This window comes from Amblyomma maculatum, unplaced genomic scaffold, assembly GCF_055883805.1.
Source record: "Amblyomma maculatum isolate TAMU_Amacu unplaced genomic scaffold, ASM5588380v1 scaffold_13, whole genome shotgun sequence".
Lineage (NCBI taxonomy): Eukaryota > Metazoa > Arthropoda > Arachnida > Ixodida > Ixodidae > Amblyomma > Amblyomma maculatum.
Window position 1 is genome coordinate 37,914,490 of NW_028146738.1, and position 72,089 is coordinate 37,986,578.

At 44.1% G+C, this 72,089-nt stretch overlaps 1 protein-coding gene across 2 annotated transcripts; it reads right to left on the bottom strand.

Annotated features, from left to right (window-relative positions):
- Window positions 1-30,810: 30,810 nt before the first annotated feature.
- On the bottom strand, window positions 30,811-59,474 carry LOC146172588 (putative serine carboxypeptidase CPVL). 2 transcript variants are annotated; one of them, XM_084585740.1, is made up of 4 exons: window positions 59,303-59,458; window positions 58,807-58,833; window positions 38,222-38,549; window positions 30,811-31,671 (listed from the first exon to the last, which is right to left on the bottom strand). In XM_084585740.1, the coding sequence occupies exons 1-4, from the start codon at window positions 59,342-59,344 to the stop codon at window positions 30,860-30,862; spliced, it is 1,209 nt and encodes a 402-aa protein (XP_084441866.1). In that variant the 5' UTR covers window positions 59,345-59,458; the 3' UTR covers window positions 30,811-30,859. The 2 variants fall into 2 exon arrangements, 1 of the variants encoding a protein (XP_084441866.1); XR_014702435.1 differs by lacking the exons at window positions 30,811-31,671; window positions 38,222-38,549 and adding an exon at window positions 51,142-51,322 and having other exon boundaries at window positions 59,303-59,474.
- Between the last annotated feature and the right edge of the window lie 12,615 nt (window positions 59,475-72,089).

Sequence of the window (72,089 nt, forward strand, 5' to 3'; positions counted from 1 at the left end):
TTTTGGCGAAATCTGAGTACACATATTTTATTTGGATCATGCAGCTAAAATATGTTTTTAATGCGCCAGTTTAGCATTTCTACGATCTATGAGTAAGTTTCCAACACATCTGTAATATGTGAATAACTCTGCTCCACCATCTAAGACAATGGAAGTGAATTATTGCCTCCTTCTGAGTGTTCAGAGTAAAGCCAGGAAGCTTTGCTCTTTAAATAAAACAGTTTATTACCTGATCACAGTCACCTGCAGAGTTGAAAAGTATCTTGTTTTTAGAATGAGCCTTCCAAAATCTTTGCCTAAATGGTATTTATCAATTACCAAGAGCTTTGTCGTTGCAATAAATGCTTTTCTTATATGACTACGCATCTACGGAAGGTTAAAAATAATGAGTTAATGTACGTGGATTCCCTTATTCTGCATCCTTCCTTGCACATGTAAAGTAACCTGCTTAGCTGAGTGATCATGCCAGTCTTTGGAATTAACATTTAGTTTACTGCGCATGTCATCGACGCAACGGTCAAATCCCGTGGTGCTGGCAGGAAGAAGGAAATTGCACTTTATATTGACAAATGAAGCCGACAAATGATGCTTCTAATAGAAGGAAAACGCCAAGGAATTAAAGAGGTGGCTCCGCTCATGATCGCTTGAGTTCTTCGGTTCCAGAAAACCTTATGACGAAGGTTTCGTTAGACATATGGTGCCAAGATCGAACTAATTATTCAGGGCTTTAAGAGCTCGCCACCAGATTTGTAACGAACATTTACTCAGATGGCAATATAGAGCCGGTGAACTCCGACGAGAAATCAAAGTGGGCACGAACAGAGCCACCGCTTCACTTCTTCGCCGTCTTGTTCTGTCACACGTGTTCATCGCCATCTTCTACACGTGTCAATATAAGCAACCTCAGCCCGCAGTGAGTCAAATATATGCGAGCCATCACTTCTGCACAACATCGTCAATAAGGGCATCGCAGACATCACTTGCGTTAGGCAGTACAGTGGCCGGGTAGCGGCAAATGTACAGCCGGCCAATTCTTGAGAAGTGCAGTACTACCCTCGACTGCCCGGCGTTGCTGCGTCGAAATACCTAGGAGATGGAAAAGCGCGCGAGGTCAAGGCATGCCCAAATTTCCTTCCGCTGCATTGAGCGTCGGCTGTCAGCTGTTCTGATGAGTGCGAAGCAAAGCTTACCCTCAATCTACTGTTACGCATTGGCACACCAAGTATCTGCCTCAGCTTGTTTCTATCCGTTGCCTATATTGAGGATAACAGAGTGATTTAGAATAGAGGGACCCTATCGTTTGGGGGAATAGGGTAACAGCGGGGCGCTAGTGCGCATGACCCGAGTGATTACCGCACCTGTCGAACGCGCAGGACCGCAGCACCCTGCGCGTTCGCATTGTCGCCCCGCAATTACTTATCCTCCTAACCGGTAGGATTCCCCTATTCTCAAACTCGCTACTATATATAAAGAACTTGTGAAATAAACAGCATCTTACAATCCCCAATAACAACTGAAATTGTTTGTTTCTGAACAGTTAATGCTATATATCATTAAATATGAATGCATTAAACAATTTATGAAGAAACATCCTCGAATCAGTACCCGCAGATGGAAAATATAGGACAAGCGTTGTAAGCGGAACGTTGCAACTTTGCTGTTATCAAAGCTACAAGCACACAGTAGCTAAGACATAAGTCCTCTCATAACTCGGACTTAAATCTTGAGTGGCTGCTGCAACGAAGCAGATCAGCCAATCAGACGGCACGCCCTCAAGAAGCATGATTACATCGCCGTTCCATCACGTTCCCTCCCCACATTTCCGCTTCGCATCAGCTCAGCTGTGACGGCTCGCGCGCGTGCACGAGGCTGCGGTCGCCGGTCAGTGACTCTTGCACACTGCTGACCGCGTCATGTTGACGTTGACTGACCAAACTCTGGGCATGATTATATTTGGTATCGCGGCCCGGAAGCCTGCCCATATATGGGCAGCCACCGACGACACATTTCGGACTTGACCGACGAAAGGGCGAAAGCCATGGTGGAGGTAACAAAAGCAGCCGGCTGTCCCCGAGACCGGTCAACCCGTACAGCGGGAAAAAGAAAGCGCAACAATTGAGTGAAGGGGCTTTAATGAGGAGGCATATCAGCAATGTCAAGTGGTCGCGTGACGTCGTTAAACTCCAAGGCTTATCAGGCCTCGTCTATGTCAGCTGCCAAACCCATCCCATGCTGTTTCCCTAACAGCGCTGGCGATGACGCCGACAACGGGAACACCGAATTATTTTTCAGAACGGGGTTTTTAATGCAATCATGTTAAGAAGCAGGTACGCGAGCTTGTTTACAACTCTTTTTGCTACGACATTAAGTTTGTCTCCTTGTTTCAGTATTTGCGGGTAGAGGCTTTAGAGAGCCGTGTAAGATTTTCGCGTATGAGATATAATTCCCGATTTACATGCAATGCCCTCGCATAACTCGAAGATTCTATTGAAACATACTGGCAACCCGTAGTAGGTATCGCGTGCCAGACGGCGGCTCTAGTAAAATTCTTATTATAAACGCGTGAAACGTATAGAACGGGACCGACACCTAGACGCCGTAGCGCACGTTGGGGCAATGTTCACCCGCAGCCACGCGATAAGCATCGCCCGCGACGACCATGCATCTCTCCAAGAAACACGTCTTTAACACAAACTCGCATATCTCAAAAATTCGGCCAAGTCGAAATTTTCCACGCCGCGCTTTTACCTCCCACAGGTGCTATGTATTACCTCCTGCTTATAGAGAAGGATTTTTCGGGCATAATGCGGATATCTCAAAATTTTGACTGGAAGGACAGAAGATAAAGGTCATTACAGAAATATATAGGAGCACCGAGCGAGCGCTTTGTTCTTATTCTAAGTGCCGAACGCGGCCACGTTAAAAGAGCGAATACAAACTTCTCGCAGACGCAGCCGTTTTTCGCCTTGTGAGCAGTCACGTGAGCGCCTATCGAGCGCGGGGGCTGATGGGTCTTATCGGGCATGGTTCGGTCAGCTGCCCTCTGCACGTGCATACCGGCAAGAGATATTTAGTGATTGTGTGGCTCTAGTTCGTCGCACTATGAGCACAAAGCATTGACTTTGATTTTTGTTGTGTATGTGGTGTCCGCAACGCTTGCTCCGTAACGAAGTTGAATGCAGCGGCGGCGACCAATGGCTTATGCGACGCGTTTAGCAGCTCGAGGACGCTATTGTTGGGCCGAATGCCAACGCCAAGCGGGCAAGCATTACCAAGTTCTTCCTTCAAAAATAATAAACTTCAGTTTTTCCTGCGAATTCGTTTTTGTTTATTACAAAAGCTCCCTTTGTGCAATGCAGCGTCGACGGACGCGACGGGCTGAGGGCCGCCAATGAATTTTCGCTCGTCGCTGTCGCCCTCAGTTTCTGGGTTTTTAGACAATTTCACATATCCCCCAGAAGCAGCTCGCTAGTCCGAAAATTAGCGAAGGCTTTGGGCTACTCAATTTCCGTCCTGGCTTTTTTTTCTGCGAGCGAGGTTGGTTTTCCTAGTCCGGTTCGAGCGAAGAACCTGCAGACGCTGACTTCGTCTGATCCCTGCATATATGAGAGCATCGAGACAATTCCGTAAAAGGTTGGTAAGAAAAAGACAAAATGATGCCATTTTGGGGCCCATAAGCAGCAGTGACTTTGCACAACATCAGCGCTTCGATTTCGAGCTACAACCCCTCATTGACTATGTGGAAAGCATGGCGTCCTTGCCCCCCAGAGTGTTCAAATATGGATTAGCCTCCTTTGTGCTTTGTAATGGCATTCACACCCAACAAGACTGCCTACCTAATTGTCCCTGTTTGCCTTCTCTATGAAATCCCACAGGCCTTTCATGATGAGCCGGGCACCTCGGCTTTATTTGTACTCTCAGTCGCATTCAGGTTAAATAATATTGGCCCATATTGGCCTCATCTATCTGCTCATGTCACGCACTATGTCAGGAGTTGCTGCGACTGTCAACGACACAAAACGCTGCTAACAAGAGGTGCAGGACTAATACAACCAAACCAAGCACTTACAAGGCCATTCCAACAGATCGGCGTGAACTTGCTTTTACTTGGTCATTTCCCGACATCGATATCTAGCAACAAATGGATAATAGCAACCGACTACTTCATTCGCAATGCTGAAGCAAAGGCCCAAAGGCTTCTCCATACTTAGTATCATTGTAGAAAGCAAGAAGTACTTCGCAATGTCTGTCATATAAAAAAACCCATTTCACATAGTTTGTGACATTGTCCTCCTTTCATGCGCTAGCAGTCAGTCTGCCTGAACGTCTACGTGACTAGTTTCTCACTTTCATTTAATTTCAGCACACGTAGCCTGCCATAGCTATGCTGTTGCTGCCGGCTAGGAGCAGAAAATGAGGTCGACAGAGGGCTCCGCCTGGCAATTTCGTGCTGGAAAACAGGTTGAAAAACAGCTAACTACTCCAGGCCAAAATGGAACTATTTCTGACCACACGACATACATACACAGTTTGAAATATTTACATGTGTGAATCGATTTCCACGGCACCATTGTTTGGTGGTCTGCCACCATATAGGAATGTTTTTGCCTGCACCCACGGGTTAAGACAAGACAGGAGTGCCGAATCTGGTGGTGCAATCGGCGTACGCTGAGCCTGCCTCCGGCGCTCAGTTTCGCACTGTACTTTCTCTCTCCGCTCCCCTTCCCTCGCCAACGTGGCTTTGGTCACGCGGTCCTCCCCCCTCCCCCCCCCCCCCCCACACTATTCTCCCTGTAGAAAGAGGCAAATCGGTGCGCCACTCCTCTCGACAGCGAAATGCCCCCGAGCTCAATCCAGGCGATCGCGCAAGCTTCGCGTATAACGAGCGGAGAGCAGACGGAGCTTTGCGCGTCATCTGCTATCCGGAAAATGCACGAGTGGAATCGCGGTCATCTTTGCGCGTACGCCAACATGTATCGTTTTTTTTTTCGTTCATATTTTGTCATCTGGGTATTCCCTTCAGAATGAGTCGACAGGGGTATGCAGATGAAAAATCACGTAGCGAGATCACCAGTACGGAGACGGTACGGCACACAACATGGCAGACGTGGGAGGAGCACATACTGTTCACTGTTTTTTTTTTTTTCATTTTTAAATCGGGAAGGTAGGGCAGGCAGTAAAGTTTTTTGTCGTTGGCTGTAATTCAGGATACGGCAAAGGAAACAAGTCCCCTCGTTTCGGCCGACATCTGATTCGAAACTTTTCGAACTGTGGAAGCGGAACATTCCCCAGATTGACCGAGAAATAACTCAAAAGCACAGGGTGTGTATGCGGCCTTTCAATGATGAATTTCTTTCTCTAAAATAATACAGCAGCTTTAAAGGAAATATATTACTTGAAGAAAAATGGGCTCACCTAGTCAAGGGTGCAATTCCCATCGTATTTCAGCAAAGTCAAGAGCTGAAAGCTGTTGTGCGCCTAGCATTAGGATGAAAACTTGAAATGACACTTGTAGTGCACAAAACAATACTAGTCTCTTAGGGTGTCCTAGTTACTCGCTGTTCTTCTATGATGGGTGAACATCAGTGCACACTGCAGTAGCCGGTGCCTTTTTCTGTTTTGGAATAAATGAACTTCTAAAATATTCACACTAGCTTTCAGTGATGGTTCTGCATTAAAGAACTTTTTCCCCGGTGTGTGTTTAAATGGTCTTAGCTACATGGTCGAAAAACTGATCCCTCGTATATTGCAAGACATAACCTCTGTCGTTTACAGCCCGTACCAAGTTGTTCTCTCTGGGGTGAAATATCCTTCTACCACCCATGCTGCATCTACAACGTTTTGCTGCAGAAATTTAATTAACACTCAGATTATGCTCGTGCTGCACGATGTCGGTGCACATTCAACCGCCCTAGGTAACCCAAATTGATCTTCGGCCTTTGTTTGCATATGTGCAGGCGCCGGACGCTGAACTTGACATCCCGTACCGTTTTTCTAATCGTAATACTCGCAACACTTTCATACACAGTACGCAAGCGAAAACACAGTCATGAAACGCTCTGTCTGCATGGTGATCTTCGCATATAGGTTCCTAAAGCAACGCGCGGTTGCGCTGCTGGGTGGATGGAATATAGGAGTATCCCCTTTGGAACGGGATGGTAGCAGTCACTATCAAGCTCATTTTTCTCCCTATATCTTAATTATTGGTTTGGTTTACCATACCCTCAATCTATTTATTGAATTTTGATTCTACATTATTAACATTATGTCTCTTTTCTGTTTTTAAGCCACCAATCTTCCAGTCGTTTTTTTCTAGCTTCCACCGCCGGTTTATTCCCCCGGCCACTGGTGTCTCTAAACACCAGAGCTTCAGGAAGAGTGACAGCGCCTGCATCGACTTCCGGATGGATACCATTATATTCAAGTTTAATAAGGTCGATTGTTTCACTGGAGTTACCACATACAGCACATGCGTCATCTTCATTGTTAAATTTCTTTTTGTAGCTGCGTGTTCTAAGGCACCCTGATTTAGCTTCAAAAAGTAGGGCACTGCCTCTTGAGTTATCAAAGAAAGCTTCCTTCCTGATCTGCCTTTTCCACTTTCGGAATAATTCCACACTGTTTCTTTTCCATTGAATTTATCCAATTTTTACCTTCTGTGTTTTTCACCTGTTGCTTAACGATCTTTATTTCTTTCTCCTTGTGACCAGCATACGTACTTGTTAGTTTCCTAGTTCTTTTCCTCCATTGTGAGTCAACGCTGGTTAGGTATAGGTATTTAAATACTTTAGCTGCCCATCTCTTACTGTCCAATTTCCTCAGGCGTTTCTAATATAATATTTCACTTTGAGCTTCCCATACTTCGAAAGATGCGCAGCCCATATCTCCCTGTACCGCTTCATTTGTGTTTTTGCCGTGGGCCCCTAGTGCTAATCGTCCGACGGCTCTCTGATTTAATTATTTCTAATGTCGGCTGTACCTCTGATTTTAGGCACAAAACCGCATTTCCGAAAGTAAGCCCGGGCACCATAATTCCTTTCCAAATACCCCTCAAAACCTCATACCTGTTGTATTTCCCTAATGCCCTATGCTTCATTATCCCGGCATTTCTTCGTCCTTTGGACTTAAGCGATTCCTCATGCTTTCCAATGTATGCCAATCCTTCGTTTACCCATACCCCGAGATATTTATATTCTGCTACGGTTGGTATTTCATGGCCTTGAATTTTAAGACCCTGATCAGTTGAGCCGTTGAAAATCATCAGACCCGACTTAACTGCGCTAAAATTGAAGCCTAGAGAGTCCCCTTCGTCTCCGCAGTACTTTAGAGTTTGTAATTCTTCCAGACTCTCAGCTAGCAGCACAATATCGTCGGCATACATCAAACCAGGGAGGCGCTGCTCTACCGCCTTTCCACTTAATCTATATGACAGGTTAAAACCTAGGTTACTTTCTTGTATCCACCGTTCCAGGTTTATCATATAAAACATGAACAGCACCGGTGATAGAGGACAGCCTTGTCTTATTCCTTTGCATACATTGACAGCTTCGATACTTCTTATCCCTATGTAATTTCTACTTTGTTATCCGGGTATATTTCCTGTAGGAACTCTGTTATCTCATAACCGATACCTTCTTCTTTTAATATGTTCCACAGGAGTTCCCTGCTTACGTTGTCGTACGCCCCTTTTATGTCCAGGAAGGCCAAATACAAAGGTCTATTTTTCACTCTAGATATTTCGATGCATTGGGTAAGCACGAACAGGCTATCAACGAAGCGCCTACCATTTCTAAAGCCGTTATGAAGTTCTCCGAGTATCTTGTTACTTTCTACTCATGCTCGCCCCTTTAATTTCACCGCCTGCATGGCCAACCTGTACATAACAGATGATATGGTAGTCGGCCTGTAGGATTTTATGTGCTTCCTTTCTCCTTTCCCTTTATAAATCAAATTCATTTTACTCTGCCGCCAGCTGTCCGGAATTTGCTTATTTGTTATGACTGTTTCCAAAGCTGTTAACAACGTTTCCTTACTTTTTGGGCCAAGTTCATTAATCAGCTTGATCAGAATTCCTTCTATTCCCGTAGATGTGTTTTGAGGAATATTTGTTTTTTGCCTTTTTCCAATTTAGATTGGTCAGTTCTAAGTTGCTTTGTATTCTGCTATCTTGTGTTGCTTCCTGATTTGCGGAGATTACCCTATCGTCGCTCTTAAATGACTCGGCTATAACTGATGTAATGTAGTTCACTGCGTTGTCTCCCTTTAAACAATTTCCCTCGTTATCTTGAATCCGGTCCTGCTTTCTTTGATTCTCTTTACCTAGCCAGATTATATTGTTCCAGAATTTTCTTGTTCCGCCTCTAGGGGCATCGTGTATGTCAGCCATCCAGCGATCGGTTGACTGCTTTATTTTACTTTGGACGAGGGCCTGTACATCAAATTTCTTTTGTCGACATGATTCCCGTTTTTGGTCGATTTTCTCCTCAGATATCTGTGCTTTCTTTGCCTCTCGGTGTTCCCTTGAAGCAGCCCGTCGTTGTTCAATGGCTTCCCTTATTTCCTTATTCCATCAGCTCCGTGGTTTCTTCTGTCCATTCCAGCGGTTTGCTACTTTGAAGTCCTTAATTTTGTTCCTTATGAGTAGTTCTACCAGTTCATAATCGCAGTCTTCCATGGGGCTTTTCTCTATTGCTTCCTCTATGTCTACTGCTATCTGCGCTATTTGATCGTCGTTTAATTTTGTGTATTACGTTTTGTCTAAGTTTCATTTCTCTTTTCACAAGGGCCCCATCTGCAGACTAATACGTTTATGATCACTTCCCAGACTACAATCCCCTTCTTCGTCTATTTCCATTTTTGTGACCTTGCTATAAATTCCTTGTGACATTAGACAGTAGTCAATGGTCGTCTGCCTGCTGCGGAATTACCACGTGATTTGTCCTTCGCATTTTATTTCTCTATTTACTATAACTAGGTCGTGTCGCTCACAGAAATCTAGCATTAGCTTCCCGTTAGAATCCGCGTAACCATCCAGATCGTCGATGTGGCCGTTCATGTCCCCCAGCAGAATAATATCGGCCCCGTCTCCAAACTGGCTTATATCGTCACTGATACATTCAACAAGATCCTTAATTTCTTGCCTGCATTGGTGTTCTGTTCCTAAATAAACTACCCCTAGCCACGTCCGTATGCCGGTAATTGTTGCTGATACCCAGATATGTTCTTTACGAGATTATTTTATTCTTTGCCAGTATGTACCCTGGTGTATCAGCATACCTACCCCTCCATCTTTTTTTTTTCGCTCTCGTTCTGTTGCACCCTACCCAGACGTAGCCCTCTATAAACGGCGGATCTTCTAGATCCCTGAGATGAGTCTCGCATAGAGCGTACAAACCTATTTTGTCATCTTTAAACTGCTGTTTTATCTCTAGCCATTTCGCTCTTTTTCTACCTCCTTGCATGTTTATGTAGCTGATCATAGTGGTAAATCTTTTTTTGTTCCTTTCTTTCTCGACCTCCTCCTTGCCATTATTTGGGGATCAGCCTCCCTTATTACGCTTTCTTCTGCTTCACTTCTAACTACCTCCGTGCACAGAGCCCTCGCGGACCCCCTAAAAAAGCTACAGCCCTGCCTGCCAGGCGCCAACCGATACTCTGCTCCCACCCTTCTGTTAAAATAAATGCCATCTCGCTGAAAAGCCTTGCAAAAACCTGATTTATGCACCTCCCTGTTTACATCAACCACTTCGAAACGCTTCTCCAGGCTTAACTTTCTTATGTCCTGATTAACTATCACCATGTGCTGCTCCTGACGGGAAGCGCTATCTATGGCAGAAAAATAAAAACTGGGAATAGGGTGGCTGCGCCAGTTGCGCATTCTCCTTGCACTGCCGCACTCCCGCTCCATTACGAGCACGTGCAGAACTCTCGTGCTGCATCTGCGGCATGTCACAGAGTACTGTCAGCGGCGCAACTTGAGGAATATCTGCTGGCTTGACTTTTTTCTGTAAATCGAACTTGAATGAGGTTGAAAATTTCGTTGACGATGTGTGCTCTCTGAAGTAGAAAAGTAGACAACTACGATAAATACTGGACGCGATGTGCACTTTGCAAGTCAGCGATGGCATTGAAAACGCCGCGTTATTTGTGTTAGTGACTTTAAACGATAGCTTATACAGCTGGTTTGCTCGAAAAGTCACAGACTTAGTAGTAGTAGTAGCCGCAACACGTGTCGGAATAATTTAATTGAAGGCTCCGTCAATTTTGTACCATATAAAAAATAATTTTGGTTTTAGTGATTGATTATATTAATGATTTTAAACGATACCTTATAAAGCTAGTTTGCTCGAAAAGCCGCCGAGGTAGTAGGAGTAGCCACAATACTTGCCTGAAACATTTAATCGAGGGCTCCGTAACGCACGTTGACGTCGCACGCAGAAAACCCGGGCGTCGTGCTCTTCTTTTCTCCCGCGTCGAAAAATCTCATTTTTAGTATATGCTCGAAATACTGCATGCTCTCCAAGCACTGCGAATTGAAGCACTCAGTGTCGCACTCGATCGATGTTCGGCGCGGTCGAATATGAAGATCGCACTTTGTTTTCATATGGCATCCTTGTATAAGTAAACGTCTGTTTGAGATGAAAGTTAACTGCGTGTTGGATACATTTTTCAGTGGAAGAGGTACAGCATATCAATTGAAAAGCCTTGGTTCGTAATTCACACGCGTTCTCCATTCATTGAAATATTCCCCCACTGAATTGTTCATGAGGCAGCGGAATGCTTAGGCTCCGAGAAGGTAGGCTAGATTTGAAGCTACGCTGGGAAGCTAGCTCTGAAGAATCTTGTCTCATCTATTTCGGTTCTCATGCCTTGTTTGGACTTGAATTTTGTGAGAATATATACTGGCGCACAACTGGTTGTGAAAACGCAGTGTTCGGTGCCGATGGAGCCAGACCAGTGTATGCAATGCACACGCGTAAAGAGCTTGAGCGCAAACATATGCGCAACGATGGCAAGAAAATTTATAACAAGTTTTAGTGCTTTATGTTTCTTTGCATCCACTTCCTCAGGATTAGGGAGGGATGCTACAAAGGTTAGTATTTTCTGAGAAAATTTTGGGAAGGTAATAGCACCTTTAAGAGAGCGATAAAAAGTCAAAGCTAGCTCACATTTGCTTATTCGTAGCAGGCATGTTCATGTCATGAAAATTGAGTTTCGTTTAGGTGGAAGATGCCCTTACAAAGCTTAAACTTATGCTTATTTCAAAATGAAGCTGCGGGGGGCTTCATTTAAATTATTACGAAGTAAACTCATGCACCAGTGGGGCAATAGCCAAGGTTTCGACCTCTTCGCCCGCTAGTCAGAAAAAATATCCATGCTATAAATGCTGTGCTTCAGTAAAATCAGTGGGTTAATTCTGAATCCACGAGAAATGATTTCCGGCGAGCAACAGGTCATTGTTAATAGGCAACTTACACACTCTGAACGAACCGTTAGCCTGTACAGCTCTCCTCTCGCCTTTCATAGCTAGCAAGGAGAACAGCATTTTTGAACGGAAAATTACTGAATCAAACATTTTTACCTTTTCGTGCAAAGACATCCACTGAGAAAGAGCATGTGCAAATCGCCGCTTCCCTCTTACTCCCCGCTCGGACTGAGGGTCGCGCACGCGCGCCAGCTACTGATGCTACCACCAGCGTCTAGCCGGTAGCGCCCGAGCCCCAGTAGCATAAACGGCTCACTGCTGGCGTCGCGCGGCCAAACGGCCAAACTTTAGCTTTTTTGGACCGCTCCTGACATCGCGAAAACTACACCGCTGTCGAAGCAGCACGCCAAACTACCTATGAGGAGAGTCCGCTCGCACCAGCTTGCCAGAACAGGACGCGTGCACGCGCGCCGCCTCCAGTGTCAAAGAGGCCGCTCCGGCGCCAGCTATTCCTACTAACGCCGCTTCGCACTCTCGGCGCTGTAGTCGCGCGCCGAAGACGCCGCAGCTGAGCTGTATGGAGCAGGTGAGCGCATTGTGACTGAAAAATATATGCCAGCGATGAGGCAGGCAACAGACACCTCAGTGTAGCTTGGAGATGCAGACAACACATTTTCAAGGGATATATTCCCCCGGCGATGCAGGCGATACTCAAGTGCAGGACAGGAAGCAGACGACAGACGCGGCGGCAGCACCCATCAACAGCGTCTGTGATAAATCCTAGCGCCATATATCGGATCTGTCACCAAGCTTTCTTCGATGTAGCAAAATTTTGCCCTTCCCAAAAGCGGAGTCGGCGCTCCTGTCTATCTTACTCCGTGCCTGCACCCCAAGCATCACTGCCATCTGCAGTGTCACCTTTGTTTACAAACATTGCGCTTGCTTTTAACACTGCAGTTTGGAAACAAGCAGGTCAACTCAATTCCACCTTGTGCATGGCAGGGAGCCCAATACAGCTCTTGATGTCATGCTGCCACATGTAACGGACAAGGGCAACCTCAGTGTCGCTGCCTACATTCAGCATGCAGAGGAGGCCCGTGACGCACCCAGCTGCGCATTAAAGGCCAGCAAGGCACCGATGCCTAATACAACTTGCAATGACGCAACGCAGGTTACAAGCTAGCAGACCGAATCAAGCTTTGATGCAGCAAAACCGTCTGTTACTGCAAATGCAAGTTCACTCATCTAGGTGAAGTGGACTATGAAGTTGCCCCCGAATGTTAATGACAGCATTACAGTGGTGATACAAGTCGAGAAGTTGTGTATGTTGTGAGCCTATAGCCCTATTGTAACTGAAAGACACTGCGTTTATAATTTGCTTGCTGTTTATTTTTGCCTACCTTTCTTTTCAATGTTGAGTATTGGGCTGATGCTTCTCCGAGGGGGAAGACATACTGCAAAGCTATGTCCTTCTTGTTTGTTTGCGCTTCACGCCACCAGGACACAGCTTTATCACTCGTTTTGTTGCACAATCTTGCACACAGATTTAGCTTGAATGATTGCAACCACACCGGACTGCTTCTACATTGTTCCAGATTACTGTACTTTGGCGGCTTTATCTGGTTCCTTGTTGCCTTTGAATTACTACCGGTTTACCGGGGGTCGTCAAACAGAAGTTCGACGACCAGCTCCTTGCTGCAACGAAAAACATTGAGAGCACTGGAGAATCTGCATTGGAGTAATGCGAAAACAGAGATTCTGCTGTTTGTTGCTTCTAGTTGCTTAATTCACTTCTTGTTTACCCATTTTAGTCTTTCGTACTTTAAAATTGCGCACCAATTCCTTCCTATGCCCTTTTTCGGCTCTACTTCCGGTTGCGTGACGTCACGGGCTTGACGTCACTCTAATTGACGGATTTAATTAACTATTTTAGTATTTGATACATTCAAATGTGGCGTCAAGCCATTGGCTAACGAGACCATTTTCGCCTTTACTTTTACATTCTTTGCCTCTAATTACCTAATTACCTTATTGGCCGAATTATTTTTTGGACACATTACGTCACCCTCTATCGATTGACACTGCTCATTAATCTCTACCAATCCTCAATTACAACTAATAATAATAATAATCTGCTACGGACACGTTCTGTGGACGCACTCTGGGGACAGAAATCTGTGAACGTAGCGAAGTAATGCTTTCGCAATTATAAACTCAGAAGATGAATGCAGTGTGCACATAATGCTGTCATACAGAGCACAGAGTTTCTTTTTGGCTGACAGTAAATGATGGAATGAGAACACATGGGCGCAAAAAATATAGGTAGGCTCCATAGGAAGTTACCTGTCCTCCTGCTATTCACCTTTAGACGGGTGGGCGGACTGGACGGTATGGATTGGACGGACGGATGGATGGATAGAGTCAACTTTATTTGATATAAAATGAGTCTTCCAGGGTGGTCCCCTACTAGTCCACGGGCTTGTGCTCCACATAGAGCCCGAGCCTTCTGGCCGGCAAGCTGAGCGGTCCACAAAGCAGCCTCCCAGAATGAGTAAGGGGAATGGGGGGTTGGGGTACTGCCTGGGAGGAAGGACATTCCCACAGGTAGTGGAAAATTGTGGATTTCGGGACGCCACAGGTGTCACTGTGAGGAGGCAAGCCGGATGAAAGCATGAGAGGCGGTAGGGAGAAATGAAGTAACCCGTCTGCAATTGTCGCCATGTGGCACTGGATAAGGGTGACAAGGTGCCGTGGGGTGATGGCAGTGTCATGCGGCTGTGCTTGAGGAAGGGGGTGATTTGATGTATGTAGAAAGGACCGATGAGATCTCTTGCATAGGGTTGGGTGCCTGACCATCCGGGGCCCGGGAACAGAGCTCTTGGACCAGCGCATGAACGCGCTCGTTACCGGGGAATGAGGCAAACCCAGGGATCCCTGTAAATCAATATGATGAACCACTAGAAAAGCTTTAGGCATTTCCAGTGACGGCCATCATAAGGGCCGAAGTGTGCAGAGGACAAGTTTATTTACCATGTCTGAAAGTAGTTAGAGCCTCTATTAAGGCGCACTGGGCAAAAAGTTATCTGGCTCTTTTCGGGTGTGTTGACATTCATCCAGCAGCATTTATGGCTGACTGAATGGCTGGGTAGCCTAGCCCATGAAGTATGCTATGCAGTTTACTTGTGCAATCTGCTGGTGTTGGCAACACCTGTACTTCGTTTTTTTGGTAGTTTCTAGCCTGAAAGAGTTGTTTCTTGCTGACTTGTTTTCAGACTGACTTTTAAACTTGGAATATCTTTCTCTTTTTAGAGAGTTCAAAGCCTGGAAGGACCATATAGACATCTTTGAGGTGGCTAATCTTGGTAAGGACGGGCCAAAGCATCAACACAAAGAATGGCTCAGTGTCCTCCTTGCGATCGCATTACTATAAAATGATGGCTGGGGATTCAGTCAAATGTAAAATTAGAGCAGTATAATGAATGACGGTCACTGTTTTGTCTCTAATGGCAGCATATGTGCAGTGTATCAAGGTAAAAACTGCAGTCGCTACAAAGAATAGCATCAGAATTCTCCTCAGTAATTGAGAAAGTTGCATTTACATAATATGCAGGCTTTTACAGATGCATATTCACCTGTTTGCTAGCAGACTTGAAAAAAAAAAAAAACACGAGGGTTAAGGAACCCGCTCCGCATCATGTTCAGAATGGGCTGTGCTTATAATACTAAGCTGATTCTGACTTTCCCCATGGTGCTTTTGATCTTCTATACATGCTATCTGAATAAAATGTGCCTACATATTTTGTATATTTATTGAGCTCAAGCATGTGATGGCTCACATGCATTGCATTGTTAATGATGGTTCTTATCATGGTTCCCAAGATCCCAAGATGCACACCATTTACTTAATGCTAATTATGTGAGGGATGGCGGCACATTAACCCTGTAACTGCCAAATTGACTCCAGAAAATATACTAACATCGCCAGATTACTTATTTGTAATGTTCCTCTTAGTTAAGCATGCCAAGACTTATGTCATGACAAAAGTGTGTGCTAAAGGCTCAAGTGCATTTTTTTTTCACATGGATAACTACGGGCTTGTAGAGTTGAAAATGCAACCAATGGACCTGCCAACCATAACTTGTTTGGCTGTGCAGGCAAAGTAACAGCGGGTTGGACAAATGCTACTCGTCGCTGGCGATACTGGCACAATTTCCCATGACAAAATGAAGCTCTGAGTTGGATGTTCAAGTGCTAAGCGAGCATATCGTTTTCTGGATACGGGAAGCTGTGTGGGGTCTATGGTCTGGCTAAGTTTGTACAGAGGCATATGCATATTACCATTTTTGCATTATAGATTATTGGAGACCTGCAGTAAGATACCAAAATATTCACTTTCACCCAGAAAAGGGATGCAGCTTCAACAGAGGCAATATGTGAAAATACACGTATGGTATAATCTTAGTGCACCTTAAAGGTTCCCCAGTGGCTAAAATTGTAGCCCTCTTGCAGCCTGGAAATAAAACCCTATATATTTTGCTGGTATACACAGAAATAAATTGCCTTTTGATAACCATCCTTAAGCTGCACCTAGACCTTGATCTGTGCTTCCCTTGGATTGTGATGCCTTCTGTAACATACACAAATGGATTTACTTTCCTTTGTAATTAATTTCACATGTACAGTCATGAGCAAAAATGGTATAAAATGCGCATTTGGTGATAGAGCTCAGCGAACCTGCGCTGCAACAGCTACGTGGGATCGTGACAATAGTGGTGGTGCCCCATTTCATCCACAAGCATGTGTCACTGTCGCTGCCCTTGTCACTGTCGTGCGATGGCATTTTGGTGCAGTTTTTCCGAGCCCTCTCACTGGCTGAGCATTGTATACCACTTTTGCTCACGACTGTACATTTTGGTGAACCGTCCGCAGCCACAGGATCTGCTTTTCAGCTGTCTAGATAGTCTTTTCCTCGTGGAAGTTTACAGTTGACAAGTATTCTGTTTGGCGACATTGGCTGTGAAGGATGCTGTAGTAGTGGACAGCTCCAGAAAATTTTTACCACCTGGGTTTGTTTGTTTACTGAAACCGTACAGTACAAACCCACCTTGCGTTTCACCTCCATTATCTGCCACCGCGGCTGAGGATATACCTGTATCCTTGGGATACAGTAGGGTGCAGAAACATTTTCTACAAAATTTTGCCTTGCAAGCAAGCAGCATTTGTGCATAACCTGCACTGTCTGCAAGGAGGCTGCAGTGACAAAGTCGGCCTCTTTTCAAAACTAAGGTAAAACTTGACCCCTAAGCTGCACGTGCAAAAAAATGATGCATTTTTAAAAACCTGTGATAAAACTTGCTTGCACATCGTTGTATGCGAGGCAGTTTTGAAACGCCCAATGCTCAGCTTTCTTTTAAAGATGTTTACAAAGCAGGTACAAAAGCAAAATTCCTTTTGCCAAAACCAAAAATCCAGGTTTTCTGCAAAGCTGTTGTACATAAGCTGCCCATCTGAAAACTGATGATAAAAAGAATCTCACCTTGCTTAGCTGTGAGGAATCCATTTTTATTGCATGCTTCAAGTCTATTCAAGCTGTTGGGGAACTTTAATAACCCTTCCTACATAAACCTATTTCATTAGCATGACGCAAATTAATGATTGCAGTGCAAACTTGCCAGTTGGCTAATGTGCGTCGTTTAAAATGATGTACACTCGCATGCAACCAAGGTTAAAGCATGCATACAAAACTAGCCACAGTTCTTCTGTAAATTTGTATTTCGGAAACGCGCTAGAGCCTGAAAGTTACAATAAATAGAGATTGCTAAATGGCCTTTCAGCTGCACACTGCCTTCAACAAGCTCAAGCTTATGACACTATTTGGCAGTAAAGCCTGCTACTGGCCCGTTTAGGGCTCTATCCACAAAAAAGCATTGGCACTCGTGCTGAGCAGGTCTCAGGAGCTGCTAAGTATATGCAATATTTGAAAGATGAAAACGACTTAAGGTAAACGGTTGAAAAATAGAGGACAAGCTGCTTTATTCTAGGTGTATAATTGCCAACATTACAAAATGGAGAAAGTGTACGTATGACTGGCAAGGAAATGGCTGACTAAATATTCTTAGCCTGTGCAGTCTATCTGTCAAGCTGTTGAGTCAAACGCTATGTAACCACTCGACAATTTCAGCCTTTAGAAATGGCTAGTTATGGTGCACTAAAATTGCAGTTTTCTTGGGCTCACCTCATATAAAAGCCATTAACACACTTTTGCTGCATTAAATAGTTGTATGGCTGACAATTGCTGCACGTCTGCTAAGTATTCACTAGACAAACTGCTTTCAAGCAATGTAAACCGTGAACGCCACCACTCCATAATATTGCTCTACTAGTGCAAGCAGCAAGCATCGGTGCCCGAGAGCTTTTGGCAGACGTCTAGCTTTTCAGAACTTTTTTCACTCCCGATTTTCAATACACACCTAATCAGCTACTGCAGAGATACGGCAGCGTTTCGCCTATACATTATCACCCAGTGGTAGTTCGGAACACTCAGAAGCATAAGTCACACAAAAGTAGTTCCTCGGTAGTGGTAAAACCGTTTGCATTTTTCATTGCATAAAGTCAATGAAAATTCGGCTCAATTTCGAATGAATCAGCCTTTTGCGCGAGTTTCCTGCGCATGTGCTAAGTCGTAGGGGCGACCCATGGAAACACATTGGACGGCGTCGACGGCGTTTCTCGGCGCCGCCAGTGCACGAGGGCTGGCGGCACCGGGCGGCACGGGGATCGTCACAGGCTTGGCAAAGCGATGCCAACCATATCTACCACGTACGGTTGCCACTCTCTAGGCGTGCCGGTATGCAAGACCTCTTTCTCTCTTCTTTTAGTCATCCTTCCTCCGTGGCACAGTTCAGGAGTCCATCTAGAAGTGACACATTTTGTGCCTTTCCTTTGCGCCACGCTAAGAACGGCGCTCGTATAGAGGTTCCCTGAACTACCGTCCCCACACCTCCTCTCCACTGCAACTGGCACGCAGCGTGTGAAGGTTGACAAAGACCCTTGATGCGAATTCCTAGTGTGCACTCGGCTCAAGTGATTTCGTGCTCCAAAACATGCTGAATCGTTTTATACCACTTCAAACCTTCTGCGCCAAATAGGTGGTCGCTAAATTTTTATACTAATGGTGATGCTAAGTGGTCCAGCCTCGATAGTTAGCAAGCCAGAGTAACATAGCGGAACGAAAGTATAAAAGATGCATTGGGGCACCCGAGTGCCGCAGATGCATCAGAATAATGTAATCTTGTGTGATGCAAGCAACTACAGCTGACATTCAAAATGTTTTGGTGTGAATGTAAGACAAGACTTGAATTGAAAGGAAATGCTTTGAAATGAGTCAAATGTTTTATTTTTGTCCACCTGATATCAGGTATGAACGTACCATGAGAGAAGTATGCTTATTACTGAATCATTTCTATATTTGTCAATCAATAAAGAAACTGTCCAACAGATCGAAAAGAATTTATTCTTCTGATCTGAAATGCTGCTTTAAATATTCAAATATATTGTTACGGGGAAGATTCACAGTCTGACAGCTGTTCACACCACTAACGATTATCATAGCACAGATCTCAGCACCCGGATCTACGTTCTAAGGATATAAGTACTGTTCGTCGGCAATATTAGAAAAGCCCGAGAGAGACAAGGCACATGCGTCATCATCAGAGTCGGTAGGACTAGGGGAGTCGACGGGGTGACGGGACAAGCAGTCTGCATCTTGGTGAAGCCGGCCGGACTTGCACACGATGGAAAAGGTATATTCTTGTAATCGAAGCCGCCAGCGCCCCAAACGGACACAAGGCTTGATGGTCTGTTATAACAGTAAAAGGGCGGCCAAACAAATAAGGGCAGAATTTTGAAATTTCCCAAAGAAGCGCCAGGCACTCTTGCTCTGTGATAGAATAATTTTGTTCGGGCGTAGGTAGGAGGCGGCTGGCATACGCATTCACCCTTGTGCGGCCGTGTTGTCGCTGGGCGAGTATAGCTCCAATGCATTTGCCACTTGCGCCGGTGCGGAGTTCAGTATTGGGCCATTATTGGCGGATGGCTTGCAATGCGCCAAGGCGGGTGGAGTAGTGAAAGCAGCAATAAGCTCCGAGAAAGCTGCAACGAGAATGAAACGCCTTTCTTGAGGAGATGGATGAGAGGACGAGCAAGGGCTGCGAAATTCGGGACGGATCGTCGGAAATAAGAAAACAGACCAATAAAGTTGCGAACATCGCTGAATGCCCGTAGACTGGAAAAATCTCTATCGTCACGAATATTGCCGGGGTCCGGCTGAACGTCGGCAGCATTAACGAAGTGACCAAGGACTTTGATTTCTCGGTGACCAACGCTGCCCTTCATAGAGTTTAGATGAAGTCCGGCGCGGCGAAAAAACACAAAGATTGTACAAAGGCGAAGGAGATGGCTTTCAATATAGAGGAAAAAACAATTACGTCATCAAGATAACACAAACAAATGGTTCACTTGAAGCCTCGGAGCAAACAGTCCATCATGCGTTCGAAGGTTGCTGGGGCCGTCAGGGGTGATGAATGCTGTTTTTTCATGGTCTCTCGTCGACAGAGATCTGCCAGTAGCCGGAACGAAGGTCGATAGACGAAAGCGCGTCATCGATACATGGAAGAGGATATATATCTTTTTTGGTTATCTTATTTAAATGACGGTAGTCAGCGTAGAACCTCAAACTGTTATCTTTCGTTTTGACCAACAAAACAGGGAATGCCCAGGGGCTGCTGGAAAGCTCAATTATGTCGTTTGCATCATTTTCTCAATCTCTGAATGATGCGTCGCTCGGCAAGCGAAACACGATAGGGCTGTCTGTGAATAGGACAGGCATCACCGGTGTCAATGCAGTGTCTGACAACTGTAGTTTGACCCAATGGGTAGGTACCAAAGTCAAAAAGATCACTGTAGGTGAGCAAAAGCTTGTTTAACTCCGCGGCGAATTCAGGTTGAAGATCAGTTGCAATCATGCTGTTAACTGGATCAGGGCGCGATGTAGACAACGAGGGAGGGGTTGCAGGGACGGCAGTTGGATGATATGTAGTCCGAACTGAAATGGCACAATCCGTCATCGGGGACAGAGCAGCTAGTGAAATACCCTAGGGAGAGTGGTGCGGTTCTGGTAGATATGCACAATAAGATGAGGAAGGGTGACGTGCCTCTTCAGGATGACATCAGTCGCCGTCTGGGACGGGTGGGAATGACGACATAGAGTTGTAAGCGACAGTTTCAGGAGGAAGGCGGCAGAACTGAGCTGATCGAAGGCGGAGTGAGCAGGAAGAGTCTCCAGAGCAGAGCGGAAGGTCCAAGCGAAGGTTTGGGTCGCGAGCCTGATTATCGCACCGCTGCCACCAGTTGTTACATGCCGCTCGCGGCCCGTCGGTAGCGTTGGCCTGGCGGCTCTGTGGCTCGGCGGACGGCATCAACGGTTCCAGCAAAGACGAGGCGTCTTCTAACGAAACAAACTTTACTACAATATCACGAAGGAACGGGCGGAGAAGCTGACCCGGAGAGAATACAGACACTCTCACACAGCTGGTGTCTACCGTCGTCTCTACGGCGCGTCAAAGTAGTCTCTGTCGCAGCGGAGTCTGCCGCTGCTTTTTATAGGCTTGCCAGTTCAGAGGGAAAGGGAGAGCCCTACATGTTAGGGCAGGACGAGATGACTCAATCGCAGGTGGCGCGACCGTATCTCCTCCACCTCCTGCAGACGGGCGAGGGCGACGCACTTTCCCTCGAGCGCCGGGCTTGGCCAGCGTTCGCACACACGCGCACGCACACACATTTGGCACGTGGCAAGAACACGCCGAGACACGTTCGCGGGAGGAAGCGTTGGGCGGCCGACTGGGCGGCGCCGAGATGGCCGAACCGCTCGCTGTTCTGCCTGTTGCGATGCGGTGGTAGCGTCAGCTGTCACACTTGTCGGTGGCGAAATGTAACAGACTGCTTCGCCGGGAAAGGGAGATCCCGAAGCGCAGGGGACTACAGCCGCTGTCCGAAGGAATCGGAATGTGGCTGCTAGCCGGGGTGGTCCGACTCTGCTTCCCTTGAGCCCAAACAGCCCGAAGACTTTCTTGGCAAGTCCCGGTTCCCAAGGCACTCTGTAACTTGTCTTCGGGAAAGTTTTCTGACAACCCACAATGTCACAACCATGCTAAAGACTCAACCGCTCAGCCAGCAAGCACGGCACAATCTGCACTAAGTCATGCCAGGCTATTTCCCTCTTATTCCCCCATCTATATTAAAGGGCAGCTCAGCAGCACTTGGAGCGCGTCCACAAATTTGAAAATTGCGCTTTCAAAAACGTCACTTCAAACAAAGGTAATGAATATAAATGTTCAAAATCCTATACCAGGGAGAAAAACAGCAACTAGTGAAAACAGGATTCTTCCCATGTTAGGGGATCCGACTTAAACCATCAGTGTTACCGTTGAGATCACCCTATTCACTGAAGTTCCGGCTGTCCGTTTCCCGGAACAACCTTACCTTCCTGTTCCTATGCAAAGAAACATACGAGTACGAGTCACTCGCTTTTCTAAATAACCTATCCCTCTCCTTACACTTTGCGCACCAGTCACGCATTTTCTCGGCCCGGGCGCATTTGTGCTTCTGGGATAGTCGCGGGTTTTCCTTTGGCAATCGTTTGCGTTTTCGCTCCTTATGATGATAGCATGCTTTCTCGCGAATGCCTTTCCGCGCTTTTCGGTGGCAGCACTTGAATACTTAGTTCTACTTTATTTCGACGCGAGCTCTGGCAAGCTAGCGGTAACCGGAGCTAGTAGGACACCGGTGTCGTCAAAGTGGCCAGTGCGGCGCCGCGTCTGCATCGAGGCCAGCAGCGCATGACTCACTTTCAGTCAAGTTCGAACAACAACTGCTCCCGCCAGCCCCCAAGCTAGGTATTTCCTCTGGCGGCTCGCCACTCACGGTACCCGGGTCCCCGGATAAGCCGCATCGCTCAGCGCTAACCGGCGCTCGATCAAGCTCCTTCGACAGCTGGGGCGCTTCGGATTGCGTGAGGGCCATGTGTTCCGCGTCCGCGTTCGCACTGTGGTTGCTTTCGCGAATAAAACCTAGCGTGTTATAGGGGCACGAACGATTTTGACTCTGCTCTGGTAGTTCGCTGTCGCCTTCTCAAGTCTCGCTCTCTACAGCGGACGCGCACTCCTCGTCGGTCTGCCCTGGCTGATCACAACTCGCGCGCTGCGCAGTTTCTCTGATCGGCACTTTGTTTTTCGGCGTGCCCTGCTCTACTACACAGCTGAATTCGGAAACTGAAATTTTCTCATTTTCTACCTCATTTCCATCTCCGCCACACTCTACACAAGCTTCTGCTTCTGACTAGAGAGGCGTTTCAGTTACTGATAGTTCCTCACACTCATTTGATGAAACTGTATCTCCTACAGCTACTTGGGTTGGCGTGCAGTTCACCTCGCTTAACGGCGTCACTTCGGACTTCTCGCTGTTGGAGCCGGCGCTAACCTTCTCAGCTGGTGGCTCGACCAATGTAACACGATACTCTTCTGTTCGAGGCTCGGTCGGCTCGCTACTGCGGTCACTTTGCTCAGCCGTTCCGCCAGGCTATGGTTCACCCTCTGGTACCTTTGACTTCTCAGGCTCACTTGTGTCTACAGCGTAACTGGTCTTAATCTCAGCGTGCTGTGCCTTCGACCCTTTCCTATTGCTTGACAACCTCTCCGCAACTATCGCCTTTGCAACAAGCTCCCGAGCTCTAGTTCTGGCCCCTGTACGCTACCCTTTACAAACACAAGCCCCTTTTCACGCAAGAGGTGATCGGACTTCTTTGAAAATAGGTACGGGTACTGAGCAGGAAGCAAAGATGACACCACCGCTTCTGTCTCAAGTGCCCCGAAAGGCCCCTCAATAAGCACTTTGGCTATTGGCAAACGCACGTTGCGAGCTTGCACGGCCTGTTTGATCCACGCGCACTCACCCGTGAACATGTCTGGTTCTACGTAAGAGGAGTGAACAACATCCATGGTGGCCGCGAAGCACTAGACACTGTTTCCCGTTCACGAGGAGGTCTCGAGTGTACGGTTCGAGAAGCTTCATGTTCCCGTCACTTCTGAATAACGACAAAACACGACCTTTGGTTTTGTTACTGGACACTGCGCCGAAAACTGACCAGGCTTCTGGCACGCATAAGAGACGCACGATTGCCTTGCCTCGAAACTCTTTTTCCGTTCGGGTTCGGCTACCACCGTCGCTTTATCGTCGGCCGGACTGCTTTCACTCGCATCCGCGCCACGTTTATTCTCCTTGGCTGTAAAGGGCGTGAACTTCGGTCTGTCAAACTTATAGCCAGATTCCCCCTGTTGACCGTCCTTAGCTCCACGAGCCCGACGCATCACAAGCTCTTCAGCTAACTCGGCGGCTCTATCCACCGTAGTAACGTCTGGCCTATCAATGACCCAATATCGCACGTTCTCGGGTACACGACTGTAAAACTGTTCCATCCCGAAACACCGCAGAACCTTGTCGTGGTTACCATACGCTTTTCCTTCTTTGAGCCACTCATACGTGTTTGACATGAGCTTGTAGGAAAACTCTGTATACGACTCACTTTTGCCTTTCTCATACCCCGAAACTTCCGACGTAATGCCTCTGCTGATAGCCTGTACTTTTTTAGCAGACTCGATTCCACTTTGTCGTAATCCTCTGCTTCCTCTTTTGTCAAGCGAGTGATTACGCCTGCCGCCTCACCGGGTAACAAAGTGAGCAAGCGCTGTGGCCACGTTTCCAGAGAAAACCCTTGCTTCTCGCACGTTCGCTCGAAGTTAACCAGGAACAAGCCAATGTCCACTCCAAGCTTAAACGGCCGCATCAGGTCACTCATTTTGAACGATTCCCGTTCTTCTGCACCGTGAGCCCGACTTGCACTATCAACGCGTCCCGCGTCTACTTTGAGGCGTTTCATTTCCATAGCGAGTTGACGGTCCCGCTCGTCTTCCTCTTGCCTCTCCTGGCGTTCACGTTCCTCTTTCTCTAGCCTTTCCTGGCGTTCACGTTCACGTTCCTCTTTCTCGTGACGTTCGTCAATGATCTCAAGGCATTCTGAAAGCTCGTCATCTTCAGCTTTCAACGCAAGAATAGCCTTTAACACTTCTGGTTTTCTGAATTTCTCTGACAAATGCACGCCCAACTCCTTCGCAAGCTCCAGCAATTTCAGTTTGCGCAACGACTTCAAATCCAAATCCATGGCTGTTCCGAGTGCTGCCCTCTCTACTACCCACTATTACCTTGCTGCAATTAACCAAGCAACAAGATAACACAATTACCAGCTCTGTTCTCTACATAACAAAAGCCTGGCAAAACTCTGTAGAAGAAAGTCCCGCCCTCACCAAACTTCGCAACCAAGATGAGGAAGATGAGGAAGGGTGACGTGCCTCTTCAGGATGACATCAGTCGCCGTCTGGGACGGGTGGTGGGAATGACGACATAGCGATGAAAGCGACAGCTTCAGGAGGAAGGCGGCAGAACTGAGCTGATCGAAGGCGGAGTGAGCAGGAAGGGTCTCCAGAGCAGAGCGGAAGGTCCAAGCGAAGGTTTGGGTCGCGAGCCTGATTATCGCACCGCTGCCACCAATTATTACACGCGGCTCGCGGCCCCTCGATAGCGTTGGCCTGGCGGCTCCGTGGCTCGGCGGACCGCATGAACGGTCCCAGAAAAGACGAGGCGTCTTCTAACAAAACAACCTTTACTACAATATCGTGAAGGAGCGGGCAGAGAAGCTGACCCGGAGAGAATACAGACACTTTCACACAGCTGGTGTCTAGCGTCATCTCTACGGCGCGTCAAAGTAGTCTCTGTTGCAGCGGAGTCTGCCGCTGATTTTTATAGGCTTGCCAGTTCAGAGGGAAAGGGAGAGCCCTACATGTGTGGGCAAGACGAGATGGCTCAATCGCAGGTGGCGCGACCGCATCTCCTCCACCTGATAAGCTTTTAGGCATTATGGTATTACAGCGCTGGGAGACAAGGACAAAGAACTAGGGACACACACAACTGCGCTGCAATCTTTTAGACATGCTCTTTGTAATTTGGTTGCACAGCCGCTGTAAAAGGCGCATGACGGACAACAATTGTTAATCTGTTGCTTGTACAAAAGACCACTTCTGGAGGGTGACTTTCGACTTAAGAGAATTGTATGCAGAGGTTGACTTGGAGTGGCACTCACTTTTAGTAATGTGCTCTACATTGCCTCTTGTTTATAGTTTGTCTTTGGGTATCCTATTGCGTATCATGTTAATTTCACGCTCTTTTCTAAATAATTTTTACATAGTCCATGTACATAGGACATTGCTTCAGTGTAATAAATTCCATGTCGAAAAAAGGTCGTGGCGGTGCAGTGGTTAGGGCATTCAGCTACTCTGCCCAAGGATGCGGGATGAAATGCCGGCCGCGGCGGCCGCTCTTTTATGGCCGCTCTTTGAAAGAACATTTAAGGAGACATGACATCTAGTGACCCAGACAACAGTTATTGTGGCTACGTTATGTGGCTTTGTTGTCAAGAAAAATGGAAAAGCATAATACAAAGCCTAGACAGCTGGTTGTTTTGGGGGATATCTCTATTCCAGAAAAAGTTGCTGATACCCTACAGAAGGGCCCGAAATATAGTGTACCGCCCAAGATTCCAGCTTGCGAGCTACTGTCCTTGAACAGAAAGATGGCAGATAAAGCTGGTGAAGATCGGGACCGACGCTTACTGGATGGGCTTGATGGTATCCGGAGGACGTCTTGGAAGAAAGAACTGGTACCGAAAGAATGTACTGCAGAAGTGGTGACGTTTTTTGAGAGGAATAATCTTCCATTACTTCAAACGTACAAATAAAGGGGTTTTCCTGTGCTACCGGCTGGACTCTGAACAGAACACGACAGTTGCAATTACGAAAAAAATTTGTTAAAGTGAAGAAGAAAGTTAGCAGAACAAAAACTATTGTGTTATGTAATGATATGCAGCTCACCAGGTGGGCAAAGGGGATCAGTGATTGCAAGAAGGCTTGCTTGGATGTGTTTTTCACTGTTAAGACTCATAAACCGGACTACACCTTTCAGATGTGTAGTGAGTGAACGTGATGCGTGGCAACAGCAGATCAGCCGGTATCTGCTTAAACATTTGAAAGGTTTGGAGTTTGATGATCCCTTTGCTACTAAGAATTTTTTTGAAGTGATCAATTTTTTAAAAGATCAAACCAATCTTGGGTACTTTTTTTCTATTGATGTAGAGGATTTGTTCTATTCGGTACCGCATTTAGATTTGTTTGAATCGGTACGAGAATGTATTGAACGTAATGACACTATAGATTTTCAGAACTCTACTGGTGTCAATGTTGACAATTTTCTTGCCCTACTCGAGTTTTACCTTAAGTTTACTGTTGTGTCGTTTTGGGACAGATATGTATGTGCAGAGAAGGGGCATTTGTGTAGGGTCTTGCGTTGCCCCAGTTCTATGTAATATCTTTTTATCTTCTGTTGACAAAGCAATTTATGCATCCCTTAATGGTTCAGGTTTTAAAATATTTAGATATGTTGATTTCTTAGTCATTTTGGATAAGGGCTCTGCTGTGATTCAAAGTGTGAAACGCGTCCTTTCTATTTTTAGGATACAAGAAAAAGGACCTACTTTTACTCATGAACTACCTGTGGACAAGTTGCAGTTTCTAGATTTAAATACGAAAATTCGTGATGGGGAAGTGTGTTGAAAGTATTTGCCCAGGGCTAAAAAAGAGCTACTTTCATATGGTTTAGCCCATTCAAAGACTGTTAAAAGAGCGATAGCTTTCCTTTGTTTGGAGTCGGCCCTGTTAAAATCATGTGAACATATGGCTGAAGATAGCTTTAATAACCAATTACAAAGGCTTCAGATGGCTGCTTTCCCGGTTAAGATTATTTGTGGGGTAGCAGAGTCTCTGCTTCAGAAAATGAAAGGGAAAAAAAAGGACTGCAGATAAGTTGAGAAATAAACGCCCGCAAGTGATACCTTATATTCACAGAGTGGCGCACTGCCTGAAAAAGGTGGCAGGTAGGTATGAGGTGCCAGTTGTGCTTTCTGCGCCAAAAAAACTGGGTGGGTTGGGTGCATTAATAGGGAGGAGAAAGAAAGCACAATGCGATAAGAAGCATGTAAAGAGTTTTATTGGATGTGTAGTGGGAGTGATTTACGAGATTTCACTGACTTGCGGTAAAGTATATATAGGGCAGACTGGAAGATGTATCAATGATAGAATAAGGGAACGAGAAGTCCATAGAAAATGGGAAGGGGTCAAATTTACCCCAGCACAGTCAGAATTGCAAGTGCGAGCCACTGTTCAGCAGGCTTAATATTTTAAGGAAGAGTCGGGACAAGATGGCCCGCGAAATTTAAGAGGCGTTCTGGATGCAGAAGAAAGAAGACATATGTTTAGTGAAGGCTCGCTGAGTTTACGTAGAAAAGAATTTACTTTTATTGAGGAATCGTCTTGAGTAATGGAAAGAATCGAGTTCATTATCGGGCCTAAGGATGTTATTCTTGGACACCTGTCATGGTATTGTGGCCATGTTTGTTTATTGATCCTTTTTCCCTCAAGCACATATACTTCTCATTCTCATGTACGTCGTTGTTTCGTAGACATGTTGGCAGGTTACAGTTTTTTCATTACATAGGGACTTCACAAGTGATGTGTTTTGGATGGACATGTCTTACTGCCCATGTGTGGTGGTTGGTTGTTACTGTGTGACTATGTGACTATGTGGTGGACTTTGTGACTGTCCAGCTTGGAATATGGTTGTGGTACACTGGGACGATTGTGGTATTAGCTGCTGGGCAAAGAAGAGGTGTGTGGAAATGTATGTGAGTGTGGAATTGGTGATTGCCATGCTTGGACGATATTTATGTTCTGCGGGGAAGAAAGTGCTACCATCTCCTTGGCAAATTAGAGGGTGATGAGAAAATGTACTTGGGTGCAGAAGAAGAGGAGTGGTGGAGAGGAAGTGTGTGTTCAGATCCATATTACAGTTGGTAGTGTGCATTTGTGTTGTGTCTCTTCGCATGTGTTTGTGTTTGTTGCGCCACATTTCTGGGTATTATCAGTAATACCGTTATTTGCAAAGGTAGCTGAAGAGATTATCAACAAACGACTTGTTCTATTTCAAACTGCACAAAATATTACACTCAGTGAGCAATATGGCTTTAGGAAAACAGATCAGCAGAAACCTTAGTTACTGGGGCCAAAGAAAAAAACTCAGGATTTAGAGCATTGAAGAAAAGGCACACCACCTGGGAATTTTTCTATACTTTACGAAGGCTTTTGACTGTATGCAGTGCGACTATAACATTGAAAAAGCTTCCATTTCATGGCATCCATAGCGTGTCATTGGTTTTAGCTGAAAGCTATTTAACTGCAAGAGAGCACTTTACCGTCGTAAATGCTGCATTTGCACAAGTAAAAAGATCGAAATATACTATGCCCCAGGGATCTATTCTGGGACCGGTGCTCTTTGTTGTATGCGTGAAAGATGGGTAAATTTACTGGGCAACGAAAACTTAATGTTGTACGCTGATGACACAAATTTTCTTTACTCAGGTATTGACACACTCTTGAAAAAAAATACTAACTGTTGTTTGACAGATTTCAGTACATGGTTGAAATCAAACAGGATGCACTTAAACGCTAGTAAGACAGAATACATTCCCTTTAGGGCGAAAGGTGTAAACACGCCTGATAATCTAAACTGAAGATTAGAAAGCACGCAGGTACAGCAGCGCTCACAAATTCGTTTTCTCGGGGTTATGTGTCGAGAAAACTTCTCCCTGAACTCGCATGTAGATCAGCTTCGTAGTCATCGCTGTCGAACTGTCGCCATTTTAAACAACAATCTGAGGTGCTACTTCCCGGTGTTCATAAAGCGACAATAATATTATTCACTACTACATCCTGCTTAAAATACTGTTATTTTCTTCGACACAAACAAATTTAAATTCTATTTTTGCTATACAAAATGAAGCATTTCTTGCTATCGAGAACTTACCGCTTTCACAAAGCCACCGGTCTTTGTTTAGGTCTTATGGCATATTAGAAATAAGTCAACTGCACACATGCAAGCTATGTTTGGAAATACTACGCTATTACAAGTTAGACAAAATAAACTTTGAAAGCACATATCGCATTAAGTTTAGCGCATATTAACTTCAACAAAAACTAATGGAAACAGCTCGTGCGCGGACAAATTATAATCTTCAGAAGTTAGGATGGCAAATTTCTGAATTAATCAGAACCCTATTATCACGGCCATTGCAGACACCACTTCCCGCTATTAGGAAATATCTAACGTTAACTAAAGAAATTCTAATGCATAAGCTTGAAAGATGAAATCTGATGCGTTCTTATTGCTGTCTAGAATATGCTTGTAATTTATTTATAGTTGAACTCTGGTTAAACTATGTTTATTTTAGCATGCTTTGTATACTTCCTAATCTGCTCTTTTGTTATTATCGTAAAAAGTGAATTTTTGTCTCATGATGTAGATGCTTGTACCATGTGAGGCCACCTGTCATCCAGGTTGCATGGCCTCGTCAGGCAATGCATTCATTTTGCCACGTCACTCCGGACAACCTTTTATTTTATTAAATGAATTTGGAAGGAATGAATGCACGAAAATTAGCCGTGAAAGAAAAGAAAACAAATACTTCACTTCTTCAGTAGTTTTAGACTGCGCGAGAACGGAGGCTCTGCTATATGTAACGTAATTAACGTAAGAAGGCAGGAGGTTTTCTTCGCACTGGCTGCGCCTTGTCTGCGGAGGAACCACTAAAACTACCCAACCTGGTAAATAAGGTCTCGTTTAAGTTTTCATTGAAAGGTACGATGGGCAAAGCGTTACGGTATTTTTTTTTTCACCGTTATACCTCCATGCATTTTGGCGGGAGCGGCCATGGCAAGGGGTGAGTACAAGACTCAACACTATTTATAAGATATTTTAATTGGCTTACAAGACAATTAAACATATATAAGCTTAGCTTATAAGCACCAGCTCTGTCACCTATCAGAGCTTAAAAGCTTAACCTCCACTTTACGTTGCTGACGACGCTAGGTCTACTTACAGTGTGGCACTGGTTCCGCATCCGATTGTAACAAGCATGGCTTTTCGGCGTATACTTAGGAGAAAATAATGCTCGCTATAACAAGCTGTATAGGCATTTATAAGCCTTTCTCAACAATGTTCAGTTTCAATGCGAGCACTGAATCTAAAAAAGAAGCGGGCTGCTGCACTGCGGAAATTTGCTTAGCTCAGTAGAGAACATCCGACAACAAATAAGCAAAAACACCGCTACGTTTTTGCAACAATATTTATTGTCTCCTTTTGTAATAGAGTGTTGAAATACCTTACATTTCTTGGGCCGCGAATGATATTTGTTTGCTCAAAAAACCCATTACCAACATATATATTTCTGTTGGTTTATCGAAACCGGCGTAGTGGCCCATGCCGAACACTGTCACCGTAGTGAAATTTCCTGCTGATTTCATGTAACCGGCTGCACTGATATAGTCGCCGTTGTACGGTTTCCACAAAGTCCGGGCGGCGTCACGATACACTGAGGAGTGCTTCCAGTTTAGCTTCTCGAAGTATGCTTGCGAATTCACTGATGGGAAAAGGGCATCCAATTGACCAGTGTAACAAAGCACCCGAGTGTTGTTTAGAACATATTGCACTTGGTATGTAATATCAACCATCCAGTCCATAATTAGGCTCATAAGGAGTTCTTCTTTGGCATACTCGATAGTGGTATTTATTCCTGCATGAATAGCTATTTTGAATTCAGGCTTGCTTGCTGCATCGAAGGCTATCAGCATAGCCAGTGGCCTCTCGGTGTAAGCAGAACTCGCGTGATTATTGTATAAGGTTAGGTTTTGAAACAACGTTCTTTCCTTTTCAGAAGTGAATATAGTTCTAAACAACAGCTGCACTGCTGTTACACTTCCATTTTTAGCGAGTTCCCGCATTAACGCGAATTGTCGTTTAAAAACTTCATATCCATCTGTAGTGAGCATCGATGATTGTAAGAGGAACTCGCTGGAGTCTGCTAAGTCCAAGACAGGAGCAAGAAATCCAACACCCCCAATTATTCCTTGAAGCTTTAGATCTACTATAGCTGGACTGAGTAGCATCTCGCAGCCGAGGGCAACAGAGTAGCGAGCTGTAAAAGCAAAAAGACAGCATTATTTAGGACCTCATTTTGACAGCTCTAAAGATTTACATTCTTGGCGAGCAGAAAGCCATAAAAAACAGCCGAACAAATTGTGCCTTCTCTAACATTGTACCGTTCTTTTTTAAACAGTGCTTGATAACGTGGAAACAAGAAACAAGTCTCGAAATGGTTCTGCGTTGGGAGAGCGTTATAGGCCGGTTCGGTTTCGCAAATTAGTGACTAGACTGATGCGAATAAGATGAATATACATGTGAACCGTAGTGCTAAATTTTGAATTTGTTGAAATTTCGAATTTTAAATATTGCCTCATTTGACACGGATGTATCCTTATTACAATATTTATTTAATTTTTGGTTCATGCAATTGTTTGTATTTTGTTATGAACTCTAATGTTAATTTGTTCATGTCTCCTGTTAATGAACATACACTTATTTTGAAACTTTTTCACAATTGTACTAGCATGCAGAATCTCATCACAGCGCAAAGAGAAGATGAAAAAAAAAACGAAGAAAAAGAATTGAGTGGTATAAATAGGTGACTGAAATTTCTAAACCGTGCTTTCAGGTGCGCTCTCTTTTAGGACACATGTCCTTAAATAATTTGTTTCTTTTTCAGTTGTTTTCTATTTCATATATGACATAAACTTCGTCTCAATTTCTCACTTCAGTGGCTAATGCTACGAATTTATTCTTACAATAGTTTATTGGAGGCGAACAGCCAAACACTTTGCATTCAATCCGAACCATAAGATTAGTTGCAGAAAGCCAGTTTGATTACAAAATATTACCACCATATTGTCACGTGGTGGTGACAACGCCAAAAGCTACAATGAGCAGATAGGTAGATGCAGTAGTGCAATGAACTCTTTCTTGGGTTGACTTCACCCGGAAATAGAGCTAAAGTTACTCGGCGGCGGTGATAGCAACAAATGTCCTCGCTGGTCATAGAACAAACAGTGCTCGTCAATCCCGTCAATGCTCAATTTAAAGACGGCGTAGCAACATCTAAAAGCCACTAACGGTGACTAGCCTAACCTGGAACTTTAAAGAAATACACGCGAGTGACTGGGATCTTCGAGAAACATCTCGGCGAATCTTGAGCGACAAAGAAAATTATAAAGTTGCGTCTCGCGACAAAGAGCATGAACAAACAAAAAGTACAGAACCGATCCGTGCGCTACAATCACCTTGACAAGACCGCATGCCAGCGGTTGCTACAAAAAACATTTGTTGTGGTTTAGCTCTGGTTAACCTTACCTTAATTGTAAAATCAACGCCGGAAGCTTCTTTTGACTGCTACATTATTCACCTATCATGCTCTATCAGTATAAGGTGCTACATTATTGGGGACACTAAAGCTCATACTTTAAGGTGAAGCGAGAGCTAACCTACCAGCCCACATATAAAGTCATGCTTCAACCAAGCCGTATGGACGTACCTGCGTGTCGTAGGGGTAACGAGAATGCAAATGGCTCTGGCAGGATGATTCTGATATCACCCTCCCATATAAAAGGAGCGACCCGAGTTGGCAGCTCCTCCCGTGACATAGGGGTAACGTGTGTTCAGATGTCATGGCAGGCTAATTTTTTATGAGGAGACCGTAGCTGCGCCTCATCGCGTCTCTTGACGGTGTAGCTGCGGCCACCCGAGGTCTCTCTTTGGCTGTCGTAATTGCTTTCGCAATAAAGAAACAAGTAGAGCTTTGAATGGTTCGCGGCAATATCACTGTTAATCTGTTTCAGCAAGGTCTTTCCTTTCTGTGGGCTTATGTATACTTCAGAGATATGGCAGCTTGACATTTCCGAGCTAACCATGCATTCATTAAGAGTTTCTTTTAAAGCTTACTTCTAATAGACCGGTCTAACTTTCTCCCCATTAGCTGTTGGCAAGTTTCCCCTTGTAATTACGCTATATATTGTTCTTGTCGATGGCGTTCTTGTTTATAATGATGCTTTGTTGCAGCTTGAGTTAGGAACGATAGAAAAGAAGGCATAATTTTTCACATTGTCGTCTATGAATGCATCGAGTGAGATATACGTCACATGTTCCAGCATATTTTATCGTTACTTGGTCAAAGTAGAGTGATTAGACATCAGAAATTCAAGTAACATTACCAGTTACTTGGACGTTACTTGGAACAATTCACCTAATAAAAGACCCTTCGCAATATTCGCCCCTTAAACGAACGAAGGATACCTCAGAATGCTTTGTCATGCATGCTAGACATTTAACAGCGTTGGTATAACACGCTGCAAAATTTTGCGTGCCTAAAATATAGAGTGAAATCATTTACAAGGATGTTGCATCAAGTTTTACGTAACCTATTTTCGTGCTGGAAAAAGAGCCGGCGTTCCTAAGATGGCACAAAGCCAGCTAAATGCGCTTATTCCTTTTATTTTCTTGAACTAGTGCATCTGAGGCGGCGGCTAAAACTACTGCTTCTCAGGCAGCGCCGTTAAAAGAGGCGCTACCCGAATAGCTGTAACGCCCCTCGTTTCCCTGCCTACGCGCCCAGCAGCCCGCCGCTCGCAAGTCTGTGTAATATAACGAGCGCCTACTGCAAATGCGTGCGCGATACATGCTGTGTATGGCGATGCATTGAGAGAGTTTTCGCCTTCTGCAGTTGCTTGTGCACGGAATATTTTAATGCGACAGCGCCAAAGGCACCGTTAACCGAAAATGCGGCTTTGGCGATGTGAGCGAAAAATCACGAGCATGGTGCTGGCAGGCAGTAGCTGGCTGCTGGCATGGCTGAGCACTGACTGTACATAAGGTTACGTTCGGCAGGAGATACCAGCTGGGACCCCTCCTTTCACAAGGAAGGGCGATATCATAAACAGCCTGCCAGGAGCATTGCATTCACATTACCCCTAGGCGACGCAAACATGTACATATGGCTTGGCTAAATTGCGGCGTTACAAGTTAGTGGGTAGCCTCGCTATCGCGTCATACACTTAAGGTAGAAGTTAAGTGTCCAAAATATTTCTTTAACTGAAATCCTACCCTGCACAGCTGCCGGGCCAGCGAATGGCAGAAGTAAGTAAAGGCACTGTTTTACATTAGTGCAGTTCAGAAATGTGCAACGCACCGAAGTATATCGATCAGTGTGTCGCAGCCTTAGAGAAAAAAAAATTCCGCGTCTGATTTTTCGTCGGGACACTTTCGTCCACAGGAACTGCGAAGCAAACGTTCCTGCGTTGCTAACGTGAATACTGGTTTAGGGGTAGACTCGGTTACCCTGGTCCGCCAACCAAAGTTTTCACAAGAGAACTTCTTTTCGTCTAAGCGCCAAGATGGAGACTAGTCCTTTTGTGGAACTTGGAACTGAGGCTCACCCTTCGTATTCAGCTCGTTCTGCCTTAATCCTCCCTGTGTCATTGACAGCGGCTGAAACTTAATGTTCAGCCGTACATAAAGCGCAGGAAGCAAGCCAGTCAAGCCTTCGCAAAGAGCGAAGCTCAAAGACATAAAAATACCATGTGATCTATAAAACGAACAGGGTACGTTAAAAAGACGACGCGCTCTTCTCTAGCACACGTTAAATGCCTGTAATCTCGTACAAAATAATGAGTAAATACGCGGGAACATTTGTGCCGTGTTCATCTTCCTTGTCAGGTGATAATTCGAGATTATTCTCATTATTTTGCATATTTGTTGTATCAAATTCAAATAACTTCGTATGTAAAATTATGTTGACACGCGAAGCGAGACGAAACTAAGTTAGAAACACACTCGCGTTCCTTATTCTGAATTTGGAGTAAATAACAAAACTTCCCGTATGCAGCTCACATGCGTATCTGGAATAGTAAAACATAAATTCGTCCCGTATTACTGGAGCTTTTATGCCAGCATAAGCAACTATAACGGAAATGAAGCCGAGATCAAGGTTTCTAATATGTATTATCGGTTCCGCTAACTGCATAGCAGCATTGGCAATTCTCTAACAAGGCGCATGCCTCCAGGGGAAACATTCCAGATCCGGTTCGTGGGAGTGCAGCGTGCAAATCTGGCATGTATAGAAACAATGCTCCTAAGCAATAAAAATGCTGTATGTTGTTTTCAGGTGCTATTGAGCTCCCTGCGTGTAGGTTTAGAGTGGCATTTCACTACTGGAGCTTCTTACGTTAAGTAGAAACCCCTATTTCAAACCCACCTCCATCTCACAGTGGCGGATTTTCAGCGGCTGAAGTGATGAATGACGGTGGTTTTTTGAAAAAGAAAATGCCTTATGTTTTCAAAAAACTTGCCCTATGTATATCAACATAGATTATATTATGCGCAGCTCTTATTTTGGTGGCTGCACACGCTTCGCCCAAATGTCTGACTCTCTCAGCTGATTTTACTCCCCGTCTCTAGATCAGGAGACGAGATCGCAGCCACATATACACTCATGATCGTGCCGATACCTGAATAATCCACGTTCGCACTGACACCTCAAGGTTTAGCTGTCGATTTTTAGCATATTTGTGCACCGCCAGCTCTGACCCACAAGCGCGACAACTGAAGCGGCGCCACCACGGTACTGCACAAATAGATCGCTGCGAAATGTTCGACTTCAGCACGCCTCTCTCCTGCGTGGGCAGTCTGGGACGCGCATACAAAACCCAGGAAACAACGCCATCTGTGCAAAAATGCTTTAAATAAGCACTGCAGCCTTAGATAATTGCACTTCCTGAATGCATTTTCCGCGATTTCACACAAAGTCAAAATATCTGCGCAGTGTAAATTAAATATCGCTGAGGTGGTTAACATGGTTAAGTATATAACATGAGGCCCTGTGTATAACAAAACTGTACGGCGGGCTGACAGTGGCACCCCTCTCTTAAAGGGACAGCGTACTAACTTTTTCCACATTTTTTTCTTGCCTTATTCGAAAGCTCCATCACGAAATTAACGAATGCCCGGCAGTGCGGCTGAGAAACAGGGCTGAAATGTTTAAACTTAATTTTTGTATATTGTAGCCTCGTGTTCTCACTGGTAGTCCGCGTCTGCAAACACTAACGTTGTCGTCACAACATGCTGAATATTAACTATATGCCGCTCTATGAACACAACGACTGCCGTGAAGCTTAATTCGCGTGCAGAACGTCTTATTGACTGAAATGCAGATTTTGTTAAAATTATAATTGACTGTACAAAAAGCTTCAAATAAATAAACATAAATAAAAAAATTCAATAATACCAGTTAAATTTACTTCAAACACTAACAACCATCATTGAGTATAGCATCGCTGCAGATGGCAGAGCAGCTACAAGTATGTCGGCGTCCTTGGCTGTTTGTTTTTCTGTTTTGAACGGATTTTAAAAGCAAATCAAGCAAGATCAAAAATTAACAGTAACTGTAAATTAGATATGGACACATATACCCGCATATACGACGCTGTGGCATAGTCATTAAACGTAATGTATTCACTTAGACGCTCCTAACACATGAGATGCTTGAAGCAACGAAACAACACAATATGGGGCCACCATCTGCTAAAGCCTGACTTTCCTAATCATTAAAAATATTTCAAATATATTTTCCTTGTTAATTAAACCGCGAGTTCATTTTTAGATACTGCCAACAAATGGTAAGATCTGCCAGAACATTCTAATATATTTATACTCGTTTTCGGCAGTGTACTGTCCCTATAAACTTTCTTCCGCAATACAATGTCTGTGTTATTGCTATTAGTGCTATTGAAATTGCTTTATAACTTCGCTTTATGAAAAACATCTTTCCAAATAACTGATACAAAGTTCCCGGAAGTGTTTTAGCACTCGCAAGCGTTCAAGTAAGATGACGTGACTACAGCTTCATCTTCGAGACGTTTATCCGCTGCGTAATCCTTCAGTTGATATGTTTAATAGCAGCAGGGTGGCATCTTGAAACCGACTCTGCATAGCATGCCAAAAATACATCTGGAACTACTTTATAGATGAGACTGTGTATATGCAGTTCTACTTGCAATAACGTTATTCGAAGTGCACTGCATTTGTACTAAAGGGTACCTTACACTGTATCGAGTTTCCTGCCAAATACATGAAGCCTCACGTTTCTTCAGTAGGAATAAGCAGAGCGCTTTAGTATTTTACTATCATACCTTCTAGGCTTCGTTGAACATCCCATGCAGTACGTTTAATTAGTATTTGGGGAAATTTTGCTCAAATTGAGCGTTATATTCACTGCCAAACGTTATGTTTGATGGGCGGCAAAAGCAACCTCAAAAATGACATTCTGTAAGCCTTTAACGCGTCTAGACCTATTTTCGCAACCTGCAAGAGGATTACAAATCAGGTAGCCACTGGATTACCTACATTTCTATATTAACTATGATGCTTGCTAAAAAACAGCTCTTGAAACTGGTGACATGTATAACCATGGCTTTGAAAAGAACCGCCAGTTTTTTCAAAAATGTGTTAATTAGTAAGCCGAGGACCGTGAAGTTTGGCACGGTCTTTCCTGGTCATCAACAAGGCAGTGCCTGGTCAGCTCATGCCATTTTTACATTTTCATTTCCGAAAACTCTCACAATGAATTTCACTGAAATACTCACCGGCATACGAGTCTCCGCCTAAATAGAATTCCCGACCTTTATATGTGTCAAATAACTGCAGGAACTGCTCGAGGAATGCAAAGATATCCCTTGTTATGTCCTTCATTGTTTTTGCATAGCCGCCTTTTTTCGTGAAGCTGAGTCCAGCCCCAACTGGTGCATCAAGGTAGATGACGCTCATGTTCGTTTGTATCGTCAGCTCTCTTCTTGTTAAATTTCCAGTCGCATCGAACTGAACAGGACCATTTTGGAGGAGCATAGCAAACAGCGCTGAGAGCCCAGGACCACCGGGTGTCCATAACATCAACGGCGCCTTAGGGTCCCGGTTCTGGAATATAGTATGTTCAAAGACGTGTTATAAACTAGTTTTTCATTTGGCAAACATTGCTCTAATTTCTAGTATGTTCAGAGACGAATTCATCACAATTTGATTCGTTATCCTGCTGGATGAATCTCGATCGGCCCATACACTCTGAACTAAATTCGTATGAAAGGTTGCAGGACAGCAGAGAACAAAATGAAGCCCTTGATAAGATTTCGTACATACTCATCTAAATTATAGGATATATCCGCGATTAAAAGGGAATTTTCATAAGTCAGAAGTGCAGGATAATAAAGGCATAGTATAAGTATACCGGCTTGCTGCATACGCCTACTCAGCCTTTGCTTCAACTCTTTCGAGACCAAAGAAAAGCAGCAAATTGTTAGACGCTTCGAAAAAACCTTTTATTATATATCCAAATTTTAAATAGTACTAGAAAAACATACATAAAAATGTGGATATTTAAATGCTCTTCACTACACATAATTGATATTTACTTTAGCTTAATACATAAAAAACTCTTTCAGTCCAACATTTCGCGAAAAACGTTTAAAAATATAACGGTAGCAAACGGTAATAAACTAAACTCATAATATGCAAAAAGGAGCGTGCGTTAAATATATATATATATTATTTATTTATTTATTTATTTTATATTTAAGTAGAGATTATGCATCGTGCAATTCTTCTTTCATACTGTCTTTCAGGACCATAAAGTAAAAAAATATCAAGCGGTTCTGAAGGGCTCTAGAACAAAGTATGAGTGACATATTTCCACGATATTGGTATAAAATATACTTAAATAAATCGATTTAAATCGTCTTTCATTCGCTTACGAATTTCTTCACATTAATGACAAAAAATCTCGGAACTTGTCGAAAAAATCCTAACGAAAGTTTCAATTGATTTCGTTTGTTGGTTGGAAACGACTCAGGCTATGAGAGGCGCTGTAGTGGAGGACTCCGGCAATTTCGACCACCCGGGGTTTTTTAACGTGCCCTGACATCTCACAGCACACGGGCCCCTTGCTTTTCGCATCCAATGAAAAGCGGTCGTCACGGCCGGGATTCGATCCCGCAATCTTAGGCATGTGCAGTAGTCGAACGTCCTAACCACTGCTTTTAGTGCTTTTTGGAAGCACGTCACCATTCAAGTTCCGTGGCGGTTACTTGAAAGTCTCACATATCTATTTTCCCAATTCCCCTTACAAATGCTATCTCAAATTACTAGCAGAGCAATATGTTTTGTAGTGCGGTCCATTTTTACGGTGTGACAGTCTCATAACAGCATTGCTAAACAGAAAATATTTCGTTTTCATCTCGGTCATTTTCTGCACATTGAATACTTTCCATTTTTTACGTAATGAGCTTTTGGTAGGTAGTGGCTGCTACCTCTTTTGGCACGTTTTTTTAGGGGATGGCGAATACTAATTAGTTTACCGGCAAAAGCGAAAATCTGCTGTATGGGCAGTGATGTTCTCTGCGAGCCTGGTGCTCAGACTCCGATCGACGCTTCTGAAAAAGTTTCACGCTCGTTGAAGGTCTGGAGAAGTCCCCTCATGTGCGTGAATTTACCTTGTTATGAAAGCATATTATGAATTACTAAAACACTAACGATTAAGAAATAATAGTTACGCATTAATTATGTTAAACGCACTGTACCAGATTGAAGAGGAGCAGCTGCTCAAGAGGGAGCTCAATTGGAAAGGTTCTTTCATTAGGCCGCTAGTTGAAGTTATAGGCTGATATCTGCCTCGATTATCATTCGAGCTGAAGTACGAGTTCTTGAAGCCGTCTCCAAACTCCATGACACAGCGGTCGTGAAAAAACACCACGGTAGGAACAGTGTAATTGCTAGAAATGTTCCGAATTCATAGCAGATACTGACGTGACCTCAAGAACCGTATTGACATTTAATATCACTTAGGTCTAAATAATTATTTTTTTTGCGTCGCCACATGAGGAAAAAAGCGAACTACACAGCAACCGAATCTACAGTTCTTATAATATCTGCCTAAATGCAGGTATGAATTTCATCACACGGCAACTGACGTTGGATAGCGCAACCAAACCCACCGGTTATATATGACCATCTTTTGTGGGGCGATCCCGAAAGAGTTAACTCAAAGTGGCACCTACAATACTTTGTTACTTTGAGGTCATTCTGTGCCTACATGAAACTGAATAAACAGGAGTGTTTTAGGCGCAAAAACAAATAGGCTAGTTCCACTTCGACAAAAGTACAATATATTGTCACGTAGTGGTGACCAGGGTCGATGACACAAACGAAGAGTTGGTGATTGCACTGAAGAAACTCTTTATTGGGCTGACTTGCGCCCGCAAAAAAACTAAGCAACTCGGCGGTGGCGATAGCAACAAACGTGCTCGTCGATCGTCGAACAAAGAATGCCCGTCACACTCGTCAAAGCTCAATTTAAAGGCGGCTCAGAACAATCTAGATAACGTCGCAAACTGCTACTAGCACAGCCTGGAACATTGTAGAAACATACGCAAGTGATCGGAATCTTCGAGACAGATCTCGACTCATCTTTCGTGACAAAGAAAATGATAACGCGTCGTATCGCGACAACGAGCATGAACAAACACTGTTAACAGAATTGATACGCGTGCCAGGATCACATTGATAAGCCCGCATGCTGGCGGCTGTTAAAAAACCACAAATACAGTTTTAAAGATTTCGGGACAATATTGCTGCGAAACCTTCAAAACTGTATTTGTTGTTTTTTAACAGCCGCCGGCATACAGGCTTATCACTCTGATTCTGGACCGCGTATCAGTTCCGCAATCTTTGCTTGTTAATGCTCGATGTCGCGAGTCACATCTTTATCAGTTTCGTTGTAGCGCAAGATGCACCGAGATCTGTCTCGAAGGTTCCGGCCACTCGGGTGTCTTTCCACAATATTCCAGCTCGTGCTGGTAGCTGTTTGCGACGTTATCTAGATTGTTCTGTGCAGCCTTTAAATTTAGCGTTGACGAGTGTGACGGGCATTTTTTGTTCGACGACCGACGAGCGCGTTTGTTGCTATCGCCGCCGCCGAGTTGCTTAGTTCTTTTGCGGGCGCAAGTCAGCCCAAATAAAGAGTTTCTTTAGTGCAATCATCGACCCCTTCATTTGTGCCGTCGACCTCGTCACCACTACGTGACAATATGTAGAGGTCCCCTCAAAAATATACAGCCCCAATGGTTTTTTTTTTTTTTACTCCTGAGGAGTGGCTCGTTTGGATCCTTGGCAATCGCAATATTCTGAAACCAGGAGAGCCTCGTGTCTTCAATCACTTGCGTGTCCTAGGGGGCCCCGCTGGCCCTGCTAACCAGGTAATGAACAAGCACCTTTAACACTGTACCTCGGTTGGGAGCTGCACACAATCGCTCTCATGCTTGCAGCCTCGTCTAATAGTATGAAAAAAAAAAGAGGGAGTCTGGTAAGATACCTCGTTAAAATTTGAAAATTCCCGTAGTTTTACGTAATAAATCGCAGTACTTAATACCAAGTTCAAAGTTTGCGGACAAAACTTCTGTATTACCTACTCGTACATATTCAACGATCCGCTAGGTATCTAACTCTTTGTAACCACGAACGTATTTCGATACTAGGAGATATAATTTAGCAAGGATGATAATTTTGCTTGACCTCGTGCAATATATTCTTAAGGAAACGAATAACAGTCCCGAAGCAGAAAGAATTAGGACAAACAGATGACATGACCTTGTACTGACAAAAGGCAAGATACCAATTTAAAATTCTGAAAGCACAGTGTTCAGTAAGCAACGTTGTGTACGGCAAAAAAAAGTAAGTCGGCGCTGCAGTAAGCCTTTGACTAAGGTTTGACTTTCAGGTTCGTCGCAAATTAATATCTTACTACTTGGTGTGGCACGGCCATTTTCACAAAGAAATAGCGTGCTTACATCTAAAAAAAACCTATTGAAAGAGTTTTGTCTTCCTTGCATCTTTCGAGATGGGTGTTGCATTACCTGCGCTTCTGAACCTGACGAGAATGGAACACGTGGAAAAAAGAGCGAGTACAAAGCAGTTACTTGGCATTGCTGCATTTAATTGTGCTGCTAGCAAGTGGAAATCATATCCAATATGGCGTAGAATTATTTCGACAGAAACTTGAGCAGCTGTACACTTAATTTCTGTCCCGAAAACAGGTGATGGTGCCCTGGTGAAAGGGCTTCAGTACACGAAGAAACCTTATCACCACAGATTTGACAGAGGTTGATACGCAAGAAATGCGGCGGGAACCCGCCGTACAAGAAATGCCACTGAGGCTTCGCTGATTATCTACTAACCAAATATAGAGACACAAGGAAAGGTTCTTGGTGATGACTGGTCATACGGCTTAAGCCACACTACGTGCACAATATCAGGATGCGAGAAATTTGTGACAACGGTTGCGTTGCATAGGGCAGCACCCCATAATTAAATTCATCGACGCGACGAACAACTGTGTACGGCCGGAAGTACCGCTTCATGACTTTTTCTGAAAGATCTCGACGACGAGCCGGTGTCCACACCCAGACCTTATTTCTAGGCCGGAAATGGACAACACGTCTCCGGAGCTTGTAGTGAAGATCACTGATACGCCGCTGCTGCAGTATGTGGAGTATGACGGATTACAGAGTCTCCTCTGCTTGTTCTCATACTAGCCGGACATCATCAGCAACGTCGTCTGGCGGTGCGTGAATCAGCACAGCGTAAAGCATGGTGGTGGCTTGCCTTCAACGCACTACCTGGAAAGGGGACATACGAATGGTCTACTGGACTGCGGTATTGTAAGCGAACGTTACATATGGCAGTACCTCGTCCCATTTCCTAGGATCGACGTCCACGTACATGGCGATCATGCCGGCTAGAGTTCTGTCGAGCCTCTTCGTTAGTCTGTTGGTTTGCAGATGATTCGCTGTAGTTCGGCGGTGGCTGGCACACCTGGTTCGGCGGTGGTGGACGCCAGATCTCCTGAGTGAGTTGCACCACAAACGTGGCGCCACGCTCAATATTCAGCACTGCTGGGCCACCGTGCCGGAAGACAATGATCTTGATGAATAGTTGGCTGCCTTTGTAACCATCTCCAATAGAAATGTGTGGAAATTCGCGTAGCGCATTAAATCATCCGTCGCTATGATGATGTACTTGTGCCTGAATGCGACGTCGGAAATGGGCCCATAAAACTGATTCGAATGTTATGAAATAGAGCACTCGGTGGTTCGAGTGGCTAGAAAAGACCCGCCGGTTGCGTAGGAGGCGTTTTTTCGCCGTTGGCACTCGCTTGTGTATTGACGCACGTATTTGGCGTGTGTTAGCTAGTAAATGGTTTCTTCAATACGCGAAATCGTTCGGCTGTGTCATATATGGCCAACTGTAGGATCGTCGTGGCAAGTTCCAGTGATCTTGCTGCGCAGGTCTTCCAGCAAAAGAAGCCACAATTTCTGCTTCTTTCGCCGGGGCGTGTTCGCGAACGTGCTCAGCAATTCGTTCTTCCGCAGCTCCTAAGAGGTCAAAGTGGCCTCGAGGTTCTCTAACCAGTACCTCGCCGTTGCCTCCACAGACAAGTAGACGTTGTGCAGGCATTGATCATGGGTCCACCCGTTGTGCCCCGCAACCCGTTCGCAACCCAGTCTTCAACTTTGGCCAAGTCATCGCCACGGAATGGGGTGACCGTCCATGGGGTCACCGCCACGTAAATGATCCGCGCAGCAGCCGCATCGGCGGCTTGTTGCGGCTGGAAGGCCGTGGTGACATTAGCCCTGTTGCTGTCGGGCACGAATTTGAATTCCGAAGGTTGACCTTGCTGAAATCGACTAGCCCGACTTTCAAGTACTGCCACAAAACCTAAGAACATTCGACGGCCTGGAATTAAGACCGTGCTCTAAATACGAGTAGGGCTTCGCTGCATGAAATTGGTAGCCAGCTCTTCCATCAATATGGTGTTCTAGCCTAAGGACAGGACAACAACAGCGACCGAGGTCGGCAGGGTAGCAACGGGAACCAGGGCGACGGTGGGGAGCCCCAGAAATGCCTATAGCACCGCCCGCACCAGTGTCTTCTTTCTTCAAAAATGTTCACGCTTCCTCTTCTTCGGCTACATTATGTCAAGCGACGACTTATAATGACCGTAACTGAGTGGAAATAAGTAAAAATGCTTAGCTATGAGTGGTAATGACTACAATGACTGGGCATGACTTATTATGACTACGAAAGGGGAATATATCAAACGACAACTTGAATGTTCTCAACTGACTGGAAACCAGTAAAAATGGTTAAGGATGAGGGATAATGATTATAATGAGTAAGCATGACTCACCGTGACTACGAAACGACCAACATGTCAAACGATGGGAGGCGAATGATAGGAGGCGAGGGGAAGGCTTTCGCCGTTCTTTCTCCTTATTAAGAGACATCTAATATACCCTCTAACATTTTTCTTTTCATTGAGCAGTATCTCCTGCCTTAGTTTGGTATTCTGCTGTTAACTAAAACAAGGAAACAAAAGAAAAGATTTTGCTATCCGCTTTAGTTCATAGCAGTTGAGCAGGGGCTGGCAGAAATGGAAATGTCATGGTGGAGGTAGAAATTAGAAAGAAGGGGTGAGAGGAACGAAGGGCAGAATAGCAGTGTATAAAAATTCTCACTGATGACTGTCCGTGTAAGTGCCCTCATTTTGGTTGCTCTGAGAATTGAGGGAGGACACTTAAGGTTCGTCTATAAAGGAATGGCGCAGCAGTTTAACAGCTCCCGTCCGTGACCGTCCGTGACCGTCCTTGAGGACCGCCACTCGTATGCAGCCCTTTGCCACTAGCAAATTAATCTCTTAATTTACGCCTGTGGTATCCTTTGAATGCGCTTTTGCATACACTCGTCAGCTACCAAATTATACAATTCTAATCTACCAGGTTATGTGAAGGACATCCTAAAGTCCCACTTAACCAAGCAGTGCCTGCGCGGGTGAGGGGTTGCCTTTCGGAATCGGAATGCAAGGGTCCCGGAAGATTGGATTGCCATCACCTTTGCATAAGAATTAAGAAGGCCATGAGCTTGAAGCTCCTGTCAAATAAGCCTTGTAAACCCCGATAACAGCCAGTACCCGGACATTCCACTTGCCGCTGTTTCTTCCCATGAGCAATGAGTGGTACTCGCATTATTTAGTCGAGAACGCCGGTGTCGAAAATTCCGGCGTCGAACTTTCTGAATAACAGGGCCTTCAGTGCTATTTCAATAAAATGTGCACAAACTAAAAACGAACTGTTAAGATAGCGCTTCACCGATCATACCGCGATTATAGCAACTAAGCGGCTTAACAGCGCAGGCGGGAAATGGTTCCGGGGCTAATTCTCTTTCCGCTTTGAACAGCCGTTACTGCACCCGAAAGCACAAATGGGGTAGCTAATCGGACGACCTTCCGTTCGAGAACGATTTTGGATATTCAGATATTTCAAGTGCTTAGCGCACAGATAATTCTTTGCGCATAAGCACTCTGTGTACCATGCCACGGCGCCTCGATATTCGCACGGCAACCGAACATACGTCGGAAAGGAAGTGGTGCTCCAATCGCTGGGTTGGAGGCCACGGAAACGGCGCAGACATATAAATGGCATTTATGTGCGCACACGGATACTACATAGCGCTTAGCAAATTTAAACGCGCACATAGGTAATTCTCAGGGCTTATGCTGAGAACATGATACCGGTGTTACACTTAAAGTGTTCGTTCAAGTTTCGTTTCTGCTGAATGAAAGTGGCAGCGAGACATCACAATCGAGTGATGTAGAGTGCAGATCCTCGAATTTTTTCTGATCACCTTTTTTGTCGATGAAGTCTCATCATGGGTCACAATTAGCAACCCATATCGCAGAGCTTGGGTTCTTTCTCGAATATTTTAGTAAAGAGATTGGTGCATCACGTGACCCTTTGGCTACGCCCGTCTAAGTGCTGTCCATCCAACAAGCGCAGGCACAAGCATGTCTCCACGCACAAAAGCATCCCATATAAGTATTATCGTGGATTCTGGCAGGAACTTCACCAATACGCATAATTATCCATACCATCCTTTCGAAAAATGATTTTCGTTGTCATATTGAGAAAAAAGTGAGGGAGATTGTTCTTGGTCTTGATTCACGTAGACACATACGATATCGTAGAAGTAGACTGTTTGATATGAACATATGATATCATTTCAACTTTTATTAATCATTCTTCTAAACTATGCTCATAAAGTACTCACTGCCTTCTCTTCAAAGTCAGTAATAGGTTTCTTCCGAAGCTCCTCATAGCTATCAACAGCTTTGTACCAGTCGAGCTCATACATCTTCAGCCGTTTCACTCTTGTCAAAGAATACTTGCAGAAACAATTTCTAGTCGAACGAAATAGTAATTTGTTACATAAAAAAAAGAGTTGTCGACAGGCGCCAGCATTATTTTTCCTACTTGAATTGAATTTAAACGGCTACTGTTTCACTCCACGGTTTGAGAGCTCATTTTCAGACTGTTTGAAAACGACTCCCGAATGTTTTAATTTTATTGCGAAAGAAATACTACGCCAGGTCTAACCGCTCGTGCGGCCCGTGGCCCGCGGACCCCCATGCTCCTCGAGGATGAGAAGACGACGACGAAGAAACCAAGAAGTAAACGAAGAAGAAGAAGACAACGGCGAAGGCGACGAAGAAGAAGAACGCTGGGTCACCCGCATCTCATGCTTTGATCTTAGCCAAAAGGCCATCATCATCATCATCATCTCATGCTTTCGCTCCATATTCTGTCTCATTTCATTTTATTTCCTTAAAGGCTCCAGGAAGGGGTGTTACATAAGCAGTGTTGAAGCCTTTTCATTTTTTTTAACCGGTGTGTACGGCATAATTTCATATTTTTGTGAGGTCCGGCTGGGCTGCCCGCTGTAGCCTGCGTTCTTCGCGCTTATCATATATCCGCTGCTGTGAGGCTTAAAATGCTCAGCCTCTAAGCGCGGTCTGTCCCTGCCTGACAAACACTATCACTCCTCTTCTTAGAAGGAGAAAGCATCTTCGTTTTTTTTTTAGTTGCTTCAGACTAGGTTAAGTAAGTCTTCCTCTGGAGGCACTAGCCTGAATACAGATAAGGTTCAGGTCTCTTATTCAAGTCGCGCCCGTGATGTACTGGCGGGGTTCTTCCTTGAGTCCAGCATGTCACGTTACTCGGTGTAAGTTGTTCTGCGAATGGTGCCTCCCTGAATGTACACATGACAGCGTATAGTTGCGCGACTGGAGTAAAGGTTGTTTCTATCACTGCAGCCCCATTTCAGTGTGAGAAAGAGCATAGCTTATAAGGAATGTGATATGTAGCGAGCTTTAGCTTCTCTTTGGCGCTCACCCTCCTCCGTATTGCCAGAACTGAGTATTGCGAACCACAGCTGTTTTGGCGAAATGTTGTCTAAGCTTTCTTCGTGCTCGCTGCCGCCTTTAGCGCGACAAATGTCAATAAAGCATGTCATAGCTAATATCCAACTTGCCCATGATATGCAGTTTGTGGACGTTAAAGCTCATCTGCAACGGGACCTTATATATAGAAAGATCTGTACTGCTCTGATGCCTCGACATTCATTAACGCCAGGAAGAAATGCCCCAGATAGCGGTGATACCATGATAAAGTGCAACGCAACACAAGACACGTTAAAACGAGAACACATTGACATACGACAGCACGCGTGTCATCTTATCTCCTTTGTTTTCTTTGCAGCGTTGGACTGTAAATATTGTAGAATGCTAATTAGCCCGCACTCTTACACTATTGGCGATACAATCGCTGCTCAATTTTGCAGCTTCCTCCCAATTTAAGAACACATTTCCTTAACGCGCGAGGAGGCATATGGCTGCTTCAAAGATTCCTAAAGCGGTCTTTGTGGCCAACTCCCAGCAGCTTCTCTTTCGGTTCACATGCCAACCTGAATAGAAAATGTAGCCATGATTTCTATCTTCAAGGCTGGGTTAAGGAGATGTGTTGATGCGCAGATTGGGAGATCCGGTCAAATAAGAAGCGCATTCACAACTAGAGAGTTTCACTTGACGCTGCATACGCTGCAGGGGACGAGAAGCGCAGAACCAACTGCTCGAACAGGGCATAGTGGTGAGCACATTCTATACTTTAGCCTGGTGCGCCTTTTTGTATGGGGAAGATGCGTGTGCAACTACCGTAGAATTCGGAGCCTTTAGCCGTACACATAACCAGCCTCCAACTGTGGCAGAATCAAACTACTGTCGCTCAGTCTAGGAGAGCTCGCCGACTCATATTTTTGCGTTATCCCACCTGACAGTAAAAATGAGAAGCTCCTCGTACAGCCAGCTCTTCACTCTTGGGGAGGAAGCCCCTCTTCGAAATTGATTAAACAAACACATCAAAGTATCCTTTGGAAAATTAGCCATCGTGCACGCAGGCCAGAGATACTGCACAGCGTCAGCTTTGTCTGCTGCCTGTTTCCTCCTCGACCCTGACACAGTATTGTACACACCTCCGAATGGGCCCCCTATCACTGCAGTAGTTTTGTGCGTGTCTTTTTTCCTGATTTTGTTCTCTTTTACTAATGGCTGTGTACTCGCAATGTTGCAGATCTCATTACAATTCTGCGCCTCAAGAATTGTTGGCTTAGCAGGGAAATAGTGCACGTTAAAGAACCTCAGGTGGTGAAAATTCCCAGTCCTCAACTACGGCGTCTCTCATAGCCTGAGTTGCTTCGGGACATGAAACCCTCCAAACCAAGCCAAATCAAATCAGATCGCGAACTGCTTGAGCTAATACCCCTGAGTAATATCCATGCGGCCGATTTAACCCTGAATGAGGATTTTTATAACATTTTTGAGGGTATTTATAACATGTTTATACATTAGCAGTACTATAAGAGGGCGAGCACTTAGCAATGGGATGTCATAAGTTAAACTCTTAAGCACAGCTGTCTAAACGTAAACATATATCTGAAATTTGCATCAGGTCACATCACAGACCCCCTTGGATCGGCTATTGTTATTATTTCTGCGGAGATCACTCAACCGCTGTGAGCGTTTTGTCGAGGTTTTTATCGAAGTTTTTGTTGTTCGCTCAAACTACCCTTTCAATCTCTTGGATGGCTGCCATTTTTGTGACGCGCCTATTTATTCAGGCTTTATAGGCGCATCTTTCAACTGCCTTCCGCCTGCATGCGGCAGTGCAAGGCCTGCTTAGATGCAATTGGCTCCTTGTTTTTACAGTCCGATGGGACAGATGAAGAGATAAGCGAAAGAAAGCGTAGCTGATAAATGCGTTCCACTTTATTATTCCAACCTTCTGACGGACACCAAGGAACTTTTTAATGCCATGCTTACAAAGAACGTCGAAAGAGCTCGCCTTTTGTCTCCTTGAGCATGCACCTGAAATAATGTAGCTGTTTCTCCTCTCTATCCTGCAGCAATAGGATCACAATCAAAGCCCCTAAATTAGAGAAGCGATGCTTAATCATTAATAAGAGTCCCCGGGATAAAGAATGCGTGTAGTACCAATGGGAAATGATCTTCAACTTGTATTCACCGAAATAAGATGTACAAACAAAGCAATTTCTAAAGTTCACTTTTTTGGTTAGAAGAGGTGTATTCTCACCGTCCTCAAAATTCTACGCCGCAGTTTCTTTGACGTCACAGCGCTCGACTCTTATAACAAAGAAGCGGGACTAATCCTGGAGGAGGCAGCTACATTTCAAAGGTGGCAAAACGCAAGGCGCTCGTTTACTGTTTGATGAGAGGGCATCTATAGAAGAGCCCAGGTGGTATAAATATCCGGTCCCTTCCATGAAGCCATCCTTTATCCCCAGATTAGTTTTGGGCAGGTAAGTATTGTAAGCTATACGCTTAAGCCGTCACTTGTCTCTCTTGAAGTCTAAACTATGTTCTGTAGCTAAGACGACCTGTTTTTTCGGGACCATCAGGAAAGCCATTAGTCACTCACATACCATTTAATTGTCGTCAGACATCTTGAAATTCCCTTTAAGGTTCAAGGCGCATTGTCTACATTGCTTCAGAAAAATTGTCATTACGACCAGGAATTGTTCTTTGCCGTGTATAAACTTGCGAACAATGTACGCAATGCTAAAATCTATTCTCGGAAAAGACGTTTATTATTTGATATTTTAGTTGCTCACGCTGGCTAGCATATAGTTCGCGGTTTTGAATTACCGCCATAATTTTAAATCGCTCCTTATTTGAGTTGTCTGAGCTACTTTTCTTAATCCACTTTCGCTTTGAGCAAATAGTGCAGAGTTTAGGTTCCCCTTTGCAGGTCTCTTTTCGGGCCCTATAGTTATGAGGACCTCCCAAAAAGGCGCGGAGATACTGTGGCTGCTGCCTGCTCAAGGCAGGAATGCTTTCATGAAGTCACTACCAGCGCCTTTAAAGTCACCGCTCAAGACGTAGCTGCACCTTCGACAATGATGGTGTTGTTTTTAATTAAATAGGCCCTAAAGGTTCTCGGAACAAGTGTTTCTGGTCTAATCTGCTCTAACTCTGCTGTTTATTTCAAACGCGGTGCAGCATACGGCACAAAGACAGCCAGAAAATAAAAAACAATGCGAAGGTACTTACTTCCGCCTCAATCAAGAGAAAGAATAGATGGTTTTCGGTTGTGTCGTTGACGGTTATATACCCAGAGTAAGCTTTCGCTGTGACATTATAACGTTTGAAGATGTGCACTTCACTTTTAGTTTTTGCTTCTTCATAGCTACAATTTTTTATCAACGGCGTTAGAAATAAAGGTTCTGGATCTGAAATACTGAACGAGGGGAAGTGATTTAATTAGTATAATATGCGAATTGGCACGAAATGTTTCTCTCCACATGCATCGAGAGCCAAAGCGAAACATGATGAGAAAAAACGCTGTTGCATGATTTTGCTATTTCTTGCGCGATGAGAGCTGCTTTTTTCATATGGTATTCAATTCCAGCAGCTTCCTTCACAAGGTGATTTCTTAGAGGAATTGAACCTTTGTGTCATGCCTTTCTAAAATCCTGACATTTAAGATGACTTCATTTTATAGTCTGTTCTTGTGGCGCTCGCTGTTTAAGTTGAAAGCTTTTCTTTCTGAGCACTTGGTCTGCGGAAGTGTGGGCGAACAGTGTCAGTAGGAACTGATATTAAACTAAAAAATACCGAACCGCTGTCCCTCCTATCCCTAGCCGAGCGTGGTAATCACTGTGCTATACCGGGCTCGCGAGCAACCAAACGTAGTTCTCCTTGTCTAGCATGAATATGATATTGCCGACAACAAAGACTAGTAGTTAATGATTCGTTCAACTTCACAACTGCGTGAATAAGACAAGACAACGCTTACTCACACACAGCTGTCCTGTCTTATTCGCACAATTTTGAAGATGAATGAATTTCACCAACTAGCTAGTTAGTAATAAAGATAATGGCGATAGTAGAATGATAATCACCTTGCAATTATTGCAATGGTATAGTAGCGATATAAACGACGATACATTTAGCTGATAATAATGACAGCAGCGATAGTGATGATGATGGTGACAGTAGGAATAACAATGATGATGCAGTTTGCGAAAACAGTCCTGTAAAGTAGCATTCGCAATTTCCGCTCTTAAGAAGACTTAATCATAGTCCTGCAATTTTTTTTTATACTTTGTGTTATTACTTCGCTACGGCAAATCAATGGAATTATGCCGCTGAACTACTGATCTTAAGAACAGTTTCAATACCAGTCGCGGTGGCTGCACTCAGGTGGAGGCGAAACGGAGGTTGCCGGCATATATTGCGACGTGAGTGCAAGTTTTAAGTATTGGAAACTTCAGGTGCTCTCCCCCGAGGTGTTCTTCACAGATTGGGTATCTTTGCAAAGTAGAACACTCTCACCGTATGTAAACCTTTTGTCATAAACTCCCGCCCGATTTTCCGCTGAATTTTCTCTACAATTAAAAAATAAATTTCTCGCAACTATCAATCTCGCTATCATTACACCACTCAAGAACTACAACACTGGCGATACCTGTAATTTTTTAACTATATTCATTAAGGCTGGTAAAAATGCTGGTAAAAATGTTCGGCACGAGATATGTCGTTGACAGTGCTAGTGCGTTAAGGTGGGAGCCGCGGCCGTCAGGCCTACGAATTTTTATTTGCCGTTAATGGTGTTCACGACGCACAAGATACTAAAGACCGGACACCCTCCCCGCATAATAAATCAATTTTCCCAGTATTTTGAGGAACCTGAAAGAACACTGGCCGGGCTGTAAAAAGAAGCGTTATCACGTTATTGCCCTTTCTTTTCGTAAAGCACGCAGAGGTACATCAGAAAAATAAATATTCGAAGGGACATTCACAATGACAAGTTAGAATATTGTAAAGATATATCATTTTAGAGCATTCCAGGTGTAAATACAAGAGCGGGATGCCACAAGCAGCGCTTGTACAACCTACTTTCGTCCACTTAACCGAATAATACATGCAGAAAAGCCACATATTCACCCACGGTTCAATTACTCAAGAGACATCTTCCTGCGGTCTTTATGCGCCCTAAACAAGCCACGTCATTTCTTACCTGTGGCAGCAGAAGACATTAGCTACAACAGCCTAGCTTCATGATAGTGAAGAAACTATTTCTTATATCCTGCGGCGAACCTTTGCTCGATGGGTACTTTACCGACTCTAAAGTATTTTTTGCAAATCCTCTTCACCATGGCTCAAAAAAACTAATCAATAACCCGTTTCCCTTTTCATAGAATATCTGCATCATTTGACTATTGCCGCCGGCCACTCTGGCTCACTGTGGCACTCTAGCCAATGAAAAAAGCAGATGAAGTGGCTCGCAAAGGTCACCAGCATCAGAGATATATCGGCTTGCAGAGAAACAAACGACTTGCGATACCGTTTAAATCCCACGAGCAGTCCGCATTTTGACAACTGCGCTGAAATCGAAACTGTAGAGCATATCTTCCTTGAGTGTCCTACATATACTGTCGAGCCTGCGTACTATGAACACTGAACGGAGAAGCTTTCCCTAGTGTCTCTAACATTGGACGGCATTTTATGTCCCTTAGCCTGTTCTTGGCTACAGAGACTAGCAACAAACTATTTTTCAATACTTTAAGACATTGGAATTCTTTATAAGCCATAGTGTCTCGTTGCTTATCACCCTCACGCATTTTAAAAGCTATAAACTTTGTGCATTTGCAGTTTTCTCTCACGATTTTTCAAGCAGTGAACTGCGTAAACCTATTTGTAGGACTATATATCACATCACTTTATTGTTTACCATTACCCGATGATGAACCTTATTAGTAAGCATTTAATTGTCGCAATCTGTCTCCCATACTTTTATTATTTTATTCTATCATCTCTTTCATTCCGCCTATCTATCTGATTCCCTTCCTATGCCGAATAGCATGTCAAAGAACCATAAACACCGGCTAAATTCTCTGCTTTTCATTAACGAGTTCTTTCTTTCTTTAGAATGAGAAAGACTGCCAGATTTCAGCACCTAGGATAAGGTGATGTATAAAACCTAAACATGTAGCCGCCAATAATCATTTGCATGATCTCCCTGTAAGAAAAAATTAGTGTGCAAACATCTCACATACGGTAAAAAATATTGGCACTGGTTAATTTGTTGAATAATATCTGAAAAGAACGCGCCGCACATTCACATCATATGCCATATATATAGTCGATATAATTGGCAACAATATTAGACCTGCCCCGCTCCACGAAAGAAACTGACAGAAAGAAGCGGCAGGAAAATGTTCTATATGCAGGCAATGCGAAAGTTACATGCCCTCTGAGGATTAAAATGCTGGGATAAACAACAACAAAAACAAAATTGAAGGGCGCTTAAGCTTCGCCTTTAAGAATGGAACGCGATAGCATTATCGCGCCCCGTTCGCACCGTCTACTCGTTTGCTTGTCGCGCGTTTTGTTATACTCATTTTTGTTTATTAATCCTTCCGGGACGTAGAAGCGCTGCCAGCCACCTTGCCGAAACGCGCGGGCCTCAAGTTGCGGTCGTAGTTCGTCAGCAACATCGTTGCCGATCCGAGCCGGCGCGATGAAGATCTCGGAGGCCATGCCCTGTCTGTCTTATTCCGTGCGCCACACGCATGATGGCGCTACGTGCACGCCAAGCGAAGAGGAAGTACAGCGGAAAAGTAATTTGCCACTCGCTTAACTGCGTGTTCTGCAATTTCGTAACTTATATGCTCATAATTATTATTATACGCCACAATACACTTCTCTAAGGGACATTTCTGAGACAACACCGCAATCAATAGACTCGCCTTTGTCCATTTCACACCATCTAGCTGGCGTGGCGGAGTTTCAATGTAAATGCAGAACTCCGCCACGTCAGCTAGATGGTTTGAAATGAACAAAGGCGTGCCACTAGAATGCTATCGTGATAGCGAGACATTGGAGAGCATGCACAAATGACATGCGGGAAAGGGCAGATAAGTGGAAAGGAACTGGCTTATCAGTTTTTGCCAGAGCCACAGTGTGCAATCTCTTCATTTCTAGGCTGTGGTATGGGATGCAAGTTTTACACTGTGCAAGATTGAGTGTGCGGAAGCTGCACAGGATATTCGCGGTTTTTGTGTGGACTTAAAAATGGGCAAGATGCAGCCGCATGAATTTATTTATAAGTGTCAAGGATGGCGGCGTAGGCTTAGGGCATCTTTTTTTGCGGCAGATTGTCAGCAGATTTCTGTTCCTGCGTGACGTTTATGATCCATTTTTGTTCAGTGTCTGCCAAATTAGTCTTGGACGTGCACTGCCAGATTTTGTTGTGCCAACCGAATGTTACACGGGAGGTATTTTTGGTTACTTTAGAAAAGTTGTTCAAAGTGTACGATTTCTTTCTGCAAGATTTTCACAAGAATATTATCAAGTGTGAAAAAGCAAACGTTATACAAAGATTTGCGCAACGTTGTTCTTCTGGAGCCCATCTATAGGGCCATATACAGGGGAGGCCCTAGCAGGAATGTACTGAAGAGGATAAAGAGAATGAAAGTGCCGGCAGTGGCTAAAACTTTCTTTTTAAGTTGCACACTGGAACTTTTCCAGTAAACGTGTTTTTGCAAGAAGAAGGTTTATTTCTTCCGTGGGGTGCAGATTACTTAATTTGTAAACAGCCAGAAACGATAGATCATGCATTTCGTCACTGTTGGGAAGGGGTTTATTTCTGGGACGTACTTCAAAGAATCATAAAGAAAGAATTACCTATTAATCCTTACGGAATACGGTACTTACCCACGCAAAATGAGGGGGAGGTTCTATATGATTCAATCACGCTAATGGGCCTCCACAGTATATCAGGCATGGCAGGATATCACTGTGATCCCGATGCGCGTTCTGCACGAATTTGTTTCCGCGAGGCTCTCCATTGGTTTATCGAGATTGTGAAGTTTGTCGATCATAATCCTGAGTGGTTACCAAAGGTAGAACCTTTGATGGATCTAAAGGAGTTTTTGAACGACGAAGCCAACCCCTGGCAGTCTTATTATATCAATGACTTGTGTGTGTTTGTGTTGTCTTGCAAAAGTCAGGCAATAAAGAAAAAGAAAGCTGGCGTGGCAGAGTGGTTAGCGTGCTCGTCTTGCACCCCGGAGGCGCACGTTTGATTCCTCAGGTCGGCGCTTTTTCCTACTCGTTTTTATTTATTAGGGCTTCTGGGATTTTTCGCTCATGGCCAACGCCGGACGACGCGGGACGGCGGCCGATGACGACGACACCGACTTTTCTGCTACACGGGGCCCTTAACGCTATCGCATTAAAACGAGGAAGCTCACGCTGATTGTTGTGCTAAGCTGCAGAGCATAGCTCTACAACTTTAGTGCCTTGTGTTATTTTATCGATTGTTTAAAGCTGCTTATTCCCGTCCTTGTTTATTTTATACATACTAATTAGTTGCGTCATCCTGATAGGGCGATAGCTCTAGTCGTATCAAGACTCCCGCTGGTGAGTTCCAGCTGGCGACCTCTGGCTCCACAATATGACCTATAAAGAGCTACAGGTGTTAGTCGCGTACGCCGCGCGCGCTCCAGTCGCTATGGAGATATGGAGTGCAGAGGGCAGTATGGGAGTCTTCCTCCGAACGCATTTTTGGGACGCGGTGTGAACTCGGCGGATAGGAGTGCTGAGAGCGGGCACCTGATTTGTAGGGACAGCCACACTGTGCGAACAGTGGAAGCTAAATTTAGCTGGGCCTGGAAAAGAAGGAGAACAGCTGCGGCTGAGGGAAAGATGGAGTGTGAATGCAAGGGTCGAAGTAGAGGGGACGGCGGGGCGGTGCTTGTTTTGTGTGGAAAATCACGTACATTACCCCGGCATGCGGATTAAGTTGTGTTGTTCGGTTACGTAGACCGAAGGCTTCAAGTAGGCACAGACGGCTGCCCGAGTTGGCTTCTAGGCAATTCAACAGCTGCCGAATCTCGCGGTTAGTATATAGTCGAGCCCGGAATCCTTTGATTTCGAGGCAAACATGCAACTTTTAGGCCACAAGGTACTTCCGGACAGATTTGTTCCAGTGGGGCTCTATATCTATTTCATATCTCCTTCTGCGTTATATGGTAGCTTATGACTGCAAGCAAATTACGATTAAGAGGATGTATGACGAGTTTTTACGAAGTATTAAACATAAGTACCAAAAAGCGTTAAGAGTACTTATGTGCAAAAGCAGAGCTATTTCCTAGGTTGCGTCATACCGTTAGAGGCGAAGCTTAACAAATTCTCATACTTTTAGCTGCGAAATACGCTGTCAATTATAGCCAGTATATATTATGCAGAGAGATCCTAAATTCTCTACCTTCCCTCGTACCTCTAATTCGCTGATGGCATCCTTATTTCCCAGTTTATTCCGTTCCCTCATTAAACACACACTAATTCGAAGCCTTAGCAACATATAGTTACAGCATCTCACCTTTGCAATGACCACCACATCGAGCATAGCGCCTGCGTTAGTGCACAACATGAAATTTGCGTTTCCCTAATCGCGCTACATGTTCGCGGCAAAGCATGTTGCCACACAAGAAAATATGTCTAGGTCGCCAAAGCGCCGCTCGAGGTTAGAAACCGCAAGCGCCTGCTTTAAACAATGAACAAGGAATGAGCGCCATTTGAGGAAGCTAGCCTATATGTGGTGTCATGTAAATTTGGTTGTCAGTGCAAGTATATAAAGAAATGCATATATCTCACAATATATATTTCAGCATATCTCGATGCTAAACCCGTGAGAGCAGCGCTAAATATTTGCATTAACAAGTGGCATGTCGTTAAATTTGTCTCCGTCCTAGCTGAGAATATACGCCAAGAAATGTTTTACGGTAGAGGTCACCGTTCACTTCTGAATATAAAGCATTGAAATCAGCAATCCGAAGCAGAGCTCTAAACACACGGAAGATCACTAAATTTATTTCAGCCAATGCGAGGTTATGATTTATAGTCAAACCAGCTACTGAAGACTGCTTGCGTGTGGGCAAAGCATGAAACCATGGTGCGCATCCACTTTTGGTACATGCCATTAGAAAAACGCATTGTTCATTGTCGTGAAGGCGAATGAAAAATGTGTTGTTCGACGTGCATTCGTCTGACATTTTAAATGAGGAAATAGCATAAAGCTGTCAACTTTCACAGTGATGTTCTAGATTTCCAATAAATACGTGAAACATATTGAGCGCTGCGAACCAATAAACTCGAGCATATTTTACCCCAACGCGTTTGAGTGACATGAACAGCCAGCCACACTCACGCTTCGAGATGACTAATATCTTGGCATTGCCATTATATGGTCAAAAAATATTAAAGGTATCCTAGAATACTTGGTAACATTTTACAAAAACGTATTTTCTAGCTTAAAAGCTACAAATATATCGAAAATAGTGTTGTGCTTGTTGGAGTGTCTTTCAAGCCATGACAAACAAAACAATAGCATTATATTCAAGTGCTATGTCGAGGACACACATACTTCCTTTAATTTTGGTAGCCATATGTTGCATCTGACGTCAGAAGTTCGTCTGAGGATTTTATTGCTAATTCATATTAACTATTGCCGAACTACAACAGTGTCTCGTTAATTTTCCTGATTTAGCGTGATACGCTGACATCAGCATTGAAGTTGAATGTCTCTACAACTTCTTGCGAGTGGTGTTAGACGAAGCTGCGTGCCGGAGCTATTAGTGGTCCTAGTACCATACGCTTCTTGCGTCATTTGTAAGCACTATGGACGCTGAACTAGGTTGCAAGAAAAATACTTACACAGACGCAGGCAACTGCCCTGGAAGGCTGGAAAGAAGCGATGTAAATAATACGTTAAAGTGATGAATAGGTGTCGCCTTCCGAAGGAGACACCAGCGCAGCCCACAGCAATTACTGTGGGCTGCGCTGTGTGCTGACTTTCTATACTGAACTAAACGCCACTCAAATACATTCAAAAATGAAAAACAAGGCAGCGGCCTTCGTACCCACTGGGTAGACCAATGTCTGCAACATGTGTACTTTATGAGCTCTAAACCTACCAGCGGCATGCATAGTTGTTTGCCAACTGTCTATAAAATGTTTAAGTTCCGAAATATTACCTGACTTTCACTTCTTACTAATATTATCAAAACGACTATCATCCCCTTTTGTTTCAGAGAGAGAGAAAGCACTGTAATAAAAAAGATGTTTTAGCCGGCGCTAATCTTCGCGTTGAATAGACAGTACTTCTTTACTTCAAAACAGCTCGAACAATAAGTTAAAAGTGCAGGCTTACCCAACAACTAGCTGGAGGCAACCAGCCAGAATACAGCAGCATAAAGTGGCTATCCTCATAGTCGTTGATGTTCAGCGAACTTCTGGAGCTTGATGTTCGAAAAGGCGTCTTAATATAGTGATTTTGTTATCAGTATTTTATTTTTCTTGCTGCAAAATTGTGCGCAGCTGTTCGGTGAAATCATATTTACGGGTTAGTGAGAAGGCAGCTTCAACAGCAATTCCTTTGAGCGGCTTTATGATGCTTAATCACTTTGTCACTCCGGCCGCTCTGCACGTAGTGACATTCAGGTGAAATGTCACACTACAGTTATTGAGCCCACACATTCCGCAGCTGTTCCGCATCGCAGCTCGAGATTGTAAACCGCGGTATGACTGTGCTTATCGTCATGTGATTCAGACGTGACAAGGACCTTAGGTCGACAAATAATGAATTCAAATCAATTAAGCTTGTTTACCATTTCTCTCATAAAAGAAATAAATTCTGGATAAGAACGAAGCAGATTGACAGTCGTTACTAGTTCGTTGTTGGCAACATGTAGCTGTAGCGTATAACGAAACGCAGCTGCGATTCAACCGTTACAAAGTAAAGAACATAGAGTAGATATCGTAGTTATCTGCTACCAAGTGTCAGGTATTAAAATCTAGTACCGATACAGATTGAACGCAGCTAAAAGCCATGCATTCATTAAGAGAGCACTACACTGCAATCAGTAGTAACCAGCTTACGCACCGCCGCCTGATTAAGCACTACTGAACTAAAAGGCGTTCCATCGCATCCCGGCCGCGGCTGTCGCTTTTCGATTGAGGTGAAAAATAAGGACCCGCGTACTCTACGACACCAGTACACGTTAAAGAATCCCAGGTAGTCGAAATTTCTGGAGACCTCCACTACGCCGTCATTCGTAGCCAGAGAAGCTTTGGGACGTGAAATCCTACAAACCTGCACCAATGTCTTGCCCATTCAATCATCTAGTAATTAAGTGAACCCGTGGAACAGGGTAAATGAAACACAGTATACCATTCTAATTGCAGTCACGCCTTCTCTAAAATCTTTACTGAAACACATCTCGAAGAGAAATTAGTCTGACATTCACTACGGTATACTGTAGATTTGATAGCTGCCAGTTTCGATTAGCTATGAGGGGCATATCGAGGCTGTAACAGAGTTCAGCTTTCAGAATTCTTAGCAATATCGTCCGAACGCCGACGTCAAGGTGCAGCGGCACCGAAGCGAAGTTCAGCGGAAATCTCGAACGGCAAGGAATCAAGCGCATCGATCATGCCGCTGTAGAGAGCGCCGTGTGTTTGTCTGCACTGCTTCTTTCGAAGAAATCCCCACGAAAGTAGGATTACCACCGAGTTCTGCAATCATGTCTATTATGTCGCACTTGCGGCAGCTTTCCTTTGCGGATAGCGTCATCAAAGCATATGTTTTAGTCATTTTCAAGCAGTTATTGTACTATTACAGATATGTTCCTCTTTAATTGATTCCCTTAGATTTTAGCAAAAGCACTGCCAACCCCAAGTTTCGTCCAGTTCACTCTCGCGATGCTGACTGCTCTGCACGCCTTCATAGCACAACAGTGCGAATGACCGCCCCAGACAAGCAGTGATAACTTGTCCTAACTTCGCATCAAATTCAACATTTTTCCAACCAACAAGTTTTAAGGCGTAACCCTTCCTAGGCTCCTGAGAGTGTGTGCGTCCGTCCGTCTGCCCGCAGAGTGTGTCACACCACCTATGTCAATGAAATGACGGTGGTGTCTGTTTAATTTTGAAAAATAAAAAAACACCCTAAATCGGAAATCGAACTCCTACCCCTCCGATCACCAGCCGAGCACGTTTCACCGACTAAGCCACGTAGAGCACTTTTCTTCTTTTACTGCATGGAAAAGCTACCGAAGAACAGAAACTAAAACAGCTCATGCCTCATATCACTGGGCTGCATAGATCAAGCCCAATAGACCCCAGTAATTCCCTACCATAACCAATTTCAAGATACATAAAGGCCCACACCAGAATTGAGATGCGGTAGCTAACTAGGCGGCTCTTCCAGGGCAGCATGCACTCCCCGGGCCAGAACGCACTGCTCTCAGAACAAAGGCGTCGATGATGGTCGTGCTCCAGAACGACGGCCCATCATTCGGCTTTTCCATAAATAAATGCCACATCAAAATAAAGGATTCTTAAGCCACGTCACTGTTGTTCCGAATGGGAAAAAAAATGTCGGTGCGAATAGGCATGGCTAGTGAGAACTAAGACGCCTAATACGCACTGATACTAAAAAATACAGACGGTTTAACTCAGTTACTCGCGGAATATTGTGCAGCAACAGGCCATTTTGACATGACTGTGTTGGTTGAGTGTCACTCATTAAACGTTTTATTTGCTGACTTAATCAGGGGGCCATGCTTCCAGACCACACATTGCATCTGTTTCACAGATGGATCTTAAGGTAATGCTGGGTAAGGTAATTGTTGGCGAATGAGTTTGTACACTTTGTAAAGTATTTTGCACACGGACCCCTCTCACACACCCGCACTCTAAAAGGTCAAAGGTCAAACCGGCTTCAGACACGACGTTTTTGGGAGAATGCGGGTAGTAGTTCTGCACCGCTAAAAGGGATGGTTTCCCAAGGGATAATTTGTTCCTTACGTGCCACTCCGGACACGTGAGAAACATAGTTCTACCACTTCAGCATTATGCCAACACGGTTGCCACCGAGACCATCGACACTGACGTCATGACGCATCATAGTAAGAACGGGACGTCATTGGAGAGGGTGGTGGAGCGATGACGTCGTGGAGGGAGAGCGGAGGTGCGATGAAAGAAAAAACTAGAATGTGGTTGCGCGTCGCCTCCGTTTTAGGCTCTTCCGGCTTGCGTGATAATGTCAAGTGGCTATGAGAACGCCGTGCGATAAGAGTGATGCCATACCGCCAATCCTAGGCTTGAATGAGCACTACAACGAACGCTCGCCAAGGAACGCCACGCGACAGGAGCCACGGTGCATCGTCCAATCTCACACTTTTCGGAAAGTGTGACAGATACTGCGCCTCTCCTTTTCTATAAATCAACTATATTCATATATAGAATAACAAAAAAGGTGCGCCATGGAAAGGAAATTTCCACTGTGTACTGCAAGAGCCCCGGCCTTGCTAGAAAAAGCTCTAGAAGGGGCGCACGATATACCATGTGCAGCAACAACGTTCAGGCTTTCGCATTTCTACAGTGGAGAATCTGAACTGCTCTCGAAGTTGTCTTTGTTGTCTAGCGCTACAACAAGCAGTAGAAGATGGCACAATATTATTAGTTTGAAAGGCTGCATATTGCAATAAATTCACTCAAGACTACAAAAGTAAAAAAAAAAGGCCCAATGGCATTTACGCCGTCACCTAATGTTGTCTGATTCTACATGGATGTCTATATTTGAATAATTATATTTGTTCTGTGTAGTGGACATAGCTATGCCTTTAAAATAATGACGATGCACGCATATAGAATGGCGTGCTAATTGTTCCTTACTCTTTATTTACTAAACGTGTTTCTTAAAGGCAAGTAGCTCGCAAAGCTCACAGACGGACCTCTTAACCTTGCACAGCTGTGGCCGCAATCGTGCACATATTACGAATATCCCATAGCTGGTAAGCACTTGCTTTACCAACCGCTGGGACAATATTAGTTTTATTTTTTTATCTTCACGTGCTTCTGTTCTCTTAGTTAATGTTTAGCGCATCCTAAAGAATGCACAAGCTAGAAGCACTTACCAGCTTTCTACTGAAGACTGGTCCTTTGACTGAATGACACTCATGCAATAAGACATGCAGTTACGATGCCTATCAGCTGAAGTCAATATTATAGCTGTGAAAAGGGCCTTAAACCTGGCAAAAATGAAACAATATACTTGTCCGAGTGAGAGCTGGTTGCATAAAAGGCTTTGAATGAAGCTTTGAATGATCACGAAACGAAATAAGACACTTGGAAAGAGCCCAAGAAGCATCTTTGACTTGGTGACAGCTTGAAAACAAAGAACTGAAAGAAGACGCCGTAAAAGGTGACGTAAAGGAGCATAAAACAGCATAAATTCTACGAATATAGCTTCGTGCGCTGAGCACTCCTGACCTGCACAGATGGCAAGGCCACATGCACATAAAGTCTCCGCTAAATAAAATTCTTTGTAGAAGCTGACTTCAAGCTATAGAGTGAAAGCTAGGCTGATGTGCCCAGGCTGTCAGCTCTTCTTCGATGACGTAAGCTTTCTTTAATTAGCGGGAACCTTGATAGCGGCATAAGACTAAGAAACCTTTTGTTAGTTTCATGAACAAGCTTGCAGAGGAGCTCTTTAATATTTCTGTTGTGAACTAGCAAGTATGATCATGTGCCGGTCTCTATTTATGCCACGTGGTCCTTAAAAGGCTCCTTGTCACAGCGCCACGTTTCGACTAAGCAAGGTTTCGACTAAGCATCTGCGAAAACTTCTGCGTGCTTTATTAGCCGGTCATCTTTAAGGGTCTCATTACACCGAAAATCCAGCGTCGACATCGTCGGCGAAAAATCACGGGCATGGCGCTGGCAGGTGATAGCTGGCAGCTGACATGGCTCAGTATTGACTTGTCGATTATTTGTGTGACTTATCGAGACCACATGGTAGCAGAAATTGGAGAACAGCTGCCAACTCGGGCTTCTAAGCTTACGTGGGAAGGTAATAGAAACCTTTCAGTGCCCTTGTTGCACAGTCAGGGTGGCTATTCCTAGCTCACGCAGACACATTCATATGGCTTGGTTAGAGCGGGGCCTTATATGTGGGCAGGTAGCGTAGGCTACCTGCCCACATATACCTTTAAAGGCGGAGCTGAAGTGCCACCTAATTTTTTGTTTCCTTCCATGTTTCTTGACATTGTGGATGCCAACCTTTATGATTTTTCACAGAGAAGCCCCAAGTGGGGCTGCTGCGCAGTGCTGCTGCGCAGATACCGCAGTGCTGTGGTATCAGTTTGCTTATGTCATCAGTCTTGGCGCCTCTTTGATACCTAATTGTGTGTATTCTCCAGAAGGAAAATGATTTTGAATTTATGTGTATTGTAGTTATATGACACGGGGAATGCAGAGAAACTAGGCTGTTTCTGACCCAATGATTTGAACATTCCTTTCTACATTATATTGTGTCCTCTGACGCACTGAATGATAATGCAGAACACACAAAAATATTTGCTCTAGGTCTCGACGTGTTAAGGCATGGGCTGGGGCAGCTTAATTGGAAGTAACCGCAGCCTGTTTTGAGCTTCGTGAAGGACGCCTCGGGAGGGCAGTGCCGTGTCTGAGGCTCCCCACGTCTGGCCTGGAGAGGTTGCGGAGGTCCCTATGACGTCACTAACTGTTGCACAACAAACACACAGCAAAGTCGAATGTGCACTTGTGCTTGGTTGTGCTTTCTTTACCTTTGAATGCGAGAAGTACCTTTTTTTTGTTTTTTTATGTTTTCATGTGTGCCAGTAAGCAACATGGATGCTCTCGAAAGTTCACACAATGATATATGTATTGTTTCAATTTCTCAGTTATCAGCAGAATGCTCATTGTCCGTTATACCTAGTGGCACGTGCAGAGGCACAATATTTTATGTCTTTTTTGGTAGCCTCAATATAATATATATGTAGAGACACTATGCACATATGAGATAGCCTCGGCAGCCTGCAAACCATTGAGATACTTCTGGCATTTGAAGCATCAACATGTATTTTTTTTTTTAATAAATGAATTAACTTTATTTTCCACTTAAACGGGGATGGACCGCAGATGAAAAGCAACTGCTCTGTAGCTTGAAAATGCCTGTAACCCAGTCACATAGAAGAATAAAGTGGCATACCAGGGCAGCTCGCAAAAAAAAGCAACAAATCACAAGGCAGCATACATACATTTATATACACTCTTCTGCATATCACACACACACACACACACACACACACACACACACACACACACACACACACATACATACATACATACATACATATATATATATATATATATATATATATATATATATATATGAAATAACGTTATCTACCGTCAAACAAGAAAAGGCCGACACATAAAACTACTCAGCTCGGCAAACAAAATGTAACCTTAGTGCCCTCGGCGATAGGGAAAAGACATCATTTTCTTGGAAGATATATTTAACAAATGGGGCAATGAGAACTGTAGCGCTTGTCTTCCATAATTGGTTCTTAAGCGTACCAGAACCCATTCGTCAGTGCATCGGGTGAGGACATATTTCACTCTTGGTTTTAATTTAGCCAGCGACGGTTTCAGTTTAATGATCTTTGTGTGCCCTACAGTTTAATGATCTTTGTGTGCCCTACCTCTAAAGCCTCGGGAAGTAAGCTTGATGCGAAGGTAGGGACAATAATGTGCTTGCTTGTTCTTTCTTTACTTTCTTGTCTGAAGTTGAATGTATAGAAATTAGTGCTATTTCATTTTCGACTGCTTCCAGGAAATCATTTAACTCATTTATTTAAACATATCCCCCGAAATGTCTCCCTAATGATGCTCAGTGAGACGTTTTTCGTGATAATCACTTGACGTTCTCCAAAGCTCATTACTGCTGATGTTTTATGCTCGCGATTTTATAGGGTTTCCAGGAAACGGTCACCACTGGGTTATGTCTTGACGTTGCAGCCCCGACCTATTCTGCCAGTGGCATGGCCACTATTAATGGTGGCATCAGCCTATCAAATCTTGTTAAGCGTCTTCTCTGTGCACCACGTGGACGCGTTGGAATTTGGTCCTATTTTTCAAAACAAATTTTAAAATTTCTTCTGTGCGTCCTCGTTTCTAGAGTGATCCTTCGAAAGAAGGGAGGTAGATATCAACAATACCTAATTCGGCAACAGTGTCATCCGCCTCGCCCTACAAAGGTACGGAACCGCAAATAAATTAGCGACGTCCTACACGCGCTTGTAGTGCACCGTAACTATAACCAAATATAGCGTAGTAGAGGACGGTTAACCGTACAATGCTAGCCATCGCCACTCGCAAGAAGGAGAAGCCAAGCAAGAAGGATCAGGCAAAAAGCTGTAAAAAAGAAGATAGGAAAGTGAAGGTGGTAGGGAATCAATACAAAAAGGCGGTGGGTGATTTCCTCCTGTCGGGTTATCCCCGGAGGCGCCGTCACGAATAAACTGGAGCCAAAGTGCTGAGCTGCCTCTGCCGAGCTGTCTTAAAGGTCCAAACACTTGGCATCGGTTCAAACAACAGGATACCCTTTTCACTGGGTACGGCGATGCCACGTGCGGCTAATCCAGAATTTTCGGAGACGGCAGTGTAGCACAGCACACCATACATCTGCTTTAACAGGTACTCCTGCGGGGGCCTGTGACATTCATTCTTTGTAAATATATTGCGCAACAATGTAAGTGTTATTTTGGCTTTGTTACAGATGAATTCAATATCTCTAGAGACCAGGATCACAAAGAAATAGATATACATTTGTACGTATGTACATACATATAGGAGTCGTCGATGCTGACTGCTCTTAAATAAGTAGGCCAGAACAAAGTACTAGGAATTGTCATAAAGTTTCATTGTGACACACCTCTCTAGGCATTATATATTTTACAGTTCTGTCTTCCATTGCAGTAGTGAACAGATGACTTTGACTTGTTAACTGACACTGATTTGGCCAAATATTTCGCGACAGAGTGCCGCTGTTTCGCAGTCATTCTTTTTTTTTAGTTCCGGAATATGCTGGCTAAATTTTCACGGTGCCAAGTTATACTCATTCCGACTGCGGCATCATTTAGCGCCATTGAACAATAAAAATTATTTGCCATCCACGTACTCTATTTTCATATATTTTATCAGTAAAACATTTCTCATACAAGTAAAAGAAGAGACCGAGTACTTGAAGTACGATAGCCTGAAATATATAACTCGAAAAATAGCGGTGATTCCCGTTAAGACAAGATATGGTCGGAGCAATGGGTAGAGATTACAAAGTAAATCAGCAGAATGGAAAGTTGGGCTAGTTGAAAGCTGTTCACGGTGCTTGTCTTGTTGTATTCTTCTGTGTCCACGTTTCGTCTACGCCCTCTTATTCATCATGTACAAAGTAAAATCTGAAAAAGCAATGAGAACAAATTGGGGAAACCGTTGAGCACTTCCTTTACTTGTATGCTGCGATCGCATTAATGGCTGCCGCCAGCGGGTGCTTTTGCGGACGAAAATTCGCATAGATGCCCTTTGAAACTTGCTTAATTATGTAACCTTTGAATTTGTGCTCCGTTATCTCGCACAACACAAATTAATTAGAATGCAGTTGTGAGCTACCCAGTAATGTTAATGACCACACCACATGGACACATATGAAGCCCTGCTTTACTTGACCATATGAACGTGCTTGCGCGGCCTAGAAGCAGCGTACTGGAATCCTCGTCCAAGAATCTGGGGCCTAATTACGCTCCAATCACATCACAAACTATCACAAATCTCTCACAAACCGATCGGTTAGCCGCGCTACAATTGGTCGCCTCTGACCGGCGGACCTGTCAACCAATAGCAGTGGGCTCTGGCTGACAGGTTTGTGACAGTTTTTATGACGTGATCGGAGCGGAATGCAGCCCCTGGAAAGTTGGAATGTCATCTCATCCTTCGATTTGGCAACGTCAGCCATGCCATCCGCTTTCTAACCAGTTCCCGTTCATGTCGCCTGTCAAATGCCACCTGCCATTGTCATGCCCGTGATTTTTCGCTCAAAACTTCGACAACGCAGGACTACTGACTGAACGATGCCTTCAACGTTATCGCGTTAAGAAAAAAAAAAAACATTGCACAGACTAAACAGTTTGGATGTCTATAAGCCCTTATGTCCTAATTACAATGAACGAATGAACTGAAAATTGCCTATTTCGTCAGGAACAAAGCACAAGAATAAAATAATGACTTTTATTTAGAAAAAAAGAAAAAAGGAACAAGTGGAATTTAGCAAGAATTGATTATGACAGGCAATAACCACACAAATAATTAGACAGCATCTAGAAAACATTTCAGCCTATGATTTTTAGAAGTCGAAGTCCAGGTGTTGTATATACATACACGGCGGGGAGCCTGTATGGCTTGCCTGGAAACGTCTCCTCGAAATATCGCTGACAAATCACTTGCAAGAAAACTACAATCACGTCTTAGTTGCTGGTGCACAAACGTACCATGTTTCATATTTTTCTAAAGAACGCAACTACACCAATATCACTTAAGGAACCTTCAGTGTTCGAACAATCTGAGGCTTAAAAAAAATACTTTCTCTTGAGTGAAAGCAGTAAACAAAGCTCTGGGACTACAGTTGAACAAGGAAGACATGCTTCATCACTCACCAATACATGCGGAGTAAGAATAAGCTCAAATGGAAATGAAGACAGTAATGTTAGCTAGCTTCCCGAAATGATAAGCTGCTCTAAAACAAACTGCTCTACAGGAATCCGGGAGATCAAAGCTATACCAGAAACATATTATACGTGATGTAAGTTTATTACGAAGCGTGGAGAAACAAGGGCAGCTCTGCTCAGCAGGCTACAAAACATGTATTATATAAAGCAAATCAGCGATTGGCACTATTTAGAACGGGACGATTTTAAAGGTAAGGGTTGTCTCTATCCGGGGCAGCATGAATATGAAAACTGTTCCTGTATAGCGCCAAGACAGGATGTAGAGGGAAGAAAAATAAAATTTACGTCAAGCTCAGTGCAGAATCGTCCTGCCAGAAAAAGGGCTAGATCTAATATTTAAGGCCAATAAACATATGCACTTTTTAATATACACTATCGAAACGGAATAAAATATAGATTCTGAGCATAATAAACCTCTCTCAGCGCTCACAAAAGTGCATTGAAGATTGCATTACGAAGAATGGCGCAATCGTGCAAACCGCCAATTTAGAAATATTTCAAACACGTAAGGCGCGAAGCAACCTACACACATGAAGCAAAACCCCGCTGAGGAAAAACAGTGATCAAGGACGCTAGAATCCTTTAAAAAATAAACATTGCCTTTCATGTACACAATAACACAATTTTTTAAAATATTCCACTCATTCTACGCGCATAAGAAAAGCAACCAACAAGAAACCAACAAAGTGACGTTGCGCAGTGTCCTCATATTTACTAAACATTAAACAAGTTAGAACAGTGGGGGTGGTGAGAAAAAAAAAAAGAAAAAAAATCCTGCACGGAGACTGCAATTTCAAGTAAAACATGGTGTGCATAGTGTTCTGGCTTACCAAAAATTCCGGATGCACCGCCTTCCTCCAGGGTCCTTTCGAAGACGTTGGCGTGCCTAGAACAATCCATCGGCATGAAATAAGCTACACACAAGAAGAGAGCCTATATTCAACAGAATTCCATCACTGCCAAAATGCTCAATCGGATCAATCTGACAAAGGGCCCATTAAATAGAGCTGCAGGCTTGCATCAATATTCCTTTGACTAAAGGGTCAAGCAGAACACAAATCGCAATGCCGCTAAAAGAAGACGGCATCCGAAAAGACAAGTAACAAGCGAAGTTTCGAGAGGGAGAGGTGTTTTTATAAACACAAATAGGATTTTGAGGTATATAGTAACACCAAACAAGCCTCCTAGTGGCTTGAATATGACAACATTGGTTCCCTATGTTATTCGTTGCTGATTGTTTTATGCAGACAGTATCACTAGAACTCTGAAAACTTATACAACTTGCTGCATAACAGTTACGATATTATGATGTTGCCCATTTTCATCTCTTTCAAAAAGCATTAGCGGTTCAATTACAGTAAATGAAAACAAATACAAGAAAGCATTAGCGCCCCCCAGTATAATACCTGCATAGAACATTTTGAGGCTCAATTAACCCAAAACGCCTGAATCAGGCAAAAAAAAATGCACATTAAAAAATAGACAAAATAGTTTAATTTGAATTTGATTTTTATTATATCGAAGTTAGCATACATTACACCATGTACTGTCTTTGCCAAAAGTAACCAGGCTGCCCGAGTTGTTCCTTATCCCTGTAGTTGAGCGTTTTACAGGACATGCCAAGTTGTTATTCGCGTGTGCGGAAAAAAAGCCTATTCGTTAAGACCATTTTTTGCATTTTGAAATAGATCAAGGATACCCTGCAGCCGGGTTACTTTTGGAAAATACGGTACATATAGAACGAGGTCCCAGAGTTAGTGACTGTATCGGAAGCTTCTATAAATGACATATCAAGATCGATGTACAAAGCAGCAACGATTCAAAGTAAGATAAATATATCGATAATCAAAATAACATTACTATGCTAAATAAAACGAGCTGAGCAGATAGGTTGAACACCGAAACGAGCAGTAATAAACCTTTTGTACAAAAAGGCATAGCAGTACAGATTTTGAACATCTGAAACCCGAAACGTATGTGCTACGCCGTGCTAATAACCGACAGTCGTAGCCAATATAGGCATTTTCTGTAGATAAAAAGAAACCTTTAAATTTGAAGCCAGATCTGTCATTGTTTAGCAGTTTGATGATGGATGGTAACGCGTTCCAGACCATGCTAGCAGAGAAATTAAATGTTCATTTCCCAAAATTTGTTCACACTCAAGAAAGCAATCGATTTTTGTTTCTTGCAAATCATGTTTTGTTATAATTCCTTATTAAAATTTGTGGAATACGTGATACTTGAAGCACGTATTGCTTCTAGAAGCACGTAGCAACTTACAAAATAATATGCATTGGTTATATTTAATGAGTTCTATGACTGCCAGGATTCCATTGTTATGTAGTAAATGCTTAGCTCTAGAATCGTTGAAGCTATAAGTAATTAGTATAAGCGCGTGGTCTTGAATCGTTTGTAGAGAAATTGAATGTGGTGTTTCTCAGGCAACAATGCCAGATATATTATACAGAAGTGGATAAAGGAATAGTGCGAAGACATCAGTGTACCAGTGTAGCATGCGAAAATAATTCTCGTGCTCTGATTAGAATGCGTATGCCATATGCCAGTTTTATTATGACTTGGGCAATATGCAAAGAAAATTTTAAATGTGAATCCAATTTTATGCCCAAGTCGACGCAGTGATCGCCGCTGTAATGATATGCGGCAAATTCGAAAAAAGGGAGAGGGAGTGGATTGATTCGATAGTTTTCTGGCGTGATGTAAATAAAAGGAAGGCTATTTTGAAATTATTATTCTGATTCATAGTAATTTTTCAGCAATTTGAAAAGGAGCGAGATTCTGGTCATAGCTAACTGCAGGCGACACGGAATTGGTAGAATTGAAGATTGTATTCTGATCGGCATATGATACGAGCTTTGAAGACTTGAGGCAATTAAGCAGGTCATTTATATATATATATATATATATATATATAGTGCCGCATAGAAGTGGACGCCAGAGTCATCTGGGATCACAAGCGCGAGCCTGGAAGAGTAGAAAGCTGGAGCGCAAGATCGACTATTCAAACCGCCTTATCTTTAGGCCCTCCTTGGCGTTCTATCGAGGCGTGACACTGGTGGAGTGCGCTGGGGTATGCATAAGACTCCTTTCGGCAGTCCACAGCGGATCCCAAATATCAACACGCCTGTCCATCGCGCTAGCCGTCGCCTTTTAGGCCTAGCCCCGGAGTACAGCCATCTGCCGAGCGACTCTTCAAACGCCCAAGTTCATCAGGGCTCCCAAGCCATGGCACATCCCAACCCTTTAGCGGTGACAATTCAGAACACCAAGGTGCCAGAGTGCTTTCGCTGTGAAACGTTTGAAGATGTAGAGGACAGGCTTGACCAGTTC

Bases quoted from the DNA above. Each gene is read 5' to 3' on its own strand.
- LOC146172588 (XM_084585740.1), bottom strand. From the start codon at position 59,344: ATGCTGCTGTATTCTGGCTGGTTGCCTCCAGCTAGTTGTTGG. The intron at 58,834-59,302 runs GTAAGCCTGCAC...GCTTCTTTCCAG, and splicing joins TGCCTCCAGCTAGTTGTTGG to CCTTCCAGGGCAGTTGCCTG. The intron at 38,550-58,806 runs GTAAGTATTTTT...ACTATATTCCAG, and splicing joins GGGCAGTTGCCTGCGTCTGT to AACCGGGACCCTAAGGCGCC.